This window comes from Lolium perenne, chromosome 7 (genome assembly GCF_019359855.2).
Source record: "Lolium perenne isolate Kyuss_39 chromosome 7, Kyuss_2.0, whole genome shotgun sequence".
NCBI classification, from domain to species: Eukaryota; Viridiplantae; Streptophyta; class Magnoliopsida; order Poales; family Poaceae; genus Lolium; species Lolium perenne.
This window is the reverse complement of record NC_067250.2, coordinates 162926819-162998907: the sequence shown is the minus strand read 5'-3', so window position 1 is coordinate 162998907 and position 72089 is coordinate 162926819. Positions and strand designations below refer to the sequence as shown.

The 72089-nt window shown below is 48.2% G+C and overlaps 1 protein-coding gene across 1 annotated transcript; it reads right to left on the bottom strand.

Moving 5' to 3' along the window:
* Positions 1-26805: 26805 nt before the first annotated feature.
* LOC127303837 (uncharacterized) lies at positions 26806-70902 on the bottom strand. Its single transcript, XM_051334543.2, has 4 exons — positions 70846-70902; positions 70664-70736; positions 70315-70578; positions 26806-26960 (listed from the first exon to the last, which is right to left on the bottom strand). Exons 1-4 carry the CDS (start codon positions 70900-70902, stop codon positions 26806-26808), a joined length of 549 nt encoding a protein of 182 aa, XP_051190503.2.
* Positions 70903-72089: the final 1187 nt, after the last annotated feature.

The following is a 72089-nucleotide window of genomic DNA, read 5'->3' as shown; positions in this document are numbered from 1 at the left end:
CACTGTCTGCCAGGACGAAGGGGTAAAAGGAGATGGAGGGGGCCGAAGGGGTATGGGTTGGGAAGGAGAAGGAGAGGTGGGCTGGACTCGGGCCTGCGGGGAGAGAGGAAAGAAAGGAAGCCACGGAAGAGAAGCCTAGGAAAGGAGGGGGTTTTTCTTTTCCTTTTAATAAACCATTTGAAAATAACTTCAATTCTGTTTTGAATATTGAGAAAAGAGAGTGAGATTCAAAGACTGGTTTACGAAATATTTAACTTATTTTTAACCAAAACAAAACACATTATATTTCCAAACCTTAGTTGTTTTGAAAAAGCTTAATTGTGAAATAGGGAGTAAGAGAGGGGTTAGGGTTTATTAGATGGAAAGAGAGAGAAGGTTTATTAAAACCGTATGAGAGGAAAAGATCGATACTAGGGTTTATAAAATAATTTTATTTTATCAAAACATGGATGATATGATGCATATGTCATGATGATGCACAAAATAAAAAGAACAAACAATTCTAATATGGGATGCTACCCGGGGCCGTTACAGTGGAGAACTCCGACAGGGCTTCGCCTATGCGCTGCGGGAGTTGTATGTGGAGGAGGAGAGGCTAGGGTTTGGGGAGAGGGGGGCTTGGGCGCCAGCCTCAAGGGGTGCGGCCAAGGTGGAGGCTTGAGTGGCTGGCCCCCTCCACTTGCTCCTCATGTCGGGGGGAAGACCCCGGGTAGGGCAAAGGAATGAGAACAACCGGCACAAGGCCTGTCGGCCCACGACAAAGGCCGGCTGATTCAAAGTCCACGCTGGCCTGGCCGCAGCCGACTGCCTTGGGAGCCGGCCGGTTCAAAGTCCACGCTGGCCTGGCCGCAGCCGACTGCGCTGTGGCTGGGCCGGCTTGAACTTACCATATCCGGCTTGGTTTGTTTCTCCCTGACATGGTCCGGGTTGGTGAGGCTTGCAGGAGAAGGAACTGGAAAGGTAGTCCGACTCCTAAAGTCCACGATGATCTCACCTTCCCTAAAGGGCAGAGCACTGTAGAGCAACAGTGTCTCCACCGGACAGGCATCATGGCGCCGTACGGCTACAGGTCATGATGGAGACAGGGACACCTCCTCTCCATACCGCTGACTTCGGCAGGCGACAAGACAGGGCTTCCACGCCCAACGGCCCCTGACAACGGCGCCTCGGGAAGGAGCGGGAAGCCGGAGCCGGCCAGCCGGCCAGTAGGTCATAGGGACTTTTATGTAAAGTGCCAGCGCCTATATAAGCTGCACTACCCCCTCTCGTGCAGGGGATCGATCACTTCTTACTCATTCTAGTCTTAGCGCTGCCCTGTGAGAGAGACCATCGTCTTCCTTAGCCTCCCAGGAGCAGCCGGATACAGCTCTAGGAGCACCATTGTACTGTAATATCATCATATACACTCATAGCAGGAGTACAGGTGTTACCTCCATCGGAGGGCCTCGAACCTGGGTACGTCGCCGTGTCGCTCGTGCCCATACCCGCATCCGGATACCGCCGTAGTCCATACTAGGAACCACTCTCTTTAGCCACCCTATGGCATATGCCGTGACGATACCACAACATTTGGCGCCCACCGTGGGGCCTTCAGCGTCTGCGGCCGGTGTCTTCATCCGGACGGGCTTCACCATCACTACCGGCGAGCGAGTCGCTTCAGGCTTGATCTGGAGATTCGGCTCCCTCGACCGCGTCAGCGACAACGCTGGCTTCTTCGCCGACAGGCCCTTCCCTGCCGGCGTCAACGTCATCTCCTTCGGCGGACACGACGTCTACGTCGCAACCGTCGTACCGCCGCGCTACCCGCGGCAGGTGCTGCGCTGTGCAAGCCCTCCCCTCAGCCGGCGCGCCGGCGCGCCCTCGCCCGGCCTGCGTCGTGCAAGTCATGACAGTCGGCGAGGAGCAGCCCACCAAGTCTACGCGCGTTCGCGGCCCCAACCTGGAGCGCAACGTCGACCCCCATGCATCCGGCTCGGGCCCAAAGCAGCCCGCGCTACCATCCCAGCTGGAAGAAGTCCGGGCGAAGTTGAGCTCCCCGCTCACTGCAGGTGGCGACCCCACTACCATCGAGGCGGATCTGGAGGCGCATCGCCAACTCCTCCTCAAGGAAGCCGACGAGCTGGCCACTGCCAAGGGCCAGCTGGAGATCACCCGGCGCGAATACGACCGCGCCCATGGCTTCACGCCAGGCGGCAACAACCCCAGCCGAGCCGGCATGATTCGCCGGAGGGGAGGCGGCCTAGCCGCCGAAATCGACCGCGACAGCGCGGAAGCGCCGGCTCCGTCCGCGGAGCTGCCAATCTACAACACCCCGACAAGAACATGCTCGCAGCCGAAGCCGCTGCGGAAGAGCTGAGCCTCCTCGACGGAGAAGAGCTACGCCGCCAGACAAAGCGGGTGGCTGAGCTGTGCCGAGCTACAGCCGAACAGGCAAGGGACCCCCGGTATGTCAGCGCTCCCAGAGCTCCTCACGTTCGTGCTGCCGCAGGCAATAGCAAGGACGGCCCCAGGGACACGGCCGAGTCCTCCTCGCCAGCGCCAAGCCGGCGCCGAGACTCCCGCGCCACCCACGCAGGCTCAAGCCGGACATGCCGGCTAGACAGCGGCCACAGCGGTCGCAGCCGGCCTCCACCAAGCCGGAACCAGGAGCAAGACTCCGAGCAAGCGGCGCCAAGGCGCCAACACCGGCCGGCTCCAGAGGGAAGCGGCGCTCGCCAGCCGGCACGCTCCCGGCTGGGCCCGCGCGTCGAGCTGGCTGACGCAAGAGACCGCCTTGACCGGCTGGTCGAATCCCGCATCGCGGAAGAAGAGGGGCCAGCCGGCCCAAAGTGCTTTGGGCCCCGCATCGCCAACGAGCCCATGATCGACGGCTTCCAGCTCCCGCGTGACACCCCTAAGTATGACGGCACCGCCAAGCCGGAAGACTGGCTGCTGGACTACTCCACCGCAGTCAGCATCGCCAGAGGCAACAAGCGCTGGGCGGTACGCTACTCCCCCCTGATGCTAGTCGGCTCCGCCCGCACCTGGCTCAACAACCTGCCAGCCGGCAGCATCAACGGCTGGCTGGATTTCGAAGAAGCCTTCATCAGCAACTTCACCGGCACCTACCGCCGGCCGGGTCGCCCTCAGCAGCTGGAGATGTGCAAGCAGGGCCCGGACGAGATGGATCGCGCGTACCTAACGCGCTGGTGCGAGATGCGCAACTCTTGCGAGGGTGTGCATGAGATCCAAGCCATCAGCTTCTTCTTGGGCGGCTGCCGGCCCAACACCATGCTGTGGCACAAGCTGCGCCGCAGCGAGCCCAAGACCATGGCCTCCCTCATGGCCATCGCCGACAAGTACGCGCTGGCTGAGGAAGCCGGCAAGGCGCCGGCTGAAGCATCGCCGGCTCTGTCCAGGCGGGAGCACCACAAGCCGGCCGAGAACAAGCCGGCCGAGGGCGCCTCTCATGGTAGCCGGCGGGACAACTACCGCGGCAAGCGGCACAGCGACCAGCCGGACCGACGATACGGTTCCGCCCATGTGGCAGCCGTGTCGGACCATACGGCGGCTGGCGGCAGCCGGCGCCAGAAGCAAGACCGGCCCTGGAAGCCGAAGTTCACCTTTGAGCAGATGCTCGACTCGGCGTGCAAGTACCACAGCGGCAAGAACCCCTCCAACCACACCACCCGCGACTGCCACTTCATGAAGCGGCTGATAAGCAACGAACCACTCTGTAACATCCCAAATTTCAAGAAAAGAAAGTTAGAAGAATTCCAGAATTCAAAATTCAGAGCCAACAAAAACTTTTATTTCCATATAGTGCCATGCATAGGACTTGTGCATTTGAGTGATATGCCATGATGATTGTTATTGTGTTATGGTGCAAAACCCTAAAACCCTAATGTGATCAAGTAAAGATCACAAACCAAATAAATCAAAAGGAGAAAGAAATCAAATAAGAATAAAATCCTAAAACCCTCACATATGGTTTATGCCATTTTTATAAATCTTTACCCTGGACCATTTTGGTCTTCACCATTAGTTGAATAATGTTACTAAACACTTATTACAACTTTTGGAATAAATGGAAACACTATAGCAAATAGTGATCTACCTTAACCTACTGCCCCAAACTTCTCCCCTCTGTCCCCTGGTCCCCTCTCTCACCAATTCCAGCATAGGAACCCTAGGAGGAGAGCCTAGCAAGCATGTGCATGGCCAGGCCAGCCATGTCGCCACCTTGCCGCACCCCACCTCCTCTCCTTCCTCTCCTGCCCTGGCCCTGGTGCCCAAGCTCGCCACCTCGCTCTTCTACATCACCTAGCACCGCTAGTGTCGAGGTAGACGCCGTAGCATCGCCGGAGATCGCGCGCCCAAGATCGCCAGCATGCCGCTCGCGTCGCGCCCATGCACGCCACGGACATCATCTGGCCACGCGCCGCTCCACCAGCACAAGCTCGCTCTGGCCCCGCTCTCGTCGCCTTGAGCATCACCGCGCCACCACGACCCCGCCAGACACGCGCAAGAACAGACCCTGGACCGCCGCCGCCGGAGACGATGAACACGATCCCGTAGCCGCCGCGACAGACACAGAAGCAATGCATCTCCATCCGACGCCGCCCGACCGAGCTGTCGCCACCAATAGATTCGCCTGGACACGCTGAACAGCCCTGCGCCATCGTCTAGCTCCCTCGCTCGCCGGAGTCGCAGCGCGCATGTCGACCCTAACCCTACCCCGCAGCACCCTCTCTCTCTATAAATAGATGTTCCCTGGATGCCATTGAGCACACCAACTCATTCTCCTCCCATCTCTGCTTCTCTTCGCACCGTTAGCCACCTCAATCGACGCCGGAGAAGCCCCAATCGGACGATCGGAGCCGCGGAAGCCCTGGAGAAATCGCCATTGATCCAGGCCACCTCGAGCTCCGCCACTGCTACAGGCTGCTTCACCATCGTTGACAACCTCGCCCTGAACATCGCCGCCGCTCGCCGGAACACCGGTGAGCCCTCCGACCCCCTAGGCTCGCCGCGCCCGTAGCTCACTCTCGCCGGAGAAGACGACGCACCAGCGCCGTCCGATCTTGTTTTAATCCAACACACCGCGTTAGTCCATACCGATTCAGGTTTTAAGAGTCACTGACAGGCAGGCCCCACCTCGTCAGACGGCCTGCTCGCACGAGATGCGTTGCTGGGCCGTTTCTCTCTGTTTTAATTGTTTCGGCCCACTTCGTTTTCCCGCCGGCCCTTTTAATTCAAATCCCGTTTAATAAATTCAAATCAAATTCAATACTGGCTCCAACTTTGAAATTAAATAGAGTCTGTTTGGCTTGGCCAAATTTAAAAGATTTTATGTTGTTGGAAAGCTACTGAAAAGTTCTACAACTTGCCACTGGTCTCACCTTGAGATCTGTTGTAGAATTAAAGTGACAAAAAGATGAAGACAGGGACTTTTGCACATTCAAATAAATATTAAAAATCAACCAAAATTGATATTTAGTTAATTCCAACTCGAATAGCTCATATTTCACTTACACTAATTGTTTATGCAATAAAATGGTGTGGTCACTTTGTATGATCATGCCCTAGTTTAAATAAAGGACAATATGGCTAGTTTACTTAAGTGATATTGTCCAAAACTATTTTGCAAATTATATGAGGTGTTCCACTTCATTTAAATCTTGTCCCAAATGCATTCATATGAAGTTGGACCCCTGGTCAAATACTCTCACATGAAATGCTTGGAGATTTTAAATCATAAAAGGTATTATTAAATGGTATGAGGTAGTCTACCTCATTTAAATCATTTTCTCAAATGATGATGAGGAATGGTTGACCTAGGTCAACTTGAATTCATGTACGTTTGTTTGAGAAATTAAATCTTAAGAAGATTCAATGAGAGGAAATTATTTCTCAAGAACTATATGGAAACTATCATTTACATATGTAATGAGAGGAAATTATTTCTCCTCAAGCAACACCACCAATGCATACTAATTGTAGTAATTGTGTGACTAGAATAGTTTGTGTGAATATATGTGATGTTTAGAATAGCCAATGAATTGGTTGAGTGATCATACCTCGTATTCAAATTTAGACGCTAGCACCGGAGAATACCCGGAGGAAGAAGGTTGCTACCAAGAGGAAGAGGAGGAGAACTTGGACCACTACCAAGGCAAGCTAATATTCTTGCAAAGTGCAAAGCCCTTTTGGGGCAAGGCACCATAGTCTTACCTTTCTTACCACAAGCCTATCCCAAGTTTTTACCTTACAAGTTTTTACTTGTTTATTCAAAGAGTTACTCTTATAGTTAACTTTGGTCTAAGTTAAAGATGGTTACTAGAGTAGTAAAGTTAGTCTCAAGCTAGCCAAGCAAGATTAGCATCCCTCATGATTAGTGCTAGTGCTAAATACTAAAACTTGACTACTCTAGATGGGAACATGTGACTTGAAATGAATTTGAAACCTTGGATTGACGAGTCATTCCATTGAATGAATTTTAAAGGTGAATATGACCAAGAGAAGATGGTGATTTTTGATAAAACTGATATTGGTTTGAATGCGATACCTTTCCAATATTGAGTACCCCCACAATACCTGATTATGGGTAGGGCTTAACTGGAAATTTATGCATCTTAGTATGGGTTCCCTCTGAACACACATCATAGGGGTTATGCTTGAGGCTGCCTCCGTTGTTGAGAAATGATGTGAATTGAGGTGAATTGTACGGCCAAGCCCTGTGCAGTTCCCAGGTTGACAGTTGGTCTTCACTGGGAGGCCAAGCTCATGGGGAGAGGTGCTCATACTAGGATTTGTAAATGAAAGGTTATGGTTGATGATCTGCGTACTGTGTTAATATGATTCGGGGTAATCCCGACGGATGAAATCAGATGTTGTGGCACAAGTGTGCAACCTCTGCAGAGTGTAAATCTATTCGAATAGCCGCGTCCACGGTTACGGACGGTTGGAAGGGCCATACAGTTTCCGGTGTCAGATTCTTGAAAATGATGGTGAAATGAATGGTGAAGTGGTGACTTGAATTGGAACCACCACTTGAATTGTGGGAATGACACTAATGTTCCCACTTGAGTTAGTTAGCACATGAATAAGTCTTTTCTCAAATTCTTGTGAACTAAAATTGGCTTTATGCAAATAAACTAGAGCTTAGCACCCCTTACTAGAAATGTTAGCACTTACACTAGTATTAGTTTGCGAGTACTTAAAGTACTCACGGCTTTGTCCCTGGCTATTCAAATGGCCAGAGTATGAAGATGAATAGAACTACCAAGGAGATGACCAGCAGGACGCCTACGACAACTAGGAGTCTTCCCACGTCAAGCGTTGGCCTGTGGACTAGAGAGTCCATTTATCTTTACGCTTCCGCTATGAACTTGTGTTTGTACGTTGATCAATAGATCAACTATTCGTGTAATATGGATCATGTGATTCCAATTGTAAGACAATATGGTTTGTAATGAATGATGATATGATACTTAACTATTATGCCTCGCAACAACAATATTCCTGGGATTGCGATGAATGACATAATAGGCATCCGGACTTAAAAGTCCGGGTGTTGACAAGTTGGTATCAGAGCCATTGTTTGACCTTAGAAGACCCTAGTTAGAATGGACGTTCGGAAAAACTTAACTTTGAAATCAAATGAAGAGAATATTTGTGAAAATTTACTTACACTCTTGTCTTTGAGACTTTTTCAAAATTTGATGAATCATGTTCTATCTTATTTGAATCTACTTAAAATTTTGCCACACTTGTTCACTCTCTAACTTACTCATCCATTTCGCTTTCAGATGGAGCCGAATGAACCCATCAACACCAAGTTCTACCAGCTTGGGAATGGGGAAGCTTGATCTTCGAGCACGACCTCAACGTCGTCTCGGACTTCCTTGAGCGCCCACACCCTGAGTTCCACGGAATTCAGGTGGACGACACTCCTGGAGGAGAGTTACAGTGGATCATCACTACCGACTTGAGGGGCAAGATGGAGCCTCCCACCTCGGAGAGGATCCTCTTCTCCTTCCGCGAGAGCAACTGGCTCGATGGACTCGCACGTGGCCTTCAGGAGGCACTTGCGTGTCTCTGTGGACAGAACGTGGTGCGCCTCCTCGCTTCCCGCTTCACGCATCTCGTGAGGCGTGATGCCATGGGAGTGCCCATGGAGCTGCAGCTGCACCCGCAGTTGAGGCACCATGCTGAGCACCTTGATTCATGCTCTACCAGACTCAGAAGGATCTGGACGCCTCCCGCGTTTACGCAAACCAGACCCATGCTCACATCATCGAGCAGGGTGAGGCGATCAAGCTCCTCAACAACGACCGCAAGACCCTTCGCCAGCAGCGTGCCAAGAAGGACGCTACGATTGTGCGCCTTCGCGCCAACATAGCATCTCTTGAGGCCACTGTCAAGGCCCAGGAGGATCAGCTGAGAGAGATGGAGGAGGACGACGGAGGTATCGACCTTCAGGGAGGAGGAGGAGCCTTCCTGAGCGACGACGACGACTTTGAGGAGGACGAGTTCACCGAGGAGGAGGACTACGAGTTCCTGGAGGCAGGACCTGACGACTTTGTCCCGATCGATGTCGAGGATGAGGAGTAGTTGCACTAGAGCACTTATGTAGGTGTGAGTTGTATCCCCGTCAGTTGTATCGTAGCATGAGAGAATGGGTCTTAAACCCATTGGAAGTGTCAAGTGTTAGTTTGTAATGTGTGTTGAATGAATGAATGAATGTTGTGTTGGTCATGAAAAGACTTCAAGTTTCAAATTTTATGAACTTACTCAAAATAAACCATAGAAATTTCCCTCTTATCTCATGATCTTCTCTATGTTCAGATGGCCCCTCCCAATCGCAACAACGATGCCATGATGCAACTACTGCAAACCCTGATGGCTGACAGGGAGACTGAAAGAGCTGAACGCCAAGCCAACATCGCCGCGCTGCAAAACCTTGCCAACCAAGGCCATGGAAATCATGACCACCCCGGATCCAAGCTCAAGAACTTTCAGAACACCAACCCTCCGGTGTTTAGCAAGACTGAAGAACCCCTCGACGCCGACGACTGGCTCCAAACTATGGAGAACAACTTGGAAGTAGCCGGAGTGGAAGCCAACGAGATGGTCTTGTTTGCAACCCACTATCTCGCAGGACCAGCCCGAGCTTGGTGGACAAGCACCCGTGCCATGAACGGAGGTCAATTCATGACTTGGGAAGATTTTAAGCTCAAGTTCAGCAAGTACCATGTGCCCCCAGGTCTTATCAAGAAGATGAGGGATGAGTTCCGTGAACTGAAGCAAGGTCGCATGACGGTGGTAGAATACCGCGACAGGTTCCTTACACTGTCAAGGTACGCCCCCGACGAGACCGACACCACCGAGAAGAGGCAGGAGAGATTCCTGAACGGACTGCATGATGAGATGCAGACTGTCCTCGTCAACATCCCCTTCGCCGACCTAGAAGCCCTTGTAGACTCCGCCATCCAGATGGAGGGCAAGTTGAACCAAGCCAATGAGAACCGCAAACGCCGCATGATGCACCAGAGTGGGCCTAGCAACGCCCCGAAGTATCGTCCCACCTCAAGCGGAGGTTTCACTCTGAGGAACAACAACAAGTCCCACATGCAGAACTCGCGCCCCGGTTATCAGAACCGGAGTGGAGGAAACTCCAGGCCAGGAGGCCACAACAACAACAGCAACAACAACAACAACAACAACAACTTCAACCGCGCTCCGCCCCGAGCCCCCAACAACAACAACAACACCAACACCGCCCCCAGAACCGGAAGCAACGCCATCCCAGTTGCAACCAAGGACAAGGACACCATCACTTGTTATGAGTGTGGTGTAGTGGGACACTACTCCAATGAGTGCCCCAAGAAGCTCGCCAAGCTCGCAGGCAACACCGCTGCACCTGCTCAGCAGCAACGCCGTGTCTCCACCGGCAAGAAGTTCGTCCCCAACAACCCCAACAACCGCAACAGCCGTCTCTTCCACATGAACACCGAAGAAGCCCAGGAAGCACCAGATGTTGTACTGGATATGTTTTCTGTCAACCACATCCCTGCCAGAGTGTTGTTTGATTCCGGAGCATCTCATTCTTTTGTCACCGAAGACTTTGCATCCATAAGTAAAATTCAACCTATCAGTTTGAAGCATGTTATGATAGTTCAAATTCCCGGATCAACCACCAAAGCCAGAAAATTTTGCAAAAATGTACCCATCAGAATCCATGAAGTAGATTTCTATGCCAATCTGATAATTTTGGGAACCAAAGGTTTGGAAGTTGTACTAGGAATGGAATGGATGTCAGAACACCATGGATTGATTGACTGTGCCAAGAAAGCCATCACCATGACTAGCAGCACCGGTATCCTAGTAGAACATGTCTCTGAAAGACTACCCAGAAAATTCACCTGCAACCAAAGTGTAGCCAAGCCAACTCTGGATCAAATCAGGGTCGTCTGTCGATACCCTGATGTGTTTCCGGATGATCTACCCGGTATGCCCCCGGATCGGGATATCGAGTTCATCATCGAGTTAATCCCCGGAACAGGACCTATAGCCCAGAGAGCCTATAGCATGAACCCCACCGAGCTTGTGGAGTTGAAGAAACAGATTGATGATATGTTAGCCAAAGGTTTGATTAGACCTAGTGCATCCCCCTGGAGATCACCGATTTTGTTTGTGGACAAGAAGGATGGTGCCACTCGTTTATGTATGGACTACCGTAAGCTTAACGATGTCACTGTCAAAAACAAATACCCCCTACCCAAGATAGAAGACCTGTTTGATCAGTTGACCGGAGCCAAAGTTTTCTCAAAGATAGATCTTAGAACTGGTTATCATCAGCTAAAGATTCGCGCCACTGACATTCCAAAGACTGCCTTTACCACCAGATATGGGTTGTATGAGTACGACGTCATGTCGTTTGGATTAACCAATGCCCCCGCTTATTTCATGAATCTCATGAATAAGATCTTCATGAACTTTTTGGACAAGTTTGTCGTTGTCTTCATCGACGACATTCTCATCTACTCCAAGTCCGAAGAGGAACATGAACAGCATTTGGAGACTGTCCTAGAAACCCTTAGGCACCACCAGTTGTATGCCAAGTTCAGCAAATGTGAGTTTTGGTTGGAGGAAGTAGGATTCCTGGGACACATCTTGTCTGCAGGTGGAATTGCCGTGGATCTCGCCAAGATCAAAACTGTTATCGAATGGCAAGCCCCAACCACCCAAACCAAGGTCCGCGCTTTTCTTGGATTAGCCGGATATTACCGCAGATTTGTAGAAGGATTTTCGAGCATCGCTCGACCAATGACGCAACTGTTGAAGAAGGACAAGAAGTTCGAATGGACTGGCAAATGTGAAGAGAGTTTTCAACAACTCAAGAGTAGACTGACCTCAGCCCCAATCCTGATCATGCCGGACATCACCAAGCCCTTTGACGTATATTGCGACGCCTCCAAGATTGGTCTTGGATGTGTGCTTATGCAAGAAGGAAAAGTCATATCCTACCTTTCAAGACAGCTGAAGCAACATGAGCAGAACTACCCAACCCACGACTTAGAGCTCGCAGCCGTTGTCCTAGCCTTGAAAGTTTGGCGTCATTACCTCATGGGTAATCGATGCGAGATCTACTCCGACCACAAGAGCCTGAAATATATCTTCACCCAGAAGGAGCTGAATATGAGGCAACGCCGATGGATCGAATTGATCAAGGATTACGACATGGAGATTCACTACCACCCCGGCAAGGCCAATGTGGTAGCAGATGCTTTGAGTCGACTGCCGTGTTAGTTGAACTCCATGATCGCAATCGAGCAGCCCAGCCTGTTTCAGGTGTTTGAACAGTTTAGACTGGAACTTGTTAGCGAAGGATTCCTAGCCAGCATAGAACTTCAACCCACCTTGGTTAGCTAGATCAAGGAAGCCCAGAAAGGAAACGCTAGCATCGACGGAATCAAGAAACAGATAGCCGCAGGAAAGGCACCAGGATTCACCGTAGATGAAGCCAGAATTCTTTGGTACAAAGGACGCCTTTGTACACCATCGGACTTAGACTTGAAGCAAGTCATCCTGCAAGAAGCCCATGACACCCTTTACTCAATCCACCCCGGAGGTACCAAGATGTATCAAGACCTGAAGGAGCAATTCTGGTGGCATGGAATGAAGAGAGAAATCGGCAGCTACATCGCCAAGTGTGACATCTGTCAGAGAGTCAACGCGGAACAACAGCGACCCGCAGGACTGCTACAACCACTGCAGATTCCAGAATGGAAGTGGGACTCAGTAGGACTGGACTTTATCACCGGTTTGCTCAAATCCAGCAAAGGCAATGATTCAATATGGGTAGTTGTCGATAGACTGACCAAGGTACCCCATTTCATCGCCGTCAAGACCACCTACCAAGGCCCAAAGTTAGCTGAACTGTACATCTCCAGAATAGTCGCCATGCACGGAACCCCGAAGTCGATAGTGTCAGATAGAGGATCGCAATTCACCTCAAGATTCCGGCAGAAAGTGCATGAAGGACTAGGAACCCGTCTGAATTTCAGCACCGCCTATCACCCTCAGACCGATGGACAGACTGAGAGAGTCAACCAGATACTGGAGGACATGCTGAGAGCATGTGTACTAGAATATGGATCCAAGTGGGAAGACTGCCTGCCTTACGCAGAGTTCTCTTACAACAACAGCTACCAAGCCAGCTTACAGATGGCCCCCTTTGAAGCCTTGTACGGACGGAAATGCCGTACCCCTCTGAATTGGTCGGAAGTTGGAGAAAGCCAAGTCTTTGGACCAGATGTTCTTCGTGAAGTCGAAGAGAAAGTACACAAGATCCACGAGTACCTCAAGACGGCGCAATCAAGACAGAAGAGCTACGCCGACAAGAGACGCCGAGAGATGACTTTCGAGATCGGAGACTTCTTCTATCTCAAGGTATCCCCCTTGAAAGGAATGCAGAGATTTCAGCTGAAAGGAAAGCTCGCACCCCGATATGTCGGACCCTTCAAAGTTCTGAGTCGCCGAGGCAAAGTATCTTATCAACTGGAGCTACCAGAAGAAACGTCGGCTGTGCACGACGTGTTTCACATCTCACTCCTCCGGAAGTGCCTTGAAGTCCCTGAGAAGACCGAAGTGTTCAAGAACATCGATCACCGATCGGTGGATATCAACAAGGACCTGACGTACCGCGAAGTGCCGATTCACATCTTGGAGGAAGCTTACAGAACCACCCGCACCCGAAGCATCAAGTTTCTGAAGATACAGTGGAGCAACCATACTGAAGATGAAGCCACCTGGGAACGCGAAGACTTCATAAAGAAGGAGTACCCAGATCTCTTTAGTACCTAAGTTTATTTTAGATCTCGGGACGAGATCTTTTGTAAGGGGGAAGGGTTTGTAACATCCCAAATTTCAAGAAAAGAAAGTTAGAAGAATTCCAGAATTCAAAATTCAGAGCCAACAAAAAAATTTATTTGCATATAGTGCCATGCATAGGACTTGTGCATTTGAGTGATATGCCATGATGATTGTTATTGTGTTATGGTGCAAAACCCTAAAACCCTAATGTGATCAAGTGAAGATCACAAACCAAATAAATCAAAAGGAGAAAGAAATCAAATAAGAATAAAACCCTAAAACCCTCACATATGGTTTATGCCATTTTTATAAATCTTTACCCTAGACCATTTTGGTCTTCACCATTAGTTGAATAATGTTACTAAACACTTATTACAACTTTTGGAATAAATGGAAACACTATAGCAAATAGTGATCTACCTTAACCTACTGCCCCAAACTTCTCCCCTCTGTCCCCTGGTCCCCTCTCTCACTAATGCCGGCATAGGAACCCTAGGAGGAGAGCCTAGCAAGCATGTGCATGGCCAGGCCGGCCATGTCGCCACCTTGCCGCACCCCACCTCCTCTCCTTCCTCTCCTGCCCTGGCCCTGGTGCCTAAGCTCGCCACCTCGCTCTTCTACATCACCTAGCACCGCCAGTGTCGAGGTAGACGCCGTAGCATCGCCGGAGATCGCGCGCCCAAGATCGCCAGCATGCCGCTCGCGTCGCGCCTGTGCACGCCACGGACATCATCTGGCCACGCGTCGCTCCATCAGCACAAGCTCGCTCTGGCCCCGCTCTCGTCGCCTTGAGCATCACCGCGCCACCACGACCCCGGTAGACACGTGCAAGACCAGACCCTGGACCGCCGCCGCCGGAGACGATGAACACGATCCCGTAGCCACCGTGGCAGACACAGAAGCAATGCATCTCCATCCGACGCCGCCCGACCGCGCTGTCGCCGCCAATAGCTTCGCCTGGACACGCTGAATAGCCCTGCGCCATCGCCTAGCTCCCTCGCTCGCCGGAGTCGCCGCGCGCATGTCGACCCTAACCCTGCCCCGCAGCACCCTCTCCTCTCTATAAATAGAGCGTTCCCTGGACGCCATTGAGCACACCAACTCATTCTCCTCCCATCTCTGCTTCTCCTCGCACCGTTAGCCACCTTAATCGACGCCGGAGCAACCCCAATCGGACGATCGGAGCCGCGGAAGCCCTGGAGAAATCACCGTTGATCCAGGCCACCTCGAGCTCCGCCACTGCTACATGCTGCTTCACCATCGTCGACAACCTCGCCCTGAACATCTCCGCCGCTCGCCGGACCACCGGTTAGCCCTCCGACCCCCTAGGCTCGCCGCGCCCGTAGCTCACTCTCGCCGGAGAAGACGACGCACCAGCGCCGTCCGATCTTGTTTTAATCCAACGCACCGCGTTAGTCCATACCGATTCGGGTTTTAAGAGTCACTGACAGGCAGGCCCCACCTCGTCAGACGGCCTGCTCGCACGAGATGCGTTGCTGGGCCGTTTCTCTCTGTTTTAATTGTTTCGGCCCACTTCGTTTTCCCGCCGGCCCTTTTAATTCAAATCCCGTTTAATAAATTCAAATCAAATTCAATACTGGCTCCAACTTTGAAATTAAATAGAATCTGTTTGGCTTGGCGAAATTTAACAAATTTTATGTTGTTGGAAAGCTACTGAAAAGTTCTACAACTTGCCACTGGTCTCACCTTGAGATCTGTTGTAGAATTAAAGTGACAAAAAGATGAAGACAGAGACTTTTGCACATTCAAATAAATATTAAAAATCAACCAAAATTGATATTTAGTTAATTCCAACTCCAATAGTTCACATTTCACTTACACTAATTGTTTATGCAATAAAATGGTGTGGTCACTTTGTATGATCATGCCCTAGTTTAAATAAAGGACAATATGGCTAGTTTACTTAAGTGATATTGTCCAAACTATTTTGCAAATTATATGAAGTGTTCCACTTCATTTAAATCTTGTCCCAAATGCATTCATATGAAGTTGGACCCCTGGTCAAATACTCTCACATGAAATGCTTGGAGATTTTAAATCATAAAAGGCATTATTAAATGGTATGAGGTAGTCTACCTCATTTAAATCATTTTCTCAAATGATGATGAGGAATGGTTGACCTAGGTCAACTTGAATTCATGTATGATTGTTTGAGAAATTAAATCTTAAGAAGATTCAATGAGAGGAAATTATTTCTCAAGAACTATATGGAAACTATCATTTACATATGTAATGAGAGGAAATTATTTCTCCTCAAGCAACACCACCAATGCATACTAATTGTAGTGATTGTGTCTAGAATAGTTTGTGTGAATATATGTGATATTTAGAATAGCCAATGAATTTGTTGAGTGATCATACCTCGTATTCAAATTTAGACGCTAGCACCGGAGAATACCCGGAGGAAGAAGGTTGCTACCAAGAGGAGGAGGAGGAGAACTTGGACCACTACCAATGCAAGCTAATATTCTTGCAAAGTGCAAAGCCCTTTTGGGGCAAGGCACCATAGTCTTACCTTTCTTACCACAAGCCTATCCCAAGTTTTTACCTTAGAAGTTTTTACTTGTTTATTCAAAGAGTTACTTTTATAGTTAACTTTGGTCTAAGTTAAAGATGGTTACTAGAGTAGTAAAGTTAGTCTCAAGCTAGCCAAGCAAGATTAGCACCCCTCATGATTAGTGCTAGTGCTAAATACTAAGACTTGACTACTCTAGATGGGAACATGTGACTTGAAATGAATTTGAAACCTTGGATTGATGAGTCATTCCATTGAATGAATTTTGAAGGTGAATATGACCAAGAGAAGATGGTGATTTTTGATAAAACTGATATTGGTTTGAATGCGATACCTTTCCAATATTGAGTACCCCCACAATACCTGATTATGGGTAGGGCTTAACTGAAAATTTATGCATCTTAGTATGGGTTCCCTCTAAACACACATCATAGGGGTTATGCTTGAGGCTGCCTCCGTTGTTGAGAAATGATGTGAATTGAGGCGAATTGTACGGCCAAGCCCTGTGCAGTTCCCAAGTTGATAGTTGGTCTTCACTGGGAGGCCAAGCTCATGGGGAGAGGTGCTCATACTAGGATTTGTAAGTGAAAGGTTATGGTTGATGATCCGCGTACTGTGTTACGATGATTCGGGGTAATCCCGACAGATGAAATCAAATGTTGTGGCACAAGTGTGCAACCTCTGCAGAGTGTAAATCTATTCTAATAGCCGCGTCCACGGTTACGGACGGTTGGAAGGGCCATACAGTTTCCGGTGTCAGATTCTTGAAAATGATGGTGAAATGAATGGTGAAGTGGTGACTTGAATTGGAACCACCACTTGAATTGTGGGAATGGCACTAATGTTCCCACTTGAGTTAGTTAGCACATGAATAAGTCTTTTCTCAAATTCTTGTGAACTAAAATTGGCTTTATGCAAATAAATTAGAGCTTAGCACCCCTTACTAGAAATGTTAGCACTTACACTAGTATTAGTTTGCGAGTACTTAAAGTACTCACGGCTTTGTCCCTGGCTATTCAAATGGCCAGAGTATGAAGATGAACAGAACTACCAAGGAGATGACCAGCAGGACGCCTACGACAACTAGGAGTCTTCCAACGTCAAGCGTTGGCCTGTGGACTAGAGAGTCCATTTATCTTTACGCTTCCGCTATGAACTTGTGTTTGTTCGTTGATCAATAGATCAACTATTCGTGTAATATGGATCATGTAATTCCAATTGTAAGACAATATGGTTTGTAATGAATGATGACTATGATACTTAACTATTATGCCTCGCAACAACAATATTCCTGGGATTGCGATGAATGACATAATAGGCATCCGGACTTAAAAATCCGGGTGTTGACACACTCCCACCTCCACCCCCGCCTCCACCAGCCGGCGGGCCGGGTGGCCAAGCCAGCGCAGAGAACGCCAACCTCGAGAACCACGAGGCTAACCAAGTGTAGCACGGCCGCTACCTGGCCGAGGATGCTACCTACATCATCTTCACCTCCGAGCCCGAGGACAAGACGAGCCAGCAGTGCCGTTCCCTCGAGGTCAACGCGGTCATACCGCCGGTCCCCCAGTACTTAAACTGGTCAGAGCAGGCCATCACGTTTGATCGCCACGACATGCCGGTTGTCCTTCCAAAGCCGGGCAGGTATGCCATGGTCCTCGACCCCACCATTGGCACAACCCGGCGCAGCGTGCGCTTCTCGCGCATCCTCATCGATGGGGGCAGCAGCATCAACATCCTCTACCGCGACACCGCCCGCAAGCTGGGCATTCAAGAGGCCGAGTTGCGCCCACCCCCACTGTCTTCCATGGCATCGTGCCAGGCCACTGCTGCCAGCCGATCGGCCGGATCACGCTGGAGGTGATGTTCGGGAAGCCGGATCACTTCCGCACCGAGAAGGTCGAGTTCGAGGTGGTGGACCTCGTCAGCCCCTACCACGCGCTCCTGGGCAGGCCGGCCCTGACCAAGTTCATGGCGGTGCCCCACTATGGGTACCTGAAGATGAAGCTGCCTGGCCCAAAAGGGGTCATCACCGTAGCCGGCGACTATCGCCGCTCCATGGACTGCGCCACGCAGAGCTCCAAGATGGCCCAGACGCTGGTCATCGCCACCGAGAAGCAGCTCATCCACGACGCTGTCGCCTTGGCCAAGGCCGCGCAGACAGACATGCCGGCTGTAGGCAACCCGGCTGGGACGACTCACTTCCAGCCGGCCAACAACACCAAGAAGATCCTGCTGGACCCGGCGCAGCCGGACAGGTTCGTCACCATCGGTGCCGGCTTAAACAGCAAAGAGGAAAGCGAGCTCACCAGCGTCCTCCGTGAGAATCGGGACATCTTTGCATGGTCTCCAAGGGACATGCCGGGTGTACCGAGGGAGTTGGCTGAGCACCACCTCCACGTCAGGCCTGAAGCCAAGCTGGTGAAGCAGCCCCTCAGGTGCTTCGCCGAAGAAAGAAGGAAGGCCATCGGTGAAGAAATCGCCCGGCTGCTAGCAGCCGGCTTCATCATGGAAGTACTGCACCCGGACTGGTTGGCGAACCCGGTCCTGGTCCTGAAGAAGAACGGCTCCTGGCGCATGTGTATCGACTACACCAGCCTAAACAAGGCGTGCCCGAAGGACCCCTTCCCCCTGCCGCGCATAGATAAAGTCATAGATTCGACTGCCGGCTGCGAACTGTTGTCTTTTCTAGACGCCTATTCAGGCTACCACCAGATTCCTTTGAATCTGGATGATCCAATAAAGACTTCGTTCATTACCCCGTATGGGGCTTATTGCTACACGACTATGCCGTTCGGCTTGAAAAATGCAGGCGCCACCTACCAAAGGTGCATGCAAAAATGCTTGCAGGATCAAATCGGCAGAAATGTTCACGCATATGTGGATGATGTCGTTGTAAAAACCAAGGAGACGACTACCCTCCTTGACGATCTGAGAGAAACCTTTACCAATCTGCGAAGATTCCGGATGAAGCTCAACCCAGCCAAGTGCACGTTCGGCGTGCCATCCGGCCAACTCCTCGGCTACCTCGTCTCTCAGCGAGGGATCGAAGCGAACCCGGAGAAGATCAGCGCCCTGGAGAAGATGGAACTGCTGCAGTGCCTCAAGGACGTCCAGAAGTTCACCGGTTGCCTGGCCTCCTTGAGCCGCTTCGTCAGCCGGCTGGGGGAGAAGGCACTGCCCCTGTACCAGTTGCTCAAGAAGTCGGACAAATTCGTCTAGTCACCGCAGGCGGATGAAGCCTTCCGTGACTTAAAGCGTGTGCTCTCAACCGCACCCGTCCTTGCATCGCCGGCTTCAATGGAGCCGATGCTGTTGTACATCGCCACCACCAACCGAGTGGTTAGTGTTGTCCTGGTGGTGGAGCGCAAAGAAGCCGGCAGGGAGCAGCCGGTTCAACGCCTAGTCTACTACCTCAGCGAGGTGCTTTCCCAGTCAAAGCAGAACTACCCCCACTACCAGAAGGTCACCTACGGCGTGTACATGGCGGCCAAGAAGCTCAAGCACTACTTCCAAGAGCACCCCATCAAGGTGGTTGCCACGGCACCCCTGGCGAAAATCATTGGCAGCAAAGACGCCAATGGCCAGGTTCCCAAATGGGCTCTGGAGCTAGCCGCCCACACCATCCTCTACGAGCCACGCACGGCCATCAAGTCGCAGATCCTCGCGGACTTCTTCGTCGACTAGGCCGAGATGCAATACTTGCCGCCTGTGCCTGATTCCACACACTGGAAGCTGCACTTCGACAGCTCGAAGATGCGAAACGGCTTGGGAGCCGGCATCGTCGTCACCTCTCCCAAGGGGGACCGGCTAGACTACGTCCTGCAGATTCACTTTGCCGCATCCAACAATGTGGCGGAGTACGAAGCACTCATCCATGGGCTAAAGCTGGCCAAGGAGATAGGCGTGCGTCACATTCTCTGCTTCGGCGACTCCGACTTGGTTATACAACAAGCATCTGGCAATTGGGACGCGAAGGACGCCAGCATGGCCTCATACCGCTTCCACGTCCAGCAGCTATCCGGCTTCTTTGATGGATGTGAATTCCACCATGTGCCACGAGCAAACAACGAGGCGGCTGACGCCCTGTCCAAGATAGGCTCAAACCGGCAAGCAATTCCGCCAGGCGTCGCCCTGGCGCACCTGCGGAAGCCGTCCATCATACCGTCACCGGAATCGGATTCCATATTCGTGCCGGCTGACCCGGGGGCCGCTCAGCCGAACCCGGGGGCTTCATCGCCCAAGTCGGGGGCTTCAAAGCCAAACCCGCCGGCTTCACAGCCGAACCCGGGGGCTCCTCAGTCCAACCCGGGGGCTTCAGAGTCAAACTCGGGGGGCTTCAAAGCCGAACCCGCCGGCTTCAAAGCCGAACCCGGCGACCACGTAGTCGAATCCGGAAGCTCCCACGCAGGAGGCCCCGTTGGTTAGCGTATTCGAGATAAGATGTGTACCTTCATGGGCACAAGAATTCCTCTCCTACCTCACCGACGGTGTGCTGCCTGATGACAGAGTCCAGGCCAGGCAGATTGAGAGAACGGCCAAGGCCTATACCATCATCAACCACCAGCTGTATAAACGCAGCGTAAGTGGGGTGTTCCAGCGGCGTGTCGAGCCGGCTGAAGGGATTGAACTCCTGCGGGAAATCCATCAGGGAGAGTGCGGCCACCACGCCTCCTCCAGAGCCATAGTGGCCAAAGCCTTCCGGCACGGTTTTTACTGGACGACTGCGCTCAGATACGCAGAAGAACTGGTGAAGAAGTGCAACGGCTGCCAGCGCTTTGCCAAGAAAAGGCACTCGCCGGCTTCCGCCTTGAAAACCATCCCCATCACCTGGCCGTTTGCCGTATGGGGTTTGGATATGGTGGGCCCGTTCTGAACGGCGCGAGGCGGCATGACACATCTCTTGGTAATGATTGACAAATTCACCAAGTGGATTGAAGCCAAGCCGATCAAGAAGCTGGACGGCTCCACATCCATCACTTTCCTCAAGGAAATAATCGTGAGATACGGTTACCCCCACAGCATTATCACCGACAACGGCATCAACTTCGCCCAAGGCTTCTTCTCTCGCTATTGCGAGGAAATAGGGATCCGAATGGACCTAGCATCTGTGGCGCATCCGGAGTCCAATGGACAAGTGGAGAAAGCCAACGGCTTGATCCTAGCCGGCATCCGGCCCCGGCTGGCGGAGCCGCTCGAGCGAGCAGCCGGCTGCTGGATTGAAGAGCTGCCCAATGTACTATGGAGCCTGCGTACAACGCCAAACCGCTCAGTCGGCTATACACCATTCTTCCTTGTATATGGAGCCGAAGCCGTCCTGCCGATTGATATCGAGCACGACGCGCCAAGGATCAAGCTCTACACAGAAGCCGAAGCTAAAGAAGCTCGTGAAGATGGAGTCGACTTGGTCGAAGAGGCCCGACTGCTGGCCGTGTCCAGATCTACCATTTTCCAGCAAAACCTCCGAAGCTATCACAGTCGGAAGGTCCAGCCCTTAGCATTCCGAGAAGGAGACCTAGCGCTCCGGCTGATCCAACGGACAGCCAGACAGCATAAACTGTCATCTCCATGGGAGGGTCCCTTCATCGTGAGCAAGGCGGTAGGCAACGATTCCTACTATCTCATAGATACCCAAGAGGTTAAGAAAAACAAGGCGAACAAAACTGACGAGGAGACTAAACGTCTTCTCCCATTTTATACTTGAGAGCAGGAATGTATGTATCCCTTGTACTCCTTTTGTAAGCTATGAAAAAGCAAGCGCCAAGAGCGCCGATTTCGACAAGTTTTTCGCGTACTCTACTTTGTTTTCGCCGATTGGCTAACACCCTCTCATGCGGCCGGTCAGTACCATGATCCGGTTTCCCGACAGCCGGCTTCCGATCCAGCTACAGACCGCAACCCGGCTGTCCGGCTGGCGGGAGTAAGTGCTTAGGGAGCCGGCACGCGAAAGACGGCTAAGGGAAAGAGTGAAGGCGAATTGACTCTTGCACAACTCTTTATAAAAGTGCCGGATTGCCGAACTCGGCTCGTTCGACTGAAATACTATCGGCCTCACCCAGCGGCACGCTCTTGATCCGGCGACGGACCGCAAGTCGGACGTGCGATCGGCAAGGGCAAAGCCAAAGAGTGGGGCGGATGGGAAAAAGCGAACAAGCCGGAAGAAAGCAAGCCGGCACACACATGATTAACAAACACATTAAAGTGCGCCTTAATAAAAGGATAATAATATTCATACGTATGCACCCGGCATTCCGGGGATTTAACAAACTGTTTGGCAAAAGCAATGCTACAGGCAGGTACATCTAAGCGTCGGCTGGATCAGGGCCAGCCGGAGGAGCATTTGCAGTGCCGGCCGCCGGGTTCGCCTCAGGTGTGTCCTCCGCCTCATCATCTTCCGCCTCCTCATCCTCGTCATCAGACGGCGGGTTCGGATCCTTGATGAAGACGCCCTTGTCGACGAAGTCGGCAATGGCACAGGCTCGGGCAAGCTGGGCGGTCTTGGTTTCCGCCGGGAGCTTGTCCTCCACGTCGGCCCGCCGGTACTCCAGCTGGTCGAGGCTGACCTCGTTGTACCAGGAGAGCACGAAGGAAAGAGCCATGTCGGCTCCAACACGCGCGGCGGACTCCTTCCAGTCGAGGAAGCAGTCGGGCGCCTTGTCGAGCCAGGCGATGAGGTTGGCGAGGTCCTTTGGCAGCGTCTCCGTTGGCCATAGCAGCTGGATCAGCTCTTCCGCCGCCTTCCGGAGCTCCCAGCCGAGCATCATAATCAGCGCGACGCGGGCAGCCATGGACGCCAGATAGTCTTCCATGGAGAAGCAGTCGGAGCTCCCCTCGCCGGTTGCCCGCCTCCGGGCATCTCGCGCCTCCCCGACTGCCGCTAGTGCCGCCGCCTGCGCCTCAGGGAAGGCCGCTGCAAAGAAGAAGCATGTTAAAAACCCCTCGAAGTCGGGAAAAGACAGAAAAATGCAAAATTTCGAAGTCTAAAAAAGAAGACTGGTGGCAGCCGGCAAGAACCGACTGCCCCCAGCCTGAAGATGGAGATTTCAAAGTCTAAAAAAGAAGACTGGCGGCAGTCGGCAAGAACCGACTGCCCCCAGCCTGAAGATGGAGATTTCGAAGTCTAAAAAAGTAAGACTGGCGGCAGCCGGCAAGAACCGACTGCCCCCAGCCTGAAGATGGAGATTTCGAAGTCTAAAAAGTAAGACTGGCGGCAGCCGGAAAGAACCGACTGCCCCCAACCTGAAGATGGAGATTTCGAAGTCTAAAAAGTAAGACTGGCGGCAGCCGGCAAGAACCGACTGCCCCCAGCCTGAAGATGGAGATTTTGAAGTCTAAAAAGGAAGACTGGCGGCAGCCGGCAAGAACCGACTGCCCCCATCCTGAAGATGGAGATATCGAAAAATAAGAGTTTCAGCTGCCGGTTGCCAACCTAAGCCGGCAGCCGACAGCCGAAAGCCGGCAAAGGGAAAGGAAGAAAAAGGTAAAGACTCAGCCGCCAAGCCGCGATCGAGCGCACTAATCTCCTCCACCCACCGCTTGGCGGTGGCCGACAGCTCGTTGAACTTGGAGGTCACCTCTTGGCGAAGCGCCAGGCGCTGCTGGTCCACCTCCTCCAGCCGCTTGCACAGGCCCTCCACCTTCTCCTCCTCGACCTGTTTGAGGGTGACGAGTTCTTTGAGGTGGTTGGCCTCAAGCCGGCGTAGCCGCACCAGCTCCCCCTTGGCCTCCTTCGCCTTGGCGACAGTAGCCCAGCCCGCCTCCTCGCTTTCGGCGCATTGGGCGCGGGCGGCCCGAAGATCCGCCTCCAGCTGCGGGACCCGGGCGGCGACAGCTGCAAGTCGGCAAAAGAAGCCATCAGCCGGATGAAACAAGAGAAAAAGAAAGCAAAGTCAAAAGGCAGAAAAGTTTTACCCTTGGCAGCCTCCAGCTCGCGAGCCATGCCGGCGCGCTCAATCTTGGCCTTGTGATAGCTGGCCACGAGCTGGTTGTACAAGACGGTCCGCCGCTCCGAGACCATCTGAGAAAAGCCTGGAAGATTAGTGTCTGGGAGAAACCCGGACCGGCTCCAAGCAGCCGGCCCACGCCTCGGAGGGCTACCAGGATAATAGCAAAATTGCGAAAAATAACAGAAAGATAAAACATCTACCTTGTCGGCCTCCTCCAGCCGCGCCAGGTGGGCGTCGGTCTCGACGGCTTTGGTCTTGAGGTGGGAGCAGAAGCCGGAGAAGAACATGTTCATGGGCGCCAAGCCTGGACGCCCATCCCGGATGGACACCTCGCAGGCATCCGCCTGGTGCCATGCCTTCTCCATTGTGCCGGCTGAGCCGAGGCTGGAGTCGGAGGCGGACACCACGTTCAGCAGTCGGGCGCCCTTGGCCACATGAAGACCTTGAGGCGGCTCCGCCGGGCCCTCCGTCCTCACCAACGCCCGAGCATCGGCGTCGCCCGAGCGCGCCAGCTCATCCCTCGCCGGCTCCTCCCTGGCCGGCTCCTCCCTCGTCGGCTCCGAAGACGGAGGCGGCGCGGTTGAAGCACCCGGCCCGGTCGGGACCGCAGACCCCGGCGCCTGCAACGCCTCGTCCGAGCTTGCATCCAGCACGACGATGTCGGGCGTGGCTCCGCCGGCTCCGGCTGCACGGCCCCGCCATCGCTGGCCCCGCCGGGTGCACCCCTGCCGGCTCCGGCCATAGGCTCCAGAAGTCGAGCGCGGCGCGGAAAAAGATCATCAAGAGTGGGCTGGCCAGAGCGGCGAGCCGGCTCACCTTGAGCGCCAGAGCCGGGCGCGGTAGGAGAAGGTGCAGCTGAAGAAGACACCCCCGCGGAAGGAGGCGTAACCACAGGCGGCACGATGATGGGTGGCGTACGCGCACGCGGAACAGGCGGCACGACGCGGGAAGCCGGCCGAGAGCCGCCGCCCTTGGAGAATTTTATAGCAGCCCTAATCGGCCAAACAAGAAAAGATAAGCAAAAAAGGAAGGAAAGAAAAGGAATCAAACAACGAGTAAGGGAAACTCACCCGGCCGTCTCCGGAACCTTCTTGGGTCCCAGCCGGCACTGCTTCTTCAACTTCGCCTCCAGCGCAGCCGTGGACCGCTCGCTGGCCCGCTTCTTCCCCTTGGGCACAGACGAGGAAGTCGCCAAGGTGGAAGGCGGCCTCGCGGCCAGAGGCACCGCTCAAATCGGCGAGGCGGCGGACGACGCCGGCTCGTCCTCCTCCTGCTCTGGAGAAGGGGGCGGGTTGTGCTCTCCCTGGCCGCCTTGGTCGGCCGCCTCCGGCAGGTCGTCGTCGCCGGCTTGGTCAGCCGGATCGACGTGGTCAGCCGTCCAGAGCTTCTGCGCCAGGTCGCCGTCCTCAACCCCCTGGCGGTCGAAGAGCTGCAGACAAATAAAGACTGTAAGGAAAAAGTCGGCCACGCAGCCGCAAGCTGGAACCCGGCCAATACACAAAGACTCACCAGCTCCGGCGGCGCCGCCCGGCTGTAGGGCTCCATCCCCCAGTTCCAGTTCTCAGGAATTTTCGCCGACGAGATGAAGTTCACCCGCCGAGCGACCCGAGCCTTGGTGAGCTCCACCCTGGATGTCCGGGTCGGATCGAACCGGCCGGACATGTGCCCAATCTTATGGGCGCATGCCTGCAGAGGCAACACCCGGCGGTCGGCGTAGGTGCAGAGGAGATCCTCGGCGCACAGCCGGCCCTCCATGACACAACCCTGCAGGAAGTCCCAAAGAAGGTTCACCTCTGCGTACGGGTCCGCCGACTTGGCGTTGTGGCCCCAGTTGATCCGGCCGACTGGCGGCGCCGGGTTGTACTCCGGCAGGTTGAGCCGGTCGAATACCGGGTTGTCGCTCCGCACGTAGAAGAAGGACATCTGCCATTTCTTCACCGAGTCCACAGTAGGGATCTTCGGGAAGGGTGTGCCCGTGCGGGAGTAGATGGAGGCGGCGCCACAGGCCCGCAACTGGCCGTCTGTGGTCTGCGTCTTCAGGAAGAAGAGCCGGCTCCAGAAATCGATATCCGGCCACAAGCCGGCGTAGCCCTCCATGAAGGCCACATAGCAGCTCAACAAGACGCAGGCGTTGGCCGGCAGGTGGTGCGGCTGCAGGCCAAAGAAGTCGAGGAAGCGGCGAAAGAAGGGCGAAGCCGGCAGGCCCAGCCCCCGATCGAAGTGCGCTCCGAAGACCACACGTTTGCCGGGCTCCGGGGCCGGCTCTACCTCGTCGCCGGGTGCCCGCGTGATCACCCCCGGCGGGATCCGGCGAAGGCGCACGAGGCGCTCGATGTCATCCTCCTTCATGTACGAGCCCTCCCAAGATCCGCTCGGAGGGGCCATCACCGTAGAGGAAGAAGAAGAAGACCACGAGAGTGCAAATGGCGAGGAAGAACCACGAGACGGCGGCGACGACGGTGGCGGAGAGCGTACCGTCGAGACGCGAGGACCCGTGGCGACTGTTCGGCGTGCGGATGACTGCGGAACGGCGGAGGAGCATGGCCGCGTTTGTTCACCGAGGTTCGCCAGGAGGTCGCCGGAGGAGTCGCGGTGGCGTGAAAGAGCTTGCTTGAGCAGGAGAGAGAAGGCTTGGGCGCGGGAGCGAAGTGGGCGAAGTGGCCGCTTTGGTACTGCCCCAGGGCATTTATAGCCTCCTGCCGCGCACGATGCGCCACCACGTGGCGATCGTGGGCCACGATCGAAAATTAACTGCGCCGTAACTTCCCCCACTACCGGTGCGGTTAGTGGAAACGGCCACACCGCGTCGCCCACGACCACAAAGGATCCGGAGGGGACGACGACGTGACCAGATGAAACGCCCGCTGCAGTGAAGTCAGAAGCCATCAAGTCGGGCGTAGGGCCCGAGGCGGCGGAGACTCTGGCGCGCCCCAGCCGCAGCCGGACGTTTTCCTCCAACCCGGCCTAAAATCTTTTCGAGCAAGGCGGAACAGCCTCCAGCGCTTGGAATATTGAAATCCGCATAACGAAGCGGCGTCCGGCTTGAGAGCAGTCGGACGAAGCAAGCCGGAAGAGGGCGCAGTCGGCTGAACGAAAATTCTCAGCCGGCCCCTTGGGTGCTGCTCAAAGAATAATCCGCAAGATCAGAGATTAAGGGTCAGGAAAACCTGCCCAGGTCCTTCTTTACGCAGGACCTTGCCAGCTTCAGGGGCTAATGTCGGGGGGAAGACCCCGGGTAGGGAAAAGGACTGAGAACAACCGGCTCAAGTCCTGTCGGCCCGCGGCAAAGGCCAGCTGAGGAGCAGCCGGCTGGAGCCGTGGCCGGCTGCCTTGGGAGCCGGCTGGTTCAAAGTCCACGCTGGCCTGGCCGCAGCCGACTGCGCTGTGGCTGGGCTGGCTTGAACTTACCATATCTGGCTTGGTTTGTTTCTCCCTGACATGGTCCAGGTTGGTGAGGCTTGCAGGAGAAGGAACTGGAAAGGTAGTCCGGCTCCTAAAGTCCACGATGATCTCACCTTCCGTAAAGGGCGGGGCATTGTAGAGCAACAGTGTCTCCGCCGGACAGGGCATCATGGCGCCGTACGGCCACAGGTCATGATGGCGATAGGGACACCTCCTCTCCATACCGCTGACTTCGGCACGCGACAAGATAGGGCTTCCACGCCCAAAGGCTCCTGACAACGGTGATGTCTACGCACGCTTCTATTCCTGTAGACAGTGTTGGGCCTCCAAGAGCAGAGGTTTGTAGAACATCAGCAAGTTTCCCTTAAGTGAATCACCCAAGGTTTATCAAACTCAGGGAGGAAGAGGTCAAAGATATCCCTCTCAAGCAACCCTGCAATCACGATACAAGAAGTCTCTTGTGTCCCCAACACACCTAATACACTTGTCAGATGTATAGGTGCACTAGTTCGGCGAAGAGATAGTGAAATACAAGTAATATGGATGGATATGAGTGGTAATAGCAATCTGAAATAAATATGGCAGCGAGTAAACATGCAACAGAACAGTAAATAAACGGAGATTCGATGCTTAGAAACAAGGCCTAGGGATCATACTATCTACTAGTGGACACTCTCAACATTGATCACATAACTGAAACTACTCTACACTCTCTTGTTGGATAACAAACACCATTCATTGTGTAGGGCTACAAGAGCACCTCAATGCCGGAGTTAACAAGCTCCACAACATTCGATGTTCATATTTAAGTAACCTTAGAGTGCATGATAGACCAACGCAATTTAGACCGAGTACTAACATAGCATACACACTGTCAACAATAGCTATGAAAGGGGGAATAGATCACATCGATACTATCATAGTAATAGTTAACTTCATAATCTACAAGAGATCACAATCATAGCATAAACCAAGTACTACATGATGCACACACGGTCAACATTACATCATGGAGGAGGAATAGACTACTTTAATAACATCACTAGAGTAGCACATAGATGATATTCAACTAGATCACAAAGAGAGAGAGAGATGAACCACATAGCTACGGTAGAGCCCTCAGCCCCGGGGGAGAACTACTCCCTCCTCATCATGGGAGACAGCGATGGCGACGAAGATGGCGGTGATGTCGATGGAGATGACTCCGGGGGCAATTCCCCGTCCTGGCAGGGTGCCGGAATAGAGACTTCTGTCCCCCGAATTGGAGTTTCGCGATGGCGGCGGCTCTGGAAGGTTTTCTAGTGTTTCGTCAATCCGTGTCGAAGATTTAGGTCACGACGACTTATATAGGCGAAGAAACGGAGTCGGAAGGGGTCTGGGGGGTCCACACACCAGGGGGGCGCGCCCCCCTCTGGCTGCGCCGCCATCATGTGTGGGGCCCCAGGGCTCCCCTCTGGTCCCTCTCTGGCTCTCTGGAAGCTTCCGTGAAATATAAGATACTGGGCTTTGATTTCGTCCAATTCCGAGAATATTTCCTTACTAGGATTTCTGAAGCCAAAAACAGCAGAAAACAGGAACTGGCACTTCGGCATCTTGTCGGTAGGTTAGTTCCGGAAAATGCATAATAATGACATAAAGTGTGTATAAAACATGTGTGTATCATCAGAAAAGTAGCATGTAACATAAGAAATTATAGATACGTTGGAGACGTATTGATGAGGTCTAAGACCCCGTGTGTGGCCCAATCTCGCGGATTGACTTCGAAACCAAGGGGAGAGATGGGAGAACGCGAGGAACACGAAGAACACGACGAACACGAGGAACTCCGAGACTCACGCACGCACACCAACCCGATACACCCGATGCTTACCTCCGTGGCTCGATGGACCACGCCAATAGAATCTCCGAGGAAGAGGCCGTGGCAGAATTCCCGGAGAGAGATTGGGGTTGGAGAGGAAGAGCTTGGTGAGGGAGAGAGAGTAACTTGTACTAGAATCTCACTCAACAAGATCAAAGTCAACAACCAAGGTGCCTTGATTACAGAGGGATGATACCCAAGGGAGACTAAGCTCAAAGGTAGGTTTGAGTTCAAAACAAGTCTAAAGAGCTAAGGAGGGGTCCAGGCTACTTATATAGTCACACATGGCCAGCAAGGGCGAACAGGTACGCGAATGGATGAGTTAAGGCAGTTTGGTGGGTCATTCCCGTCAGATCCGGTTTGGGTCCGGTCTGACCGGGCCTGTGACCGGGCTGTCCGGTCATGGGTCCGGTCGACCGGGCGCAAACCGGGAATCTGCGAAGAATCCGGTCCTGGGTCCGGTCGTCGTCCGGTACGAGGGAGCTGGCCCGGTTTGCGCCCGGTTGACCGGGCCTGTGACCGGGGCGTCCGGTCGTGGGTCCGGTCTGACCGGGTCCTGGACCGGCCAGCGTCCGTCTCTTCCTTGGAGCGCTTCGAGCGACGTCGGCTTCGGCTTCATGATCATCTCCATGTCCAGTTGCTTCTCTCCCTCCCTTGACCTTGGCTTGTCCTCCTCTCCGGGGTCTTGATGCGCCTTGTACCTAATGACACATAGCACGTCGGCATGAGGTAGCAATCCATCCAAAGGGGTACCAAGATCAAGTGTGGTGAGAAGCGAGTTCACCTCATCATGTAGAGCTTTGACTCGGGCTCGTGTCATCGGTCCACTTGGGGGACTTGTTGGTCTTGGTGTAGCGACGTCGGTGAGCGGGGCTACATCATCTCCCCCCCCCCTTGGGAAAGAGTCGCCCTCGACTCTTGTTCCTCCTCACCGACGGTGTAGTCCATGACGATTGTCCCATGTTGTAGTAGCGGGATAAAGTCGCGGTCGAAGAAGAGCTTGGGGAAAAACAACTTGCAAATGGAAAGCTTGTGGGTGCCAATTTTGTGATCGGCGAACAAGAGGCTCTCAATCAAATATGAAGCATCAAGTCGTTTCTCCAAGAGGCATTTGGCAAAAATGGGAACCAAAAGAGTGTCGATGTATCCAAAATTTGGTGGGGCAAAAGTTTGTGCATGTAAAAGTTTGGTTTGTAAAGTGTCAAAAATGTGATGTGTAGCATTGTCCCACACAAATGGAACAATCAAAAGGCAAGTATCGGTGGCAAAATTTTGGGTAAAATTGTTATGTGCAATGGCAAAGAGATGGAAACTTCTAGCTTGGCAAAGTATGGTTGGCGTGAGCCAAGTATGGGTATCCTCAAGTGTCGAAGAATCCATTTCAATTGCCAAAGGTGAAATAAGAAATCCAAAGAAGAGCAACTTTATGAGTGACATGTGGCACAAGATGCATAAGGTGTCTCTCACATGTATGACATGGTCCTTGAGATTCTTGGAGTGTATGATGATAACATCAAGACATACAACAACAATTGTGCCACCAAGATGTGTCAAGATATGTTGCATAAGAGGCAAAATAGGAGACGAGGCATTGGTCCAAACCGGAAGCTCGACAAGACAAGCCGGAAACACACGAGGGAGAAGGCGTTTGGGAACATACCCTTTGGCGTGAATCCCATGGGTTGGATCATGTATCTCGTCCGTGTTGGGGTAGCTCTCAATTGCGCGTTTCGTGAGCTCATGCTCCGTAGCGGTGGAAGTTGTCATTCGGGTACCTATACACACAAAAGAGAAAACAAAAAGCGTGTGTGCATGGTAGAGGAACACATCATCCATCATGATGTTCCATGTCTTGTGCACATCACCATTAGTGTCAATCAAGATAGTATGAAATGCATGGCGATGGTGCATATGGCAAGAAGGTGCATTCATGGCATGTGGTAACTCATGATCATCAAAAATAGAGAAGGCTATGGGGGCCATCTCATGGACAGCATTTTTGCATACCAAGCATAAGAAAGAGCAATTGTTCACAATCTTGGATGCAAGGATCATGGAGTAGTGCAAACATTTTGGGCAAAGCATGTTCAACATGTTATCATTGTTGTCGACAACCCTATGTAAAGAGCAAGTGTTCATCAAGGGTGTCACAACACAAGCATGATCATAATCATTATCATTGCAAGCAAGCGGGGAAAATGTGAAGCTCTCATAGCATGGCATGGTCATGGTATCACAAGCAATCAATTTCACATGATCAACAATGTTATCAAGCAAAGCATCGCATGGGAAAGTGAAAGTAGCATGTGACGTATCAAATGTATCATCAAGATCATGCATGCACTCATAAGTCATCATGTCCACTAGTGGGACCATGGCATCATCAACACCTATGTTGTTACCTTTGTAGGCCGACTCATTTGAAGTAGGTGTTGTAGAAGTAGGAGGATCCATGTGGTCGACATGTCCATCTTGGAGCAAGCATGGTGAGATATCATCATCTTCATGCACCATGTACATCGTCTCCATGAGCGGGAACTCGTCCTCCGTGGAACATAGTGCAACATAAGAAGACACAAACGAGGGAGAGGTTAATGTGTTAGCAAATGCGATGTCCTCCATGGACCTATCATCTACCTCTCTCAACTCACTTTGTGTATCACTCATGTCCTCCAAACGGAAGCACTCAAACTCACATATGGGGTGGGAGTCACTCAACTCACTATCACTCTCACTCAAGTGGGCTAGGTGGCTCTCATGCTCACATGGGATTGGTACCAACTCATCAATGAAGCATGGGGGAGTAGGCTCGACTTCCTCATCTCCATGCGCCTCCTTGGTTGAAGGGAAATTCCCATGCTCAACCATCTCAACTCCATGCGCCTCCATAGGTGAAGGGAGAATCCCATGGTCACCATGCTCAACTCCATCGCCTCCCAAGTCATCCTCAAGCGGTGGCGCCGTAGTGCTGATGAGAGCTAGGCTCGGCTCAATGTCACCCTTGAGTTCACCTTGGCGATCTTCATCTTGAAGTGTTGGCGCAATAGGCATCTTGGGGACTTGTGCTTGTAGCTTGTCGAAGTAGAGCGTCTTGGCACTTGGCGTTATGCATTGCCATGCCACGTGACCCTTGGCCTTGCACACCTCACATAGGAGATTGGGACATTCCCGTGGAGGGTGGCCTTGTTGCTTGCACTTGTAGCATCGGAGTCCATAGGCACGTGACGAGGTAGAGGCCATTGTGGTGGTGGCACAAGAGGTGGAAGTCGTCTTATGAGGAAGGTATGCGCGATGTGCACTTGCCATCCTTGGAGTGGTAGGCACCCTATCATGGTGTTTGTCGCCTTCATGTCGAGGCTCTCGTCTTCGTGCATCATCACCATGGCTTGAGTGGTGTCGTCGAAGACTCGTGGAAGATGTTGGTCGGTGGAGATCATGAAGTGGCTTGTGGCGGCGAAGCTCATGTGGTGACGTATGTCGATGACGGTCCTTGCCATGCCTAGATGATGGCTCATGCGACTTGGCATGTTGCTTGCGGTGCCTTGTGGAGCTTGGAGAAGAGTGTCGATGACGCTCATGATGGGGACGCTCTTGATGCTCCAAATGGTGTACTTGAAGTCGGCGATCTTGTGCATAAGCACTCTCATGGTGGTGGCTTGTGGAGCGCGGAGAAATGTGTCGATGGCGCTCATGATGGGGACGCTCTTGATGATCCATATGATGGTGCCCTCGTGGAGGTCCTCCATCTCCATATGTAGCTCCATTGGCCAAGTAGGGGTATGTAGGAGCACCGATCTTGCTCATGGTGGAGTCGAGGTGAGGCTCCTTCACGGTGTCGATGTCGTAGATGTGGCTTTGCTCCACCATGTCGTCCATGAGTGGTGAGCCATTGTCGATGTAGAGCTCGTCGATGTCGTCCTCAAGGTGGTGCTCCACCATGTCATCCATGCTTGAGGAGCCATTGTCGATGTAGAGCTCCTCGATGTTGGTCATGTCGGTGATGCTCGTGGAGCCATAGTCGGTGTCGAGCTCCACATGTTCCTCCACATCCGCGGTGCTTGAGGAGGTATCCTCCTCGAAGTGCTCCGTGTACTCCTTCGTATCTTCTTTGTCGCTATACATGTTAGCATGACAAGATCTATATGGTGTATGTTAGTGGAAGAACACTACCTCGCACTCTTACCAAGGTAAGATAGTATTGAGGCAATCAACCAAGCCGAAAGCAAGATCAAGTGTATCGGGGACACACGCAAAACCACACGCAAAAGCTAGCAAATATGGTGTTAGGCGAGTGTTGTGGAAAGCCAAAAGACAAATCCAAGATCGAGTATGTTGTTAAAAGTGGGTGAGGTCCAAAAATCCAAATGTCAAAGCGATGATCACTATAAACACGGAAAGATATGGAACGCACACACGAGATGAACGGGGTTAGTGCGACCAAGGAATGAGCGGAAAAGTGTAAGAAGCCCTTAAGCAAGGGTGCTCGGTGTCACACTAACACAAGAAGAGATCAAAGCTTTGGTTGCAACGGAGAGACAACAAGATTTACACGCGGCCTCTCTTCTCATATCTCTCTTTTGCTTAAAAGCTTTTTCTCTTTTGTATATGGTGGCACTTGCACTCTTTTGTATCTATGGTGGCACTTTGTACACTTTTGTATGTATGATGGCACTTGCACTCTTTTTTTGTGTGCTTTTCTTTCTTTTTCACGCTCTATGTTAGCGTTAGCTCACTTTTGCTATTTTGCCACACGAGTTTTGCTTAGAAGCTTGACTCCACACTACACACACACCTCACAATCGGGGCCACGTGCAATGTCTCGCAACACTCGATAAGCAATGCTCGATAGGATAGATCGCAAAAGAAGAGGGGTTACAAGGGGAATGCAAATTATACCTAAGATGTTAGGCGGTGATGAACACACAACTTGCGATGAAGGTGGTGGTGTCAAGAGTACGGTTGCAAGTCCGAGGTGCCGAGGATGTCATCGCTTGCTTCGTAGCTGCGGATTAGTTGTACAAACAAGGCACTCAAACCGGAACAAGCAAACACAAGTTAGCGGAAGAAAATGGTCAAAGTAGCTTGGCGGTGGTGGCAGTGGTAAGCCGGTGGTGGGTGGTGTCGATGCCCTTGCGGTTGCGGCGGAGGTTATGGGGCCGCGGTGATGTTTTCCGGTGGTTTGGGGAGGGTGGCGGTGCTTGCCGGCGGCGGAGAGGGTGGCGGTGGTTCGCGGAGGTGGTGGTGGAGGTGGCGCCCGGTTGGCGCCCGGTTGACCAGGCCCTGGACCGGCCTGCCTAGTCTACAGCCCGGTTGACCGGGTTCTGGCCCGGTTGGCGCCCGGTTGGCGCCGGCCCGGCGCCCGGCTGACCGGCCTCGGCGCTGGCTGTCCGGTCACTGGCCCGGTTGGCGCCCGGTCGACCGGATTTCGCGGGGCACAGTTTTTCTCTCTCCTGTTCTTGAGCGAAATCAAGCCAAATCGACCAAAACGAAGGGAAACGATGGAATTGGGGGCTAAAAGTTGGGGAGATAGTAGATCAAGCACTCCAACACCAAATCCATGGACCAAAACCACTCAAAACGCAACGAAATCGCAGATCGGTCAAGAGGCAATTTAGGGCTATTTTTTGGGGATTTTTGGGGAAAATTTTCTAGGAACGAAATCGGGTGGGTGGAGGGTCAAATCCGCGGTAACCAAGAGCTGCTGATACCATATGATGAGGTCTAAGACCCCGTGTGTGGCCCAATCTCGCGGATTGACTTCGAAACCAAGGGGAGAGATGGGAGAACGCGAGGAACACGAAGAACACGACGAACACGAGGAACTCCGGGACTCACGCACGCACACCAACCCGATACACCCGATGCTTACCTCCGTGGCTCGATGGACCACGCCAATAGAATCTCCGAGGAAGAGGCCGTGGCAGAATTCCCGGAGATAGATTGGGGTTGGGGAGGAAGAGCTTGGTGAGGGAGAGAGAGTAACTTGTACTAGAATCTCACTCAACAAGATCAAAGTCAACAACCAAGGTGCCTTGATTACAGAGGGATGATACCCAAGGGAGACTAAGCTCAAAGGTAGGTTTGAGTTCAAAACAAGTCTAAAGAGCTAAGGAGGGGTCCAGGCTACTTATATAGTCACACATGGCCAGCAAGGGCGAACAGGTACGCGAATGGATAAGTTAAGGCAGTTTGGTGGGTCATTCCCGTCAGATCCGGTTTGGGTCCGGTCGGCGGCTCGTGGACCGGGCTATCCGGTCATGGGTCCTGGCTGGCCGGGCTGTGACAGGCTGTCCGGTCATGGGTCCTGGTCGACCGGCGCAAACCGAATCTGCGAAGAATCCGGTCCTGGGTCCGGTCGTCGTCCCGTACGAGGGAGCTGGCGGTTTGCGCCCGGTTGACCGGGCTCGTGGATCAAGGGCGTCCGGTCGTGGGTCCGGTCTGACCGGGTCCTGGACCAGCCAGCGTCCGTCTCTTCCTTGGAGCGCTTCGAGCGACGTCGGCTTCGGCTTCATGATCATCTCCATGTCCAGTTGCTTCTCTCCCTCCCTTGACCTTGGCTTGTCCTCCTCTCCGGGGTCTTGATGCGCCTTGTACCTAATGACACATAGCACGTCGGCATGAGGTAGCAATCCATCCAAAGGGGTACCAAGATCAAGGGTGGTGAGAAGTGAGTTCACCTCATCATGTAGAGCTTTGACTCGGGCTCGTGTCATCGGTCCACTTGGGGGACTTGTTGGTCTTGGTGTAGCGACGTCGGTGAGCGGGGCTACATCACATATCAGCATCCCCAAGCTTAGTTCCTACTCGTCCTCGAGTAGGTAAACGATAACAAAGATAATTTCTTAAGTGACATGCTATCATAATCTTGATCATACTATTGTAAGCACATGAGATGAATGAAGTGATTCAAAGCAATGGCAAAGACAATGATTAAACAACTGAATCATATAGCAAAGACTTTTCATGAATAGTACTTTCAAGACAAGCATCAATAAGTCTTGCATAAGAGTTAACTCATAAAGCAATAGATTCATAGTAGAAAGTTTTGAAACAACACAAAGGAAGATATAAGTTTCAGCGGTTGCTTTCAATTTCAACATGTTTATCTCATGGATAATTGTCAATACAAAGTAATATGATGAATGCAAATATGCAAGTATGTAAGAATCAATGTACAGTTGACAAAAGTGTTTGCTTCAAAGGTGGAAGGAAATGGGTAAACTGACTCAACATAAAAGTAAAAGATTGGCCCTTCGAAGAGGGAAGCATGGATTGCTATATTTGTGCTAGAGCTTTTATTTTGAAAACAAGAAACAATTTTGTCAACGGTAGTAATAAAGCATATGTGTTATGTATAAGATATCCTATAAGTTGCAAGCCTCATGCATAGTATACCAATAGTGCCAGCACCTTGTCCTAATTAGCTTGGATTTTCATGGATTATCATTGCATAACATATGTTTTAACCAAGTATCACAAATGGGTACCTCTATGCCGCCTGTATAAAGGTCTAAGGAGAAAGCTCGCATTGGATTTCTCGCTTTTGATTATTCTCAACTTAGACATCCATACCGGGACAACATAGACAACAGATAATGGAATCCTCTTTAATGCATAAGCATTCAACAACAGATAATATTCTCATAAGAGATTGAGGATTGTTGTCCAAACTGAAACTTCCACCATGGATCATGGCTTTAGTTAGCGGCCCAATGTTCTTCTCTAACAATATGCATGCTCAAACCATTCAACTCATGATAAATCACCCTTACTTCAGACAAGACGAACATGCATAGCAACTCACATGATATTCAACAATGGTGTAATAGTTGATGGCGTCCCCAGGAACATGGTTATCGCTCAACAAGCAACATATAAGAAATAAGATACATAAGTACATATTCAATACCACAATAGTTTTTAAGCTATTTTTCCCATGAGCTATATATTGCAAAGAAAAGGAATGAAATTTTAAAGGTAGCACTCAAGCAATTTACTTTGGAATGGCAGAGAAATACCATGTAGTAAGTAGATATGGTGGACACAAATGGCATAGTTTTTGGCTCAAGGATTTGGATGCACGAGAAGTAATCCCTCTCAATACAAGGCTTAGGCTAGCAAGGTTATTTGAAGCAAACACAAGTATGAACCGGTACAACAAAACTTACATAAGAACATATTGCAAGCATTATAAGACTCTACACTGTCTTCCTTGTTGTTCCAACCCTCACCAGAAAATATCTAGACTTTAGAGAGACCAATCATGCAAACCAAATTTTAACAAGCTCTATGTAGTTCTTCATTAATAGGTGCAAAGCATATGATGCAAGAGCTTAAACATGATCTATATGAGCACAACAATTGCCAAGTATCAAATTATTCAAGACATTATACCAATCTACCACATGTAGCATTTTCTGTTTCCAACCATATAACAATGAACGAAGCAGTTGCAACCTTCACCATGAACATTAAAAGTAAAGCTAAGAACACATGTGTTCATATGAACAAACGGAGCGTGTCTCTCTCCCACATAAGCATGAATTTATTCAAACACAAACAAAAACAAGAACATAAAGACGCTCCAAGTAAAGCACATAAGATGTGATGGAATAAAAATATAGTTTCACTAGAGGTGACCTGATAAGTTGTCGATGAAGAAGGGGATGCCTTGGGCATCCCCAAGCTTAGATGCTTGAGTCTTCTTGAAATATGCAGGGATGAACCACGGGGGCATCCCCAAGCTTAGACTTTTCACTCTTCTTGATCCTATTGTATCATCCTCCTCTCTTGACCCTTGAAAACTTCCTCCACACCAAACTCGAAACAAAATCATTAGAGGGTTAGTGCATAATCAAAAATTCACATGTTCAGAGGTGACACTATCATTCTTAACACTTCTGGACATTGCACAAAGCTACTGAAAGTCAATGGAACAAAGAAATCCATCCAACATAGCAAAAGAGGCAATGCGAAATAAAAGGCAGAATCTGTCAAAACAGAACAATCCGTAAAGACGAATTTTTTCGGGGCACTAAACTTGCTCAGATGAGAAAACTCCAAACTAATGAAAGTTGCGTACGTATCTGAGGATCACTCACGTAAATTGGCAGATTTTTCTGAGTTACCTACAGAGAACCCTGCCCAAATTCGTGACAACAAGAAATCTGTTTCTGCGCAGAAATCCAAATCTAGTATCAATCTCCTATTAGAGACTTCACTTGGCACAACAATGCAATAAAATAAAGATAAGGAGAGGTTGCTACAGTAGTAACAACTTCCAAGACACAACAAACTGTAGCAAAATAAACACATGGGTTATCTCCCAAGAAGTGCTTTCTTTATAGCCATTAAGATGGGCTCAGTAATTTTAATGATGCACTCGCAAGAAATAAGAGTTGAAGCAAAAGAGAGCATCAAAAAGCAAATTCAAAACAAATTTAAGCCTAACCAACTTCCTATGAAAAGGAATCTTGTACACAAATGAATTCATGAAGAACAAAGTGACAAGCATAGGAAGATAAAACACGAGTAACTTCAAGATTCTCAACATAAAGAGGGGAAACTTAATATTATTAAGATGCATATAACCATGTTTCCCTCTCTCATAATAACTTTCAGTAGCATCATTGATGAAATCCACAATATACCCATCACTTAAAACATTCTTATCATGGTTCATATGCATAAAAGTGTCATTAATTTTGGCATTAGAAGAGTTCTTCTCATTAATAGTAATTGGAGCAGGATCATTATCAAGAATTTGAACATGGTAAACAAGTTGCATACTAAGGGAATTGTTTTTGGCAATCCAATCATAATGATGACAAGTTTCATAAGGATAATTATAACCTATATCATAGAATTCTTTATAATAATCATCAAAGATTGGAGGCATAGTGTCATCATAAGAAATAGAATAGTTATCTTTCACAGTATGTTCATCTGTGACCATACCATCATTGTTACTAGAAGGAGATATATCAAATATATAATGATCAGTAGCAAAAAGGATTTTCAAACACCTCATCCCCAAGCTTAGAGCTTTCTATATCATTATGGAAGGAAGCATGGATAGTACTGATACTATGGCAATTATTAACATCATCATTTTCAGAATTAGTTTCCCAGAGATTTTCAATATCAAAAGTAGTGTGCTCTTTCAAATCATGATCACTAATGTAGGTAAAGGGCATAGGAAGATCATTGTACTCAGATTCATTATCATAATAATCATTAGGAGCAACATACTTACGGTTACCTATCGTTATCTCATACACGCGGGGATATGTTGTTACCTCTTTCCTTTTATTCCCCTTCTTCTTCTTCTTCGTTCCCTTCTTCTTCTTCTTCTTCTTCTTCTTCTTCTTCTTCTTCTTCTTCTTCTCATTCTCCTCGTTCCCTTCTTTAGGAGGGAGAGGCTTGATGGGAGGCTCCTCCACATAACCTAATTTATTTCCAGAAACAATAGAAGAAACTTGGGAGGATTCCTCCTTTTCATTAATAAGTTCAAAACACACAGCGGTCCTATCATATTTTGGCAAAGTGTCATCTTCTAAAATATTTTGTATGTAAGAATTTGTATGGCAATTATTAATGCAATAAGAAAGACACCCATGCAGGACATCATCAATATCAAGATCACTCATATGTAACAAAGAGATTTTTATTGATAACTCTTCACACCACAAAAATAAAGTAAGTTCATCATGCTGATTAGGAGTAATTTCATCATCACAATACAAATTTGCAGCACTCATGGGGTTCGAATTATCATTGGAGGAGCATTGAAAATTAAAATGACCCACTTTATGGCAAAGTTCACAAATAAAAGGATAAATGGCACAAACTTTTTTACCAAGATCATCTAGAGCCCTAGACCACTTTCTAGTTTTTTCATTAATATGATGGATACAATATTCATCTTCAATTTGATTAATTCCACAAGGTCTATGCATTCCACAAAAATTAACATGCTTATAGGAAATAACATTCTTAGGAGTTTGAGCATGTTTATTGCAATCATTAACAACAATTTCATCCTTCATGCAAGCATCTTTAAAAGGTTCATGATACTTATCAAAATTCTTCTTAGGCAATTCAAAATGAGAGGCAAAAGATTTATAAAGATTTGCAACAACTTGAGAGTCAAGACCATAAGTAGCACTCATATTTCGAATTTTATCGGTATCCATAAAAGTTTTAATGCATTCATAATCATAATTTATACCTGACTCTTTACCTTTGTCGCTCTCCCAATCTTCAGCGTTCTCCTCAATCCGATCAAGAAGATCCCATCTAGCTTCAACCTCCTTGCTTGTGAAAGATCCCTCCAAACAGGCATCTAGATAGTCCTTGTCGTGTCCTGAAAGCCTTGCATAAAAATTATTAATAATAACATTATGGGGAGCTCATGAATGTGACATTTGAGCATTAGTGACTTCAATCTCACCCATGCTTGGGAAATACTCTCTCCATCACGAGGATAAAAGTTATAAATGTAATTTCTATCATTATGCACTTCATGAGGAGGATAAAATTTAGAATAAAAGAGAGGTACAATTTCCTCCCAACCAAGAGAATGACTATTCTTCAGCAATTTATACCAATGCACCGCTTTACCAGACAGCGAAATAGAGAATAGTTTCTTCTTCACTTCATCCAGAGAGATACATGCACACTTGAATAACCCGCATAATTCATGCAAAAACAGTAAATGATCTCCAGGATGGACAGTTCCATCCCCTTCATAGTGGTTATCCATAACACGTTCAATAATTTTCATGGGTATCTTGAAAGCAGTACTTGCAGTAGGTGGATTTAAAATATCACAAGTATCATTAGAGTTATCGCATATGGGAGATAAAGTATTATCAAAGCAAATTTTCTCCCCTAAAGATGGGAAGCTAAAAAGATTATAAAACTAGCTTCCCCAAGCTTAGACTTCTCCATAGCATTAGCAGTAATTGCGTTCATACTAATAACATTGCTACTAGCATACAAATGAGTTTCCATAGGTTTTTTAATTTTCGCATCAAATAATTCATGTCTTAACTCAGGAAAAAGATTAAAAAGCTCACTAATTTTGTTGTTGTTTTCCATTATGCCTAACTAGTGATAAACAAGAAACAAAAAGATGCAATTGCAGGATCTAAAGGAAATAGCTTCGAGCACTCACACACCAGCAACAATGCTAGGAAATAGCTTAGTAGTCGGAGGATGTGAATACCTTTTACCTTACTGACTGCCTACAACTGGTGCGTGGTTGACGAGGGAGGAAATATCCGTGGTGAAGCTTTTCGGTCCCCGACAACGGCGCCAGAAGATAGCTTGATGTCTACTCACACTTCTTTTCCTGTAGACAGTGTTGGGCCTCCAAGAGCAGAGGTTTGTAGAACAGCAGCAAGTTTTCCCTTAAGTGGATCACCCAAGGTTTATCGAACTCAGGGAGGAAGAGGTCAAAGATATCCCTCTCAAGCAACAATGCGATCACAATGCAAGAAGTCTCTTGTGTCCCCAACACACCTAATAGACTTGTCAGATGTATAGGTGCACTAGTTCGGTGAAGAGATAGTAAAATGCAAGTAATATGGATGTATATGAGTGGTAATAGCAATCTGAAATAAATATGGCAGCGAGTAAACATGCAGTGGAACAGTAAACAAACGGTGACAACGGCACCAGAAAATGCTTGCTGGCGTGCAGTTGACGCGGGAGATAGGAATCTTTGTGGTATGACTTTTCTATTCAGGAACAAGGCCTAGGGATCATACTTTCACTAGTGGACACTCTCAACATTGATCACATAATAAAACCACTCTACACTCTCTTGTTGGATGATGAACACCATTAATTGTGTAGGGCTACAAGAGCACCTCAATGCCGGAGTTAACAAGCTCCACAACATTCGATGTTCATATTTAAGTAACCTTAGAGTGCATGATAGACCAACGCAATTATACCAAGTACTAACATAGCATGCACACTGTCGCCATCATACTATGAAAGGAGGAATAGATCACATCAATACCATCATAGTAATAGTTAACTTCATAATCTACAAGAGATCACAATCATAAACTACGCCAAGTACTACATGATGCACACACTGTCACCATTACATCATGGAGGAGGAATAGAGTACTTTAATAACATCACTAGAGTAGCACATAGATTAATAGTGATACAAGCTCATCATATGAATCTCAATCATGTAAGGCAGCTCATGAGATCATTGTATTGAAGTACATGGGAGAGAGATTAACCACATAGCTACCGGTACAGCCCTTAGCCTCGATGGAGAACTACTCCCTCCTCATGGGAGACAGCAGCGGTGATGAAGATGGCGGTGATGCCGATGGAGATGCCTTCCGGGGGCACTTCCCCGTCCCGGCGGCGTGCCGGAACAGAGACTCCTATCCCCCAGATCTTGGCTTCGCGATGGCGGCGGCTCTGGAAGGTTTCTCGTACCGTGGCTTATTCGTATCGAAGATTTAGGTCAGGGAGGCTTTTATAAGCGAAGAGGCGGCGTCGGAGGGGTTACGGAGCCGCCACACAATAGGGGGGCGCGGCCCCCCTCTTGGCCGCGCCGGGCACACGTGTGGGCCCCCTGTGGCTCTCCCCTGGTCCCTCTCGGGTGTTCTGGAAGCTTCGTGGAATTATGAGATGCTGGGCGTTGATTTCGTCCAATTCCGAGAATATTTCCTTACTAGGATTTCTGAAACCAAAAACAGCAGAAAACAAGAACTGGCACTTCGGCATCTCGTCAATAGGTTAGTTCCGGAAAACGCATAAAATCATCATAAAGTGTGAACAAAACATGTAGGTATTGTCATAAAACAAGCATGGAACATAAGAAATTATCGATACGTTGGAGACGTATCAGCATCCCCAAGCTTAGTTCCTACTCGTCCCGAGTAGGTAAATGATAACAAAGATAATTTCTGAAGTGACATGCTACCAACATGATCTTAATCATACTATTGTAAAGCATATGAGATGAATGCAGCGATTCAAAGCAATGATAAAGATAATGATTAAACAACTGAATCATATAGCAAAAACTTTTCATGAATAGTACTTTCAAGACAAGCATCAATAAGTCTTGCATAAGAGTTAACTCATAAAGCAATAGACTCAAAGTAAAGGCATTGAAGCAACACAAAGGAAGATTAAGTTTCAGCAGTTGCTTTCAATGTGTAACATGTATATCTCATGGATAATTGTCAACATAAAGTAATATGATGAATGCAAATATGCAAGTATGTAAGAATCAATGCACAGTTAACACAAGTGTTTGCTTTTAAGATAAAAGGAAGTAGGTAAACTGACTCAACATAAAAGTAAAAGAATGGCCCTTCGAAGAGGGAAGCATTGATTGCTATATTTGTGCTAGAGCTTTTATTTTGAAAACATAAAGTGAGCATAAAAGTAAAGTTTTGAGAGGTGTTTGTTGTTGTCAACGAATGGTAGTGGGCACTCTAACCCCCTTGCCAGACAGACTTTCAAAGAGCGGCTCCCATGAAACATTTTTATTTTTGGGTGGCACTCCTTCCAACCTTGCTTTCACAAACCATGGCTAACCGAATCCTCGGGTGCCTGCCAACAATCTCATACCATGAAGGAGTGCCTTTTTTATTTTAGTTTTATTTAGATGACACTCCTCCCCACCTTTGCTTTCTCAAGCCATGGCCAACCGAATCCTCGGGTGCCGTCCAACAATCACATACCATGGAGGAGTGTCTATTTTGTAAAATTATGAAGGTTAATTAATTTGGGACTGGGAATCCCATTGCCAGCTCTTTTTGCAAAATTATTGGATAAGCGGATGAAGCCACTAGTCCATTGGTGAAAGTTGCCCAACAAGATTGAAAGATAAACACCACATACTTCCTCATGAGCTATAAAACATTGACACAAATAAGAGATGATAAATTTTGAAGTGTTTAAATATAGCACTCAAGCAATTTACTTCGGAATGGCAGAGAAATACCATGTAGTAGGTAGGTGTGGTGGACACAAATAGCATAGTTTTTGGCTCAAGGATTTGGATGCACGAGAAGTATTCCCTCTCAATACAAGGCTTAGGCTAGCAAGGTTATTTGAAGCAAACACAAGTATGAACGATGCAAAGAAAACTCACATAAAAACATATTGCAAGTATTATAAGACTCTACACTGTCTTCCTTGTTGTTCAAACCCTTACTAGACAATATCTAGACCTTAGAGAGACCAATCATGCAAACCAAATTTTAGAAAGATCTATGTATTTCTTCACTAATGGGTGCAAAGTATATGATGCAAGAGCTTAAACATGATCTATATGAGCACAACAATTGCCAAGTATCAAGTTATTCAAGACATCATACCAATTACCACATGTAGCATTTTCTGTTTCCAACCATATAACAATGAACGAAGCAGTTTCAACCTTCGCCATGAACATTAAAAGCTAAGAACACATGTGTTCATATGAACCAGCGGAGCGTGTCTCTCTCCCACACAAGGATGAACTTATTCAAACAAAACAAAAATAAAAACAAACAGACGCTCCAAGTAAAGCACATAAGATGTGATGGAATAAAAATATAGTTTCACTAGAGGAAACTGATAAAGTTGTCGATGAAGAAGGGGATGCCTTGGGCATCTGATGACCCACAAGTATAGGGGATCGCAGCAGTCTTCGCGGGTAGTAAAACCCAATTTATTGATTCGACACAAGGGGAGACAAAGAATACTTGAAAGCCTTAACAGCGGAGTTGTCAATTCAGCTGCACCTGGAAACAGACTTGCTTGCAAGAGTTTATCAGTAGTAACAGTTTTATAGCAGTAGCAGTAGTGAAATAACAGCAGCAGAGTAACAGAAACAACAGTAGTAATTATAGTAAACAGCAGGATTAAAATACTGTAGGCACGGGGACGGATAACGGGCGTTGCATGGATGAGAGAAACTCATGTAACAATCAAAGCAGGGCATTTGCAGATAATAATAAAACGGTGTCCAAGTACAAAGCAATCAATAGGCATGTGTTCCATATATAGTCGTACGTGCTCGCAATGAGAAACTTGCACAACATCTTTTGTCCTACCAGCCGATGGCAGCCGGGCCTCTAGGGAATCTACTGGATATTAAGGTACTCCTTTTAATAGAGTACCGGAGCAAAGCATTAACACTCTGTGAACACATGTGATCCTCACATCACTACCATCCCCTCCGGTTGTCCCGATTTCTGTCACTTCGGGGCCATTGGTTCCGGACAGCGACATGTGTATACAACTTGCAGGTAAGATCATAAAACAATGCATATCATGATGAAACAATAACATGTTCAGATCTGAGATCATGGCACTCGGGCCCTAGTGACAAGCATTAAGCATAACAAGTTGCAACAATATCATCAAAGTACCAATTACGGACACTAGGCACTATGCTCTAACAATCTTATGCTATTACATGACCAATCTCATCCAATCCCTACCATCCCCTTCAGCCTACAGCGGGGGAATTACTCACACATGGATGGGGGAAACATTGCTGGTCGATGGACAGGCGTCAGTGGTGATGATGGCGATGATCTCCTCCAATTCCCCGTCCCGGCGGAGTGCTAGAACGGAGACTTCTGGCCCCCGAGACGGAGTTTCGCGATGTGGCGGTGTTCTGGAGGGTTTCTGGCGACTTCGACTTCTTGGTCGCGATTTTTAGATCGAAACCCCTTAAGTAGTCCAGAGGAGGGCGTCGGAGGCCGGCCGAGGGGGCCACACGCTAGGGCCGCGCGCCCCCCTCCTAGGCCGCGCGCCCCCCCTCCTGGGCCGCGCCGCCCTATGGTGTGGGGCCCTGGGGCCTCCACCTAGCTTGCCCTTCTGGCTCCGTGAGTCTTCTGGAAAAATAAGACCTTTCGCATAAATTCCGAGGATTTTCCTGAAAGTTGGATTTCTGCACAAAAATGAGACACTGAACAGCTTCGCTGAAAAACAGCGTTAGTCCGCGTTAGTTGTATTCAAAACACACAAATTAGAGGCAAAACAATATCAAAAGTGTTCGGGAAAGTAGATACGTTTTGGACGTATCAACTCCCCCCAAGCTTAGCTTATTGCTTGTCCTCAAGCAATTCAGTTAACAACTGAGTGATAAAAGAACTTTCACGAACACATTTGTTCATATGATGTAAATATTCTCATGCTATGGCTAACACTTAGGCAGTTCATAATAAGATACATGCAAATAAGATCATCTAATAGCTATGTCAATCATGGAAAGGTACCAACAATCAATAATAAGCATCATGAATCATGTCTATAAGCAGGATTGCAATGTTCATAAAAGAGTATGATAAAGTGGTATCTCGCTTGCCCATGTTTGATCAGCAAAACATAAATGCTCAGGCACCTCTGAAGTTCATAGAAAGACTAGAAGTAGTGATTGTCAAAGATAAAAGCATCAAAGTTGTACCGCAATCAATCATTTTTTGAGAAAAGCATATTATACTAAGAATGACAATTGTGCTCTCAAGAAAGTGCTCAAAGAAAGGATGGAGACACAACATAAAAGTAAAAGATTGACCCTTCGCAGAGGGAAGCAGGGATTAACATGCGCTAGAGCTTTTCATTTTTAAAACAGGAGTAAAATTATTTTGAGAGGTGTTTGTTGTTGTCAACAAATGGTAATGGGTACACCAACTACCTCGCCAACCGGACTTTCAAGAGCGGCTCCCATGAAGGACGTTATCTCTACCAGCAAGGTAGATCATCCCTCTTCTCTTTTGTTTACACACGTATTTTAGTTTTATTATGAGTGACACTCCCCCCAACCTTTGCTTACACAAGCCATGGCTAACCGAATCCTCGGGTGCCTTCCATCAATCACATACCATGGAGGAGTATCTATTTGCAAAATTAAGTTGCTTACTGATGAATCAGAGCAAAACATGTGAAGAGAATTATTAATGAAGTTTGATTAATCGGGGCTGGGAACCCCATTGCAAGCTCTTTTTGCAAAATTATTGGATAAGCGGATGTGCCACTAGTCCATAATGAAAGTCCGTCAAGAGTAAATGACAAGGTTGAAAGTTAAACACCACATACTTCCTCATGAGCTATGAAACATTAACACAAATTGAGAAGCATTTTGAAGGTTTTAAAGGTAGCGCATGAGAATTTACTTGGAATGGTTTGAAATGCCATGCATAGGTATTTATGGTGGACACTTTGGAACAACTTGGTTTTCAGGGGTTTGGAAGCACGAGCAGTGTTCCCGCTCAGTACAAGTGAAGGCTAGCAAAAGACTAGGGAGCGACAAATCAAGAGAGCAGTAACTGTCATAATCATGCTTGCGGCAAAATAAATTAACGGAGGCATAAAAGTGATACAAAAACTCTGAAGCAATGTAAATCATAGAGGCTTAATTGACTTTTGTTCAGTCATATGCATGCGTGAGCATGTGCCAAGTTAATTCAAATGAATTATTCAGAGGAGGATACCACAATATCATACCTACTTATGACTAAAACAATGCAAGCAAACATCCATGACATGCTACTCATATTAATAAATTGGAGCTAAACATGAGAGATCATGAACTACTAGACTTTCTCAAATGACATATACCTCACATGAACCAACTAAGCATGCTCACATGGATGAGTATATGTACAAAAATGAAAACAAATAGAGTTCATACCAACCTCTCACCACAATCCAATTGTCGTAGATCATCATTATTGCCTTTCACTTGTGTAGCTTGGATAATATGAAATGAAAACCACGCTCCAGCCACCGAAGACCATTGAACTCATAATGAACTTTACAAACCAAAGAAGAACAGCAAATATTTTTGGAGTTTTCGAATTTGAGAACAAGAACAAAAGGAAACAAGCAAACAAAGCAAAATCTTTTTGGATTTTCTTATAGCAAACCAACAATAGCAAATAAAGCAAAATAAATGCAAGAAACCAAAATAAACAAATGGTGAAGAGAAACAACAGAAATATTTTTGGTCTTTTTGTGTTTTGGGAAAGAAACAAAGCAAAAACAAGAAATGGCAAACTAGAAAAGTCACATAAACACAAAGCAGCAGAAATTCGTCAAACTTGACAGCAGTACAGTACTCGATTTTTAAGGAATTCTTCCACTGCTCAAATCGAAAAGTGTTCAACTAATGAAAGTTAGATAACAACCTGGGGAACATGCACAAAAATTGGCTTCGTACAATATCGTTCTGGCTATTTTTGAGAATTTTTTCGGTAACATTCCAGAATTTGTTTTCAGGCAGCACTTCCCGAAATATCATCTCCCTCTCATTAGAAAACCACTCAAACAAACTAAAAAAGTATATACGAGTATCCAGCAACCACAATATGCAAAGAATGAGTGATGCCGGTATACCTCCCCCCAAGCTTAGGCTTTTGGCCTAAGTGGAGTTCAATCCCATGGTGCCCATGAAGAAGCACCTCCGTAGTACGAAGATGGATCATATTCCGGGTATGTGCTAGAAGAAGCACCCGGATACGTGACGGTGTAGTCGTAGGAGGGCTCGGCGTCCTCGGAGTCATGCTGCTGGTGGAAGCCTTGTATCTTAATTTTCTCCTCCACCTCCTCCTTGGAGCGTGACCATGGTTCCCTGTCAATACTGAACAAATCTGGCTGGGGAAAAGGAATTTCCTTCTCATCCCCGTCAGCAAACAACATTCTATAGACCAAATTATCTAAAGTGGAATCAGCGGTGACAAATTGATGGCGCTTCATAGCAGCAATATCAAGCCTTATGGGGGTTAATTGTACATCAGCAGGGTCAAGAGGAAGTTCTAGATGTGCTAAAATGCGTGATGCAATAATTCCTCCAAAAATAGGCCCCCTGTTAGACAGGCGGCGAGCAATAAGAGAACCAAGATGATAAGGTGTCTGTCCAGTAAGTGCAGCAATCAAGAAAGCAAGATGGTAGCTAGAAATATTGCTAGTGTTCTCCCTACCAAGAATGCTAGTAGCAATGTAATAGGCAAAATACTTAATGGCGGGGAGTTGGATGTTTCTTATCTTGCCACGCTGAATGGTGCGACAATCATCATTAGCGATCCCTCGATAAAGCTCCAGCAAGACCCTGGGGTTGTCCTCAATCCTCCTTGATGTACCTACAGAGGCAATACCCAATGCAACACAAAATTCTTCCAATTCCATAGTGATAGGATCACCATAAATCTTGAATGCAACTGTCGGGCCATAGTGCTTGTTGTGGAACTTGAAGCTCTCAACAAAGATTTTGGTGAGCATGTAGTATTGCTTCCTTTCATCTCCCACGTAGGCGGCTAAGCCCGCCTTGTTAACGAGGGTAAAGAAATCATCCAGCAACCCTGCATTACTCAAAAAGTCATAACATGGGAAATATGTAGCGTTAGGAACTCCATTGTCTTCTTCGGGTTCGAAGCTTGGCGCGATGACATCCTCATTGTAAGATCGCCGGAATCGGGTGGCGGTCCTAGAGGGCCTTCCGGTGCTCGTTGTCTCTTTCTCAAACACTTCTCCAAAGTTGAAGTTATCCATCTTCCTTTTCGGAGAGCAAATGTGCCAAATTTCAGAGAGAAATCTGGGCTGAGCAAAGAGATTGAAAAATCCTGAGCTCTTGAGCAAAAACGCGAGTGAGAGAAAGCTGGTGTCGATTTTTTCGGGAGAGAGAAGAGTGTGGGAGGAAGAGATGCTGAAGTGGGGAAAAGGGGGACCCACACACCAGGGTGGCGCGCCCCCCTTGCTGGCCACGCCGGCCTGTGGGGTGCCACCCTGGGGTGCCCCACTGGTCATCCTCAGGTGCTCCCAGGTGCATTTTCGAAAAATAGGACCAACGATATAATTTTTGTGAATTTTTGAAAACTTTGAAAAATGCACATTTCTGGGTATTAAGTTTATTATTACTGGACAGGAAAAATTTTGAAATCTCTAATTAACTAAGGAACTTTGCAAATCAAAAGTGCTACAGCAAGTAAAGCAAGTGGAGGAAGAAAGAGATGTTGTTTACCTCCTCTATGCATATAAAAAGTATTTATTAACAAGGTTGATCAAGTCTTGTCACCAAATAAATTTTACATAGCATAAGAAGAAATAAACCTCAAATCTATCATGTTACCTTGAATTGTATTGATATGGATCCAATCATAAGACTTTGATATCCTTCTTTAGGCTCATATATAGGGCAATCAATAGTTCCAACTTTGATGGTTCTCACATTAGAAATAGTATTAACTCCACACACTTTATCAATCCTCTTGGGGAAATAGACGGTATGCTCCTTATCATCAACATTGAAAGTAACCTTTCCTTTATTGCAATCAATAACAGCCCTTGCGGTGTTAAGAAAAGGTCTCCCAAGAATAATAGACATATTATCATCTTCTGGCATTTCCAATACAACAAAACCAGTTAATATCAAGCAGTTATTAGTAACTTGAACAGGAACATCCTCACATATACCAACAGGAATAGCAGTAGATTTATCAGCCATTTGCAAAGATATATCAGTAGGTATCAACTTATCTAGATAAAGTCTCTTATAAAGAGAAAAAGGCATAACACTAACACCGGCTCCCAAGTCACATAGAGCAGTTTTAACATAGTTATTCTTAATAGAACAAGGAATAGTAGGTATACCTGGGTCGCCCAACTTCTTTGGAACTTTTCCATTGAAAGAGTAATTAGCAAGCATAGTGGAAATTTCCTCATAGGGGATTTTCCTTTTGTTAGTAACATATACTTTGAATAAGGAGGCAGTTTAATAGCATCAGTCAAAGGGATTTGCAAGAATAAAGGTTTCATCCAATCACAAAATTTATTATAGTGTTCTTCTTCCTTTGATTTTAGTTTCTTAGCAGGAAAAGGCATTTGCTTTTGCACCCAAGGTTCCCTTTCATTACCATGTTTCTTAGCAATAAAATCTTCTTTAGTATACTTTTTATTTTTAGCATGCTTTTCAGGTTCATCCTCAACCTCTTCTTTATCAGAAGCATCATTCTTATCATTATCATTATCATTATTATGTTCATTACCACTTTCAGTTTGAGCATCAGAAATAGAAATACTATTAGGATCATTAACAGGTTCAGAGGATTCTACAACATTTTTATGTTTCTTCTTCTTTTTCTTAGAAGGAGCACTAGGTTCAATGCGTTGAGAATCTTGTTCAATTCTTTTGGGATGCCCTTCAGGATATAGAGGATCCTGGGTAGAGACACCACCTCTAGTTGTTACTTCATAAGCATGTTTCTCTTTAGAATTATTTTTTAACAAGTCATTTTGCACTTTAGTGAGTTGATCAATTTGAGTTTGAACCATTTGAAAATGTTTAACAAGCATCTTAACATCATTGGAGGTTCTATCCACTATATCATGCAAATTGCTAATAGCTTGAGAATTTTCCATTAGATGATTCTCTACTCGCATATTAAAATTTTCTTGCTTAACAATATAATTATCAAACTCATCTAAGCATTGCGCAGGAGGTTTTGAATACGGAATATCTTCCCTAGTAAAGCGTTGAAGGGAGTTTACCTCAATCATGGATAAAGGGGGAATTATCTCACATATATCTTCTATGGGAGGTAGATTCTTCACATCTTCGGATTTAATACCTTTCTCCTTGAGAGACTTCTTAGCTTCCCTCATATCTTCATCATTCAATTTAATTAAACCCCTCTTCTTCAATATTGGAGTTGGAGTTGGTTCAGGCGTAGTCCAATCATCATGATTCCGACCTATTTTAGCCAATAATTCTTCAGCTTCGTCTGGAGTTCTTTTCCTGAAAACACAACCAGCACAACTATCCAAATATGCTCTAGACTCAATGGTTAGTCCACTATAAAATATATCAAGTAGATCATTCTTTTCTAAATCATGTCCAGGTCGAGCTCTGATAAGAGAACAAAATCTTGCCCAAGCCTCAGGCAATTTCTCTTCATCTCCCTGGTCAAATCTATAAATTTTCTGTAAAGAAATATGTTGAGCACTAGCAGGAAAGTATTTTCGAAAGAAAACATCACGCAAATCAGTTGGACTTTTCATAGAACCAGGAGGCAAATTATTATACAAAGTTTTAGCATCATCCTTTAATGAGAAAGGAAAAATTTTAGCGACAAAGTAAGTACGCATCTTGACATCATCAGAAAACAAGCTACTCATAGAAGAAAGTTCAATTATGTGTTCTACAGCACTTTCTTTTTCAGTACCACAAAAGGGTGCTTTCTCTACAATAGCTATATGAGATAGATCAGGAGAAAAATCATAATCTTTATCCTTAATGCATATAGGAGATGTGGCAAATTTAGGATCAGGAGATAACTTATGTCTAACAGTATATTGTGTGAGAAACTTTTTAATTTTACTTGCATGAGCAGTAGCATTGCATCTATTAATAAAATCATCATTTAGCTCCACATAGTACCTCATCAGGATCATCACTAGAATAATCATGTTCAGGTGAATTAACAGGTGTAGCAGCATTAGGAGTTTCAGTATTTTCAATTTGTCTAGACCTAGAAATTGTAGCATCTAGAAAAGATCCCAATGAACCACTATCATCAAGCACAGCAGAAACATTATCAATATTATGAGAGTTTTCAGATTCAGCAGAAGTACCAGCAAGTGAAGCTTGTGGTGGTGAAACAAGTTGACTTATCACAGATGGCGAATCAAGAGTAGCAGAGGTACTTAGAGTTGTACCTTTTCTTGTAGTGGATGGTAATATGGCGACTTTAGGATCGCGAGGTTTACCCATGATGGAGAATTTGCAGCGAACAATATCAATCCAAGTGAACTTCCAAATAAAGCTATGCTCCCCGGCAACGGTGCCAGAAAACAGTCTTGATGACCCACAAGTATAGGGGATCGCAGCAGTCTTCGCAGGTAGTAAAACCCAATTTATTGATTCGACACAAGGGGAGACAAAGAATACTTGAAAGCCTTAACAGTGGAGTTGTCAATTCAGCTGCACCTGGAAACAGACTTGCTCGCAAGAGTTTATCAGTAGTAACAGTTTTATAGCAGTAGCAGTAGTGAAATAACAGCAGCAGAGTAACAGAAACAACAGTAGTAATTATAGTAAACAACAGGATTAAAATACTGTAGGCACGGGGACGGATAACGGGCGTTGCATGGATGAGAGAAACTCATGTAACAATCAAAGCAGGGCATTTGCAGATAATAATAAAACGGTGTCCAAGTACAAAGCAATCAATAGGCATGTGTTCCATATATAGTCGTACGTGCTCGCAATGAGAAACTTGCACAACATCTTTTGTCCTACCAGCCGGTGGCAGCCGGGCCTCTAGGGAATCTACTGGATATTAAGGTACTCCTTTTAATAGAGTACCGGAGCAAAGCATTAACACTCTGTGAACACATGTGATCCTCACATCACTACCATCCCCTCCGGTTGTCCTGATTTCTGTCACTTCGGGGCCATTGGTTCCGGACAGCGACATGTGTATACAACTTGCAGGTAAGATCATAAAACAATGCATATCATGATGAAACAATAACATGTTCAGATCTGAGATCATGGCACTCGGGCCCTAGTGACAAGCATTAAGCATAACAAGTTGCAACAATATCATCAAAGTACCAATTACGGACACTAGGCACTATGCCCTAACAATCTTATGCTATTACATGACCAATCTCATCCAATCCCTACCATCCCCTTCAGCATACAGCGGGGGAATTACTCACACATGGATGGGGGAAACATTGCTGGTCGATGGAGAGGCGTCGGTGGTGATGATGGCGATGATCTCCTCCAATTCCCCGTCCCGGTGGAGTGCCAGAACGGAGACTTCTGGCCCCCAAGACGGAGTTTCGCGATGTGGCGGCGTTCTGGAGGGTTTCTGGCGACTTCGACTTCTTGGTCGCGATTTTTAGATCGAAACCCCTTAAGTAGTCCAGAGGAGGGCATCGGAGGCCGGCCGAGGGGGCCACACGCTAGGGCCGCGCGCCCCCCTCCTGGGCCGCGACGCCCTATGGTGTGGGGCCCTCGGGCCTCCACCTGGCTTGCCCTTCTGGCTCCGTGAGTCTTCTGGAAAAATAAGACCTTTCGCATAAATTCCGAGGATTTTCCTGAAAGTTGGATTTCTGCACAAAAACGAGACACCAGAACAGTTCTGCTGAAAACAGCGTTAGTCCGCGTTAGTTGTATCCAAAACACACAAATTAGAGGCAAAACAATAGCAAAAGTGTTCGGGAAAGTAGATACGTTTTGGACGTATCAGCATCCCCAAGCTTAGATGCTTGACTCTTCTTGAAATATGCAGGGATGAACCACCGGGGGCATCCCCAAGCTTAGAGCTTTGACTCTCCTTGATCATATTGTATCATCCTCCTCTCTTGATCCTTGAAAACTTCCTCCACACCAAACTCAAAACAACTCATTAGAGGGTTAGTGCATAATAAAAATTCACATGTTCAGAGGTGACATAATAATTCTTAACACTTCTGGACATTGCACAAAGCTACTGAAAGTTAATGGAATAAAGAAATCCATCAAGCATAGGAAAACAGGCAATGCAAAATAAAAGGCAGAATCTGTCAAAACAGAACAGTCCGTAAAGATGAATTTTTTAGGTGCACCAGACTTGCTCAAATAAAATGATCAAATTGAATGAAAGTTGCGTACATATCTGAGGATTACTCACGTAAATTGGCAGATTTTTCTGAGTTACCTATAGAGAACCCTGCCGAAATTCGTGACAGCAAGAAATCTGTTTCTGCGCAGTAATCCAAATCTAGTATGAACCTTACTATCAAAGACTTTACTCGGAACAACAATGCAATAAAGTAAGATAAGGAGAGGTTGCTGCAGTAGTAACAACTTCCAAGACTCAAATATAAAACAAAGTTGCTGTAGTAAAATAAAAACATGGGTTATCTCCCAAGAAGTGCTTTCTTTATAGCCATTAAGATGGGCTCAGTAATTTTAATGATGCACTCACAAGAAATAAGAGTTGAAGCAAAAGAGAGCATCAAGAAGCAAATTCAAAACAAATTTAAGCCTAACCCACTTCCTATGAAAAGGAATCTTGTAAATAAACAAATTCACGAAGAGCAAAGTGGCAAGCATAGGAAGATAAAACAAGTGCAACTTCAAGATTCTCAACATAAAGAGGGGAAACTTAATATTATTAAGATGCATATAACCATGTTTCCCTCTCTCATAATAACTTTCAGTAGTATCATGAACAAACTCAACAATATAACTATCAAATGAAACATTCTTATCATGAGTCTCATGCATAAAATTATTACTCTCCACATAAGCATAATCAATTTTATTAGTAATAGTGGGAGCAAATTCAACAAAGTAGCTATCATTATTATTCTCATCATCAAATATAGGAGGCATATTGTAATCATAATTAAACTTATCCTCCATAGTAGGCGGCACCAAAAGACCACTATCATTATAATCATCATAAATAGGAGGCAAAGTATCATCAAAGAAAAATTTCTCCTCAATGCTTGGGGGACTAAAAATATCATGCTCATCAAAACCAGCTTCCCCAAACTTAGAATTTTCCATATCATTAGCAACAATGGTGTTCAAAGCGTTCATACTAATATGTTCCATAGGTTTTTTAATTTTCGCATCAAACCATCCATGTCTTAACTCAGGAAATAGATTAAAAAGCTCCATGTTGCTTTCCATTATGCCTAACTAGTGAAATAAAAACAAGAAACAAAAAGATGCAATTGCAGGATCTAAAGGAAATAGCTTCGAGCACTTACAATGGCACCAGAAAATAACTTAGTTACCTGGGACCAGCGTGTGAGTGCCTTTTACCTTTCCTCCCCGGCAACGGCGCCAGAAAATAGCTTGACTGCCTACAACTGGCGCGTGGTTGACGAGGGAGGAAATTCCGTGGTGAAGCTTTTCGGTCCCCGGCAACGGCGCCAGAAAATAGCTTGATGTCTACTCACACTTCTTTTCCTGTAGACAGTGTTGGGCCTCCAAGAGCAGAGGTTTGTAGAACAGCAGCAAGTTTTCCCTTAAGTGGATCACCCAAGGTTTATCGAACTCAGGGAGGAAGAGGTCAAAGATATCCCTCTCAAGCAACCCTGCGATCACAATGCAAGAAGTCTCTTGTGTCCCCAACACACCTAATACACTTGTCAGATGTATAGGTGCACTAGTTCGGCGAAGAGATGGTAAAATGCAAGTAATATGGATGTATATGAGTGGTAATAGCAATCTGAAATAAATATGGCAGCGAGTAAACATGCAGTGGAACAGTAAACAAACAGTGACAACGGCGCCAGAAAATGCTTGCTGGCGTGCAGCTGACGCGGGAGATAGGAATCTTTGTGGTATGACTTTTCTATTCAGGAACAAGGCCTAGGGATCATACTTTCACTAGTGGACACTCTCAACACTGATCACATAATAAAACCACTCTACACTCTCTTGTTGGATGATGAACACCATTAATTGTGTAGGGCTACAAGAGCACCTCAATGCCGGAGTTAACAAGCTCCACAACATTCGATGTTCATATTTAAGTAACCTTAGAGTGCATGATAGACCAACGCAATTATACCAAGTACTAACATAGAATGCACACTGTCACCATCATACTATGAAAGGAGGAATAGATCACATCAATACCATCATAGTAATAGTTAACTTCATAATCTACAAGAGATCACAATCATAAACTACGCTAAGTACTACATGATGCACACACTGTCACCATAACATCATGGAGGAGGAATAGAGTACTTTAATAACATCACTAGAGTAGCACATAGATTAATAGTGATACAGGCTCATCATATGAATCTCAATCATGTAAGGCAGCTCATGAGATCATTTTATTGAAGTACATGGGAGAGAGATTAACCACATAGCTACCGGTACAGCCCTTAGCCTCGATGGAGAACTACTCCCTCCTCATGGGAGACAGCAGCGGTGATGAAGATGGCGGTGATGCCGATGGAGATGCCGTCCGGGGGCACTTCCCCGTCCCGGCGGCGTGCCGGAACAGAGACTCCTGTCCCCCAGATCTTGGCTTCGCGATGGCGGCGGCTCTGGAAGGTTTCTCGTACCGTGGCTTATTCGTATCGAAGATTTAGGTCAGGGAGGCTTTTATAGGCGAAGAGGCGGCATCGGAGGGGTTACGGAGCCGCCACACAATAGGGGGCGCGGGCCCCCCTCTTGGCCGCGCCGGGCACACGTGTGGGCCCCCTGTGGCTCTCCTCTGGTCCCTCTCGGGTGTTCTGGAAGCTTCGTGGAATTATAAGATGCTGGGCGTTGATTTCGTCCAATTCCGAGAATATTTCCTTACTAGGATTTCTGAAACCAAAAACAGCAGAAAACAGGAACTGGCACTTCGGCATCTCGTCAATAGGTTAGTTCCGGAAAACGCATAAAATCATCATAAAGTGTGAACAAAACATGTAGGTATTGTCATAAAACAAGCATGGAACATAAGAAATTATCGATACGTTGGAGACGTATCACTTACCTCCCCGGCAACGGCGCCAGAAAATAGCTTGCTGTCCACAATTGGCGCGTGGTTGACGTGGGAGGTAGAAATCTCTGTGGTGTAGCTTTTCTTCGTTCCCCGGCAACGGCCCCAGCAAATAGCTTGATGTCTACGCACGCTTCTATTCCTGTAGACAGTGCTGGGCCTCCAAGAGCAGAGGTTTGTAGAACAGCAGCAAGTTTCCCTTAAGTGAATCACCCAAGGTTTATCGAACTCAGGGAGGAAGAGGTCAAAGATATCCCTCTCAAGCAACCCTGCAATCACGATACAAGAAGTCTCTTGTGTCCCCAACACACCTAATACACTTGTCAGATGTATAGGTGCACTAGTTCGGCCAAGAGATAGTGAAATACAAGTAATATGGATGGATATGAGTGGTAATAGCAATCTGAAATAAATATGGCAGCGGGTAAACATGCAACAGAACAGTAAATAAACGGAGATTCGATGCTTAGAAACAAGGCCTAGGGATCATACTTTCACTAGTGGACACTCTCAACATTTATCACATAACTGAAACTACTCTACACTCTCTTGTTGGATAACAAACACCATTCATTGTGTAGGGCTACAAGAGCACCTCAATGCCGGAGTTAACAAGCTCCACAACATTCGATGTTCATATTTAAGTAACCTTAGAGTGCATGATAGACCAACGCAATTTAGACCGAGAACTAACATAGCATACACACTGTCAACAATAGCTATGAAAGGGGGAATAGATCTATTATCACCAGAATTTGACCGAGTCAGAGGTGGGCCACGATTGAGATGGACTTGAAGATATACATGGAAGGAAGAACAAGAATTGGCCTTATACACGAAGTTGGGCTGAATTGCCCATGTATCTGTAATATAGTAGATCGCATCTTAGATTAAAAGTTAGAGTTTTACTCGTGCACGGTTAGGTGCACGTCCGAATTAGAAAGTCCGCTGGACTATAAATATGTATCTAGGGTTTATGGAATAAACAACAACTCACGTTCAACCCAAACAAACCAATCTCGGCGCATCGCCAATTCCTTCGTCTCGAGGGTTTCTATCAGGTAAGCGACATGCTGCCTAGATCGCATCTTGCGATCTAGGCAGCACAAGCTCCACGTTGTTCATGCGTTGCTCGTACTGAAGCGTCTTTGATGGCGAGCAACGTAGTTATCATAGATGTGTTAGGGTTAGCATAGTTCTTCGTATAACATGCTTACGTAGTGCAACCCTTGCATATCTAGCCGCCCTCACACCTATCTTAGGTGTGGGGGCGGCACCCCGCTTGATCATTATTTGGTAGATCTGATCCGTTACGATTGCTCCTTGTTCTACAAGGATTAGTTTAATATCTGCAATAGTTAGGCCTTACAAAGGGGGGGAGGATCCAGCGGCGCGTAGGGTGTCGTTCGCAAGTCCTAAACAGGATGTTCCGAGGATCAACTTCATGTTGGTTTTTAGGCCTTGTTTAGGATCGGCTTACGATCACCGTGCGTGGCCGCGAGGCCCAACCTGGAGTAGGATGATCCGATTATGCGGTGAAAACCCTAAATCGTCGTAGATCTCATTAGCTTTATCTTGATCAAGCAGGATCACCATATATTCGTGCACCCCGTACGAATCATGGGTGGATCGGCTCTTTGAGCCGATTCACAGGATAACCTGAGAGCCGATCGAGGCTCGTATTTCATGTTTACGTGTATGCCATGCAGGAAATTAAGCGAGGCATCCCCATCACCTTCCTGACCAGGTATAGGTCAGGTGGCACGCCCTTGCACTTCGCATCGGACGTGTGACCAGAAGAGCATTGCGGGCCGTCGCTTGGAGGGGTCTCAGCCAGCCGCAGCTCTAGGCTCTTCCCGGCTCTACCGTGTTGACCGTCGCTGCCCGCCGGTGGGTTTTGGCAGTCAACACATTCTGGCACGCCCGGTGGGACAATCGTCTACATCAACCACATCGCCATCTACATCTGAGATGGCGGACGGCACGCCAGTCACCTACGAGGAGCTGCCTGACGAGCTCAAGAAGAGGTATGACGAGGTCAAAGTCACCCTCGAAGCCGACCTCATCGGCTCATATCACAGAACCCGTTCGTATGGCGTCAGGCGGAAGGGGTTCTCACCGGAAGGCGCACTCGATGAAGTGGATCTATCTGTCCCGTCAGAGGAACGCACCAGGGCCGTGCGCCAGGAGATTGGTGGCATGGTGGCTCACTCGTTGCGTCTCCATTCCGAGAGCCTGGTGAATACTTTGGAGCATGTCGCCGTTCGGATGATCAAGGAGGTCATGAAGAATCAGCACTCTCTATTAGAGCCAGCTCTCGGGACCTACCGAGGAAAAGTGCCACTCCAGCCCCGTCTGCCGTTGTCGTGCACATCGGCGGCACCAGGAGTGCCTAATTCACCGTCGCGTGCCGTTGACAGGATTAACGGTACCTACCCTGAGGGTTGCCAGCCAGGTCCCACGTTCAGCATCAACATGGTAGGACCTGGGAACCACTCTGGCAAAGATGGAGATGAGGGCAGCTGCTCTCATAGCAAGGACACAGAGGAGGCCGCTCCACGCGATCGGCTCCATCATGATGGCAAGCGCTACGTCACAGAGGGAGAAGTGAAGAACATAAGATATCAACGACCTCTCTCTGATCACCTCCTCAACAAATATGTGAATCAGTATGACCAACGCCGACGGTCCAACTATGATGATGAAGGAGATCGTCTGGCTAGAGAAGCCAGAAGACATCGTCGGCATGATCGCGATGAGGAGGAGCACGAGCGCCGTGCCACGGACAGGTCAAGGGAGCAAGATGACAACGCCAGACACTGGGACTGCCCTTTCTTCAGACACTGCTGGGATTCAGGAATGAGCCGATTGCCCACAATCGGCAACTGCCCAGAATGCAACCAGAAGAAGAAGGAGGCAGCCAACGTGTCTGTGTTCAAGCGCTTAGGGCCTCTCCCGCCACAAAGCAAGCGCGCTGAGTCACCTCGTTGGGCAGATCTTGAGGATTCCGAAGACGAGGGACTAGAAGAAGAAGAAGACAGGTACCACCGTCCAAGGTGGTGCCCTGACGGACTCAGCCGTTCACAAAAACGCAGGGTTCAGCGGTTGCGCGGCCTGGAGGAAGCCGAAAGGTTATACCTGCATACGCTTAGGAAGGCAAGGCCTGATCTGGCTGCAAAGGTTCAGCGAGCCCTGGATGAAGAGGGTCGTCCACGGAAAATGGAGTGGCGCCCCAAACAAAGGAGAGCCGATGATGAAACATCGGCTGGCACGAACATGGTGTTCATCCTCCCTTCGGAGTTCAGTGCTCCAGGGTTAGATGAGATATCCGTGGCACAACTTGACTGCGGCCCACGGCCGGTTATCTTTGAGAAGCCACGAGAAAAGAGCTACAGGCATCTGAAGGCCCTGTACTTGCGAGGATATATCGATGGGAGGCCTGTAAATAAGATGCTGGTGGACACCGGAGCAGCAGTTAACATCATGCCGTACTCTATGCTACGTCGGCTGGGACGCTCTAGCTCGGATCTAATCAAGACCAACGTGACATTGAGCGATTTCAACGGCCAAGCGTCTGAGGCACAAGGAGTTCTGAACGTGGATCTGACCGTAGGAAGGAAAACTATCCCTACAACGTTCTTCATCGTCGATAGCACGAGCAAGCATGCTTTGTCTTCTGGGAAGAGATTGGATCCACACCAACTGCTGTATTCCCTCCACGATGCACCAATGCATAATACAGTGGGATGGAGATGAGGTAGAAGTCGTCCAGGCCGATGACTCAGCCGAAATTTCAACAGCTGGCATGAACGCATGGGAAGCAGCAGGCCAAGAACCCCTCTCAGGCATCAACTTGGACGACTGCGAGCGCATCGATGTGACAAAGGGAAGGGTTAAACTGGTTTTATCCACTGGCCTGACCATGTAGTTGAAGCAAAGCGATGTACAACTTGGCGAGGCTGATCCTTGTGATCGGCCCCAAAGGTCTACGAAGGGACATTACAGAACCTTCAGTCAGCGCTCCAATCATTATGGAGGCCGGTCCCAGCAATCGGCCAAAATTATCCTCACCACATGTTCTGCTAGTGTTCGCCCTTGACCCTATCAGGAGCCGACGTGCGAATTACAGAGCCGATCTCTGCCATTCTTTGACAGATTCGGCTCGGGGGGCACCTAAACATGGGAACAGATGCAGAGGTACATGTGGGCAATGAAATACTGGGGGCCGATAGGAGAAAATCGGCCAGTAAAAAAAAAAAAAATTTTAACAGCCGATGCAAGGGCATCGACTTTAGAATTGAGAAGCAGCCGATGCGCAGCCATCGACTCTAGTGGAATTGTGCGATGTTTATCGAGTCTCCACCAAATCCAGGCCAGCGGTGGTGCCTTCTGTTGCTTCGAGGGAATAAAACAATGGAATTTCTTCAGCTGCTTCGAGCCGATCCGGGTTCCTGAACCTTTTTGTCAAGGATTTCCAATCTTTGGGGCTAGTTCAGCTGAGACGGAAGGTTATCGGCTGTCTGAGGAAGAAAGGGGATCGGCTTTGGCGCATTCTCTCTGATATTCTCGCCTCGAGTAAGGATCGGGGGGCAGCAGGCCTGGTGGATACTCTGTTTCACTCTGTTTAAAGAGCCGATTGGGATACCATCGGCTGATCCTTCATTGCAACCTTCTTCACAAATGATGAGTACTGAAGAGGATTATTGGGTTTGGTTGGAAAAGTTCAAAGGTTTTCCTGAAGATCCTGCATTTTCCACCAGATTTAGAAAATCATCAGTTGTAGAAGGGAAGGGTGAATTTCAAAGGACCGATGCGGTGCTATCGGCTCATTACGCATTGGCAAAGGGGACGAATCGGCAAGGTCAGTAGAAGAGGGAATCGGCTCAATTAAACTCGGAAGAAATCGGCAAAATCAAATTGGGGAAAAGTTCTTCATTGATAGGCGAGATTTCTTACATAAAGAGCTAATCGCTCTCAAAAGGAAATACTAGGGGATACATTGCCCCATCTACTACTGCTGGCCCTATTCTAGAGGTCCTATCTACGGGCCATCACTGCCCTCGTCGTCGCCGCTGTCGGCGCTGCTCCCGGCGGGCTCGTCGTCGCTCCAATGGCCGCCGACCGGGCCCTCGTTGTCTTCATCTTCTTCGTCAGCGTCGTCCTCATCGCTGTCGAAGTCGCTACGGTTGCCCGGCCAAGGGCAGAACCGCTTGGCCGGTGGCTCGTCGGAGGAGCTGTCGTTGTCGTCCTCCTCCTCCTCTTCCTCCTCCTCCACCCCCTCGGAGGAGGTGAAGTCATCCCAGGAGAAGCGATCGTCATCGCTCTCCTCCTCCGATTCCCCGTTGGCGAGGAAGCGGAGGTCGCTCTCCCCGTCTGTCGAGGACTGGTCGTCCTCGGACCAGATGGAGAAGTCATGGTCTGACTCCTCCCCGGCCGCAATGGCGCGGCGGATGTTGGCCGCGTGGACCTCCGCCGGGTTGTACTCCGGCGTCGGCTCACGGGATGTGGAGGACTGGCTGGAAGGATCCGATGGAGCAGAGGAGGAAGAAGACATGGTGGTGCAGGAGGGCTTTTGGAGTGCTAATGCGAAGGAGATGCAGAGGAGAACTGTTCGTAGCGGTTAAATAAAAGGGGATATAGTGGAAATTCAAGGCCACAGCAGTTTTCGAGGAAGTGGTGCCTAAAAGAAAAAAAAACTGCCAAGTCACGCGGAGAAGTTGAGAAGGCAGGGCATCATGATGAAGGATACTGCAACGGTTCTGCCACGACATGACCCGACGAAGGAAAACAGAGTGATTTTGGAATTATCAATTCCAAAACCAGGGGGGCATGTGTTATCACCAGAATTTGACCGAGTCAGAGGTGGGCCACGATTGAGATGGACTTGAAGATATACATGGAAGGAAGAACAAGAATTGGCCTTATACACGAAGTTGGGCTGAATTGCCCATGTATCTGTAATATAGTAGATCGCATCTTAGATTAAAAGTTAGAGTTTTACTCGTGCACGGTTAGGTGCACGTCCGAATTAGAAAGTCCGCTGGACTATAAATATGTATCTAGGGTTTATGGAATAAACAACAACTCACGTTCAACCCAAACAAACCAATCTCGACGCATCGCCAACTCCTTCGTCTCGAGGGTTTCTATCAGGTAAGCGACATGCTGCCTAGATCGCATCTTGCGATCTAGGCAGCACAAGCTCCACGTTGTTCATGCGTTGCTCGTACTGAAGCGTCTTTGATGGCGAGCAACGTAGTTATCATAGATGTGTTAGGGTTAGCATAGTTCTTCGTATAACATGCTTACGTAGTGCAACCCTTGCATATCTAGCCGCCCTCACACCTATCTTAGGTGTGGGGGCGGCACCCCGCTTGATCATTATTTGGTAGATCTGATCCGTTACGATTGCTCCTTGTTCTACAAGGATTAGTTTAATATCTGCAATAGTTAGGCCTTACAAAGGGGGGGAGGATCCAGCGGCGCGTAGGGTGTCGTTCGCAAGTCCTAAACAGGATGTTCCGAGGATCAACTTCATGTTGGTTTTTAGGCCTTGTTTAGGATCGGCTTACGATCACCGTGCGTGGCCGCGAGGCCCAACCTGGAGTAGGATGATCCGATTATGCGGTGAAAACCCTAAATCGTCGTAGATCTCATTAGCTTTATCTTGATCAAGCAGGATCACCATATATTCGTGCACCCCGTACGAATCATGGGTGGATCGGCTCTTTGAGCCGATTCACAGGATAACCTGAGAGCCGATCGAGGCTCGTATTTCATGTTTACGTGTATGCCATGCAGGAAATTAAGCGAGGCATCCCCATCACCTTCCTGACCAGGTATAGGTCAGGTGGCACGCCCTTGCACTTCGCATCGGACGTGTGACCAGAAGAGCATTGCGGGCCGTCGCTCGGAGGGGTCTCAGCCAGCCGCAGCTCTAGGCTCTTCCCGGCTCTACCGTGTTGACCGTCGCTGCCCGCCGGTGGGTTTTGGCAGTCAACAAGATCACATCGATACTATCATAGTAATAGTTAACTTCATAATCTACAAGAGATCACAATCATAGCATAAACCAAGTACTACATGATGCACATAGTCAACATTACATCATGGAGGAGGAATAGACTACTTTAATAACATCACTAGAGTAGCACATAGATGATATTCAACTAGATCACAAAGAGAGAGAGATGAACCACATAGCTACGGTAGAGCCCTCAGCCCCGGGGGAGAACTACTCCCTCCTCATCATGGGAGACAGCGATGGCAATGAAGATGGCGGTGATGTCGACGGAGATGACTCCGGGGGCAATTCCCCATCCCGGAAGGGTGCCGGAACAGAGACTTCTATCCCCCGAATTGGAGTTTCGCGATGGCGGCGGCTCTGGAAGGTTTTCTGGTGTTTGTTCAATCCGTGTCGAAGATTTAGGTCACGACGACTTATATAGGCGAAGAAACGGAGTCGGAAGGGGTCTGGGGGGTCCACACACCAGGGGGCGCGCCCCCCTCTGGCCGCGTCGCCACCATGTGTGGGGCCCCCAGGGCTCCCCTCTGGTCCCTCTCTGGCTCTCTAGAAGCTTCCGTGAAATATAAGATACTGGGCTTTGATTTCGTCCAATTCCGAGAATATTTCCTTACTAGGATTTCTGATACAAAAACAGCAGAAAACAGGAACTGGCACTTCGGCATCTTGTCAATAGGTTAGTTCCGGAAAATGCATAATAATGACATAAAGTGTGTATAAAACATGTGTGTATCATCATAAAAGTAGAATGGAACATAAGAAATTATAGATACGTTGGAGACGTATCAAACGGCGCCTCGGGAAGGAGCGGGAAGCCGGAGCTGGCCAGCCGGCCAGTAGGTCATAGGGACTTCTATGTAAAGTGCCAACGCCTATATAATCTGCACTACCCCCTCTCGTGCAGGGGATCGATCACTTCTTACTCATTCTAGTCTTAGCGCTGCCCTGTGAGAGAGACCATCGTCTTCCTTAGCCTCCCAGGAGCAGCCGGATACAGCTCTAGGAGCACCATTGTACTGTGATATCATCATATACACTCATAGCAGGAGTAGAGGTGTTACCTCCATCAGAGGGCCTCGAACCTAGGTACGTCGCCGTGTCGCTCGTGCCCATACCCGCATCCGGATACCGTCGTAGTCCATACTAGGAACCACTCTCTTTAGCCACCCTATGGCATATGCCGTGACGATACCACGACACCTCATTATATAGGTGGAAGCCCCAAGTGTTGGACTACAAGTCTTCGAATAAGACCCCAACCCAAAACATCTCATATTGTGGGAAACCTACTCAAGGGGGGAGTCCTACTCAAGGTGGGACTCCCACCTTTCCTTGAGGTGGGGTGGCCGGCCACCTTAGGTGGAGTCCACCTGGGACTCCTCCCCTTAGGGTTGGCCGGCCATGCTAGTTGAGTCCCTCCGGGACTCCACCTTACATAGTGATTTCTTTCGGACTTTTCTAGAACCTTCTAGAACCTTCCATAAATGCACCGGATCATTTTCAAACTTATAAAATGACTTCCTATATATGAATCTTATTCTCCGGACTATTCCGGAACTCCTCGTGACTCCCTGTGGGAACTAGAGGCGTAAGGATCTGATCTCGATGGCACGTTCAAGATCTTCGACATCATCAACTGCAAGCAACGCAATGGATCGAGGTAAACAGATCGCTGCTGGCCCTGTCGATTTTGTTCCTCACCCACCCTCCCGTTTGGATGCATATGCGTATCTGGCGGAGCCTATGGAGATGACGTTCGGAAGGTTTCGCTTTCGCGTCGAGAAGGAAGGATCGTATCGTGTCGAAATTCCGATTTCGTCGGGATCGTCGGCGGTCGATTCCGATTTTTCAAGCTATACATCATCAACCGAATCAGGAGAAGAAGAAACTTCGTCGTCACGCTACATCAGCATAAGGGCAAGAGAGAAACTCGCCAAGATCTTCAGCGACATGTCATTTGAGTCACCTGCGGACTCATATATAAGCGATGGCTCAAGCAGTGTCCACAGTTACGACTTCATCGACAAATCTACTACAGTGGGCAAGGTCTTCACCAATCTCAACGATGGTGTCACCAAACCCAACATAGATCTGAACACAAAATATCATCAGATTTATGTCATTCGAGAGCCAAGCAATGACCAAGAGGAAACATCTGAGGCTTTCGACGATCTGGGAAATCCATACGTCGATCCCTCCGATCTGCGACGAGGCCTGGGCAATAAATACGTCGGGCCACAGCCGCGACACAGAGTTCGACTCCCGCAAGTAGCGTGGGATAGAGCCGCGAGAGCTATGGATGGATCAGAACCAATGGCCACCACAGCCACGCCAGAGGAATTACAAGCATATCAATATAGGCTCGCACGAGCTGCAAGAGAATTGGAAAAACAGGCAGCTGAGTTAAACAGAAGAAAGGAGGCGGCTTCTGCATCCAGCAGGAGAAGGGCAGAGTTGAGTCGACAATCTAGAACTTCGGGTGATAGCCACATGGAAGCTCGGAACAGAGCAAGATCAAGATTACAACACATACCCGAAGCAGAAAGAGAGCACCTGGTCCAAAACCTCGACATGTCCTTTATGTCGATAGATACAAGAGGAAACATCATCCCTAAGACACCAGAGGCTGGGTATATGGCGACACATGCTTTTATCCTCGCATCTAAACCACCTCCAGGGGATCCAAGGGAAACACTTTACAACATGGCGATAGCAGGAGTTGGAGCCATGGGGACGGCGTTTGTATCAACACCTCCCGAAGGAACAGCAAGGCAAAATAGTCCACGACCTGCGGCGGCAGCAGCAGCAGCTCCTGAAGGACCAAGTGGAGCAAGAGATACGGCAGCACAAGCAAGGGTCGACAGAGCGCGACAAAGCAGAAGAGAACATCGGCAGTCCCCAGAGTTAAACGACGAGGATATGTGCGGTTTGCCGTGCTTCACGAGGAGAGTGCGAAAAACTCGAGTACCTTCGGGATTCAAGTTGCCTGATAATTTCAAAAAATTCGATGGCCTTCAAGATCCAGAAGATTGGCTAGTTGATTATCTCGAGACGGTGAAACTCACAGGAGGAACCAGAGCAACAGCTATGCAAAGCATCCAGGTGCATTTGAGTGGAGCCGCACGGTCTTGGATAAAGAAACTCCCTCCAGGATCTATCGACAGTTGGGAAAGCTTCGAGGACGTGTTCGTCAAGAACTTCAGGTCCACGTGCAAAAACCCTGCGTCGTTAGAGGAGTTGAGAGCATGTCGACAAAAGCCAGACGAGCCAATGAGAAAATATATCCAAAGGTGGAACATCATCAAAAACTCGGCAGAAAATATATCTGACGAGAGAGCGATAGATGCGTTTGTCGCAGGAATCAGGCGTGGAGATTTTGTCGAGGACTTGGGAAGGACCAACCCAAAGACAGTATCCGCGTTAATGGAAATAGCAAACAGATGGGCAGATGGAGAAGATGCTGTCCACAACAAACGGCACAGGTCGCCAGAGGAGGACCGTGGTCGAAATTATCAACCGAGGCGACGATTTCCTCGGCAGTACCCGAACTATGATGCTCCAGGACAAATTTCGGCAGGTTTTCGGGCAAACACTGGAGGAAACAACAGAGATGATTATCAGAGAAGCAATGAGCAGCGAGGCGATAATAGAGACGATTCTCGAAACAACAGGCAAAATAGCGGGCCTAGGTTCCCGAGGCCTTTCGTGTCTCCCGAAGAGATGATGAATGGGCCGTGTCAGATGCACTTTTTCCTCGACAGCAACGGAAAAAGACAGTCAGGACATCTGCAGAAAGATTGTCGCAATTTCCAGGCAATGTTAAGGTGGGCAGAGCACGCTAACGCTCGGGCAGCACAGAGAAATCCTCGAGAACCCAGGAGCGAGATTCACTTGCCACCTCCTCCCGCGATTACAGAAGACAATCGACATCAGCTCAGAATAGCGGCAGCACCTCCACCACCACCATACATTGATCCTAACTCCAACGGAGCGGTGTCGATGATTCAGAAGGGAAGGCCATCCAATAGAGCTCAGAAAGTAATCTCACGACGGTGTTCATGGCAGAAAAAATGCCTCCACCAACAAATGAGTATCTTAATTGGTCGTGGCAAGATATTGGCTTCACCATAGCAGATCATTCGCAGCAAGTTCCTCGACCAGGGCAGTCAGCACTTATCTTACCAGTAGTTATTGCGGGATTTGATGTCTCTCGAGTGTTCATAGATGGCGGCAGCAGCTTAAACCTTATGTATGCAGATACATTGAGGAAGATGAACATATCCCTAGCAAACTTGAAGCCAACAGACACGAGGTTCCATGGTATCACACCGGAGAAACCAAGTTATCCATTGGGGAAGATCAATCTCGACGTACAGTTTGGAACCCGAGAGAATTATAGAATCGAGAAGCTGGAATTTGAAGTTGTGGATTTTCCGTCGCAGTACCACGCTCTGTTGGGACGACCAGCATATGCTAGATTTATGGCGGTACCACACTATACATACCTGTTGTGGAGGATGCCTGGACCGAAGGGACCAATCACAGTCAAAGGAAGCTTCGCCTTAGCCGATAAGTGCGATAAGGATTTTCATCGGATATCAGAAACTTTCGGGATGCAAGCTGAGTATTTGGCGTCAAGGAGTATGACTGACTACGACGTGCTGCCAGACGTTGGAAGGCCAAATAAAGAATCAACTTTCAATACCGAGAAAAATTCTAAGGAGGTACAGATTCACCCGACAGACCCGAAAAAGACGACGTCCATCGCAAACGACATGGACCTCGCATAGGAAAGCGCGCTCGTCGAGTTCCTCCGTGAGAACTGGAAAATCTTCGCATGGTGTCCAGCTGACATGCCAGGAGTACCCAGGGAACTTGCCGAGCACCACCTAAACTTGGATCCACTAGCGAGACCAATCAAACAACCCTTGCGGCGTTTTTCGGAACCAAACCGCAAGGCCATGCTGTCAGAAATCGATCGACTACGAGAAGCTGGTTTTATCAAGGAGTTGCACACAGAAGCCACATGGGTAGCAAATCCTGTGTTGGTGCCGAAGAAAAACACTAAGGTCCTTCGCATGTGCGTCGACTTTACGTGTCTTAATAAACATTGTCCAAAGGATCACTTTCCCCTCCCGAGGATCGATCAAATTATCGACTCCACGGCTGGAACTAGACCTCCGGCCTCGATGAGCTAGGAGTTGAAGATGGCTTGATCCCGAGATAGGCCAGAATTTTCTTCGTATTGGGCTTGGCTGCCTTGATCAAAGACCGCCATTTTGTTTGCTCTATCTGCTCGGTGTCGCCAACCTTCATCCAGTCAACAGTTTGTTGGCTGTCAGCGACCAAGGCAACAGTGCTCTCGACAGCAATCTTCATGTTCTCCTGGCGCATTTTCAGCCCAAGGTCCTCTGATGGATTGAAGCTCTGGGCAAGGGCAAGGAAAGTCTTGGGCTCCTCTTTCTTCGGGAAGAAGTAGGGGAATAGCTTCGACAATCCTGCGTCAGCATTCACCACGCCTTCACGAATTTCAGATCCATGAAACTCCAAATAAGAAAGTGCGTCAAGGAGAGGATCATTGTCGGGATTCTCCAGATCAAACTCTTGGTTTGTTTGGCCTGCCACAGGAAATAAACGTTGGTCAAAAGCAAGAAAAAGCAGGTCCTATAAAAAATAGAAGGGATCGATAAAATTACCTTGGAAGCGCTGATTTTGCGAATTCAGGCGCTTGAGGATCCCCTTTTCACGAGTAGCCTGTGCGGCTTTGTGCTCGTTTAAAGCAGTTTCAGTATCCTCAAGTCTCTTCTGCAGTTCCTCGACACTAGCAGCTTTTGCCTTGGCTTCATTAGCCTCTGCTTTGGCTTCGCTAGCAACAAGTTCGGCTTTCTTGCGGGCCGCTTCACTTTGCTCCAGTTTTTGAGCAAGAGTGTCGGCAAGCTTGTTGGCCTCTGCAAGTTTCTCTGTCGAAATAGAAAAGAAAGGTCAACATTGCGACAAAAAACAGGAGCAAGAACTCAGAAACAACGACAGCAAAAAAGTTATTACCTTCAGTTCTGCTGGCATACTCACGGTACCCAATGAATTGGGATCCGATGCGAATAAGCTCTTTGATCATGGGCTGTCAAAGAAGAACAAAGAAAGAGAAACATCGGTATGGAAAAAGAATGAAGGCGTAAAAAAGCAAATAGAGGAAATATAGATACTGGCAAGAAAATTAAAAAACTTACATCATCCAAGAGCGGAGTAGAAGAGCTACCCAATTGAGGGGCAGGCTCAACGATCATTTCAATCCTTGTCCTTTTTGGTGAAGGAGCAAGGGGGCTTGAAGGCGGAGTAGTGGTGACGACGTTTTGTTGAGGAGGCGAGGATTCTTCTCCTTCAACTGGCGTATCCGAGACAAGTAAAGTATGTGACGTGCTCGTCCGAGGAGCCACGTCAAAAGTTGGTACTTCTTCCTCATCATCGCTGTGATTAAAAATCGACAGCATAAAAAGCAAGATAAGAACAAAATTTCGAGTACAGAAATAAGGAGAAATAAAAATGACTTACGAGCTGACGAGGGATTCAAGATAAGGATCATAAGTTGCCTTCTGACGTGAAGGATCAACTTCTTCGGCTTTGGAAGTGCCGGAATCTTCGACGTCATTCCTCTTCCTTTTGCCTTTTGGAGAAACAGCGGGAGGAGGAGATAGTGCCGACGCAGTGCCTTCGGAAGATCCCGCAGATTTTCGAGAATCCACGGGTTCATTCACAAAAGACGGAGCTTCTTGACTGTCATCAGTGACAATGGCCCTTTCTTCGACTTCTCCACCTTCAGGAAGAGGAGGAAGCGAGACAAGGTCTGGATGATTCTGTGCAAAATAAAACAGGGAGAGATGTCAGAAAGGAGTTACAAAAAAGATAGCAAAGCAACAACAAGACAATAGACAAAGATTACCTTGGGAAGTGGATTGGCGGCGCTGAATGGTGTCACACGGCAAGAAGAAGGGATAACATCTTTTTTGCTGAGAGATGAAATTTTTCGGACAAGTTTTTCTAAATCCTTGACCTCCAAATTCACCGACAGCCGATCTACGTCCTTGTCGCCGGCATATTTCCAGAGAGGATATTTGCGAGCCTGAAGCGGCTGCACTCTAGTCCTAAGAAAGTATGCAGTGATTTGGACACCCGATAACTCTTTGCCGCGAGTATTTTGCAACTCGTGGATACGAGCCATCAAGGTTTCTGTCGACGCCCTTTCTTCTTCGGTGGCCTCCGCGTCCCAGGAGCGGCGGCGAAAGATTTTCTCGGCGCCATCAAAAGGAGGGATGTTGTCCTCCGCACATCCATGGTTCTCCTCCTGAATGTACAACCACTTCTTGCGCCATCCTTGAACTGAGTCAGGAAGCTTGACGTCGAAGTAGTCGACAGTGGGCCGAACAGAAATTACAACGCCGCCTATATTATAGGCGACATTGGGCGAGCCATTACG

Bases quoted from the DNA above. Each gene is read 5' to 3' on its own strand.
- LOC127303837 (XM_051334543.2), bottom strand. From the start codon at position 70,902: ATGATCGTTGAGCCTGCCCCTCAATTGGGTAGCTCTTCTACTCCGCTC. The intron at 70,737-70,845 runs GTAAGTTTTTTA...CTTCTTTGACAG, and splicing joins CTACTCCGCTCTTGGATGAT to CCCATGATCAAAGAGCTTAT. The intron at 70,579-70,663 runs GTAATAACTTTT...CTATTTCGACAG, and splicing joins GTATGCCAGCAGAACTGAAG to AGAAACTTGCAGAGGCCAAC.